The sequence below is a fragment of the Ixodes scapularis genome, unplaced genomic scaffold (genome assembly GCF_016920785.2).
Source record: "Ixodes scapularis isolate PalLabHiFi unplaced genomic scaffold, ASM1692078v2 ptg002494l_1__unscaffolded, whole genome shotgun sequence".
Taxonomy (NCBI): Eukaryota; Metazoa; Arthropoda; class Arachnida; order Ixodida; family Ixodidae; genus Ixodes; species Ixodes scapularis.
Window position 1 is genome coordinate 602 of NW_024610250.1, and position 71,804 is coordinate 72,405.

The window sequence follows — 71,804 nt, forward strand, 5'->3', positions numbered from 1 at the left end:
ACTGCGTTTTTAATTTGTCCAGCGTTGGCCTTCGCTGGCGACGCCAAAATGTCAGCACTATGAACTTTTCTTCTGGGCAGTATTGGTTGGGGCAACGTAAAAAGTGGAGAGGATATAGGAAAGGTGGAGGTGGGCAAAAGTGGAAAGCGCAAAGTGTACGTCAGCCTTTGGGCCATTAAATATGTGGGAATCGGGCACCCGAAAATCGCACGTTTCTCCCAGCATCTTTCTCCTTTCTATTTCTTTATCACGTGTAATCGATATAATGACGAAATTTCAACTCGTCTTGATCACTCTGGTAAACCCGGACAGCACGGAATATGTCATGCATTATGATCCGTTAGGATGAGGTGGTTTCGGATGCATTGCAGGCACAGCACACTACGAGTAGAGGCAGCTGTGCGCACCGACACTCGCACGCTACCGCAGGCTCTGGATATTTTGCTTAGTCCAGCTTTTTGCACTTCTCTTCGAGTCGGGCTGCGGATCGCATAGTCCGGGGTTAGATTCCCGCTGTGCCGCTTAGTAAACCCCGCTCATTATGACATACTAAGCTTAATTACGACTAAAAACTATGGTGTCTGGAACGCTTCTCCAAATCGTATGTTAGCATGCCCTTCCGCACACGTATCGGAAGTGGTCCCAAAGTGGCAGCAAACGACGTCACAGAAGCTGGAATGTGATGTTGTCGGATGTTGCGACCCTGGCGGTTGGTCACAGAAATGCTGGCGAAAAGCACGAGCGAATGTGAGTGTCGCCGTCGTCACAACTGCAGGCTGCCAGAGGTACCGTGCAGCGACAAGCTGAAATAGTGACCTGCAGCAGAACAGGCATCCGTCACATCCACCACAGCTGCCGAGACGCCACGAGGATCACAGACATCAACAGGTGGAAATCGAGGGACCACTTTTTTGGGCACGGTAACTACTGGCCAAAACTGCAAGCATTCATTGGCTGAAAGAGCCACTCCTTTCCTCTAGCAACTTCCAAATATTTTTTTTTTAAAGAAACAGGAACACATCTTGACATCACCGTACGGCAACCAAGTCAACCGTAGGCCAGCAGAAAATATCCCAAAACCAGATGAGTGGATATCCCACCAGCAACTTCTAAAGGAACTACCATATAAGCACACAGCACAAATCTGTCGACTCCACATACTCCAGCTTTATTTGTGAAAACTCACGAAGACAGTCCGAAACAGTCGCAAATCAACTGCTCTTTTGTTTTTTTTATTACAAACAAAATGCAAAAAGGAAAGGGCAGAATGAGAGACGAAGAGAAAAGAAAATTTGGTTCTCAATATACAAGAAACTAGACCCGGAAGAAAACTTGCATCCGCGCCAACAGACATCGTAAGAGAAAAAAAAAAAAAAATCCTATTTCACGTGCGCTGCAGATTGCCGAGCGCTGATCACAACTTGGAGGAGAGCCTTCACCGAACGAATTTGGAGACGGTAGAGACAAATCTGCGCAATACCCGCCTACTGTAAAACCAGTTTACGTGCTTCTTAGTCGGTTAAAAACAAACTAAGAACTTGCGGCACGAGAAACCGCGGGGTCAGGAAAGCTTGCCCTAAAAGCATGCCAAAAGTGACGCATTCGAAAAAAGCTGGGGGGCCGCAACGACGGACACACTTGATTGACCCTCGATCCGTCATCGCGGCCGAAATTGATGTTTGTGCTGTTTTGCACGAAGAAACCGGTTCTATTAATACAAAAAGAGAGAGAGAGAGAGAAAAAAAAAAGTAACTGGCAGTTGAAATTACCCGGGCAAAAAAAAAAAAAAGACGTACGCCCGGGAAGTGGAAAAGAGGGGACACCATATTTACAGACGGTGGTACTTCGTAAAAAAATAACCGACAACGATAGGAGTACCACAATACAGAGAAGGAGGGGAAGAAGGCGGTACAAAGTCCTGATGCACGCCGCGTCGTCGCTCCCGGACCGGTCCGGCCTCACTTCACGAGACCCACTTTCTTGGCTTCTATTTCGTAGATGAGCAGGCGCCACATTTTCACCACAAAGACTTCCGCTTCCTCGTCGAGAACCTGAAAGAAGGCGAGGTACGCGGATTGGGAACCATAGTTCGTTGGCTCGGCGGCGAAAACTCGAAACAACGGCGTAACACCGTCGCCGACGGGACGGCATGCAGTTGACTGCGTGAACACTGATATGGCTGCCAGTGAAGGCTACCCGCTTGCTTGAACCGACTCGTATGTTGCAACGGATTCGCTGTTGGAAATATTGCAAATCGAGACATTGATAAAAAATTATCGTGCAAGCGTACGTTTCCCGTAGGCCAATTCGCATTTGCCGTGACTGGGTTGGCGGTTCAAATTATGTCAGTGTTTTTTAATCAATGGGGTCAATTTAACGAGGCCCGACTGCGCAATGTTAGGAGAACAATGCAAAAAAGATCATACTGCTGGTCAAAGCTTAATGACCATACTTAACACCAATACTTTGCGCACATGTTTTGAAGTTTTTGTAAAGGACTTGCAGTACAAAGCAAAGATTGGCCCGACGATATACTTTGAAGAGCACCCACCATAGAGACATCGTTGAGTATGCTCTGCGCTGCACTGCCCGCCAGCACTTTGGAACAGATAAAGTCCACCAGGGTGGGTTCCTCCTCTCCAATGTACTCCACAATCTTCTTGTTGATCCACGGTCGGATCCTCTTGTCCATCAGGGCCTGAAACACGGTGCGCAAAGTTGATCCGTAAACTGTGTCGACTTCGGCTTGGCGGCGGCCTCCGGGGAAACGGGGTCCTTGAGCAGTGTGCCTGGCCGCGCACCCCAGGTCTCGGGAGAACTGATGGACCTCAGTGAGGACGACCCATGGGACCAGCGGTGTGTGTGTGCGTGTGGGGGGTCTCCAGGCCAAACAAAGCGACGGTGTTCCCAGCAGCCTAGCCGTACGTCTGAATTCCGGCGTACTTCGATTTTTAGGAGAGGGGAGTATGGCGCACCGTGAATTCACGAGGGCGCCCATCAAACCATTTGGCCAATCTTGGCCGCGACACGATCACATGGTCGTGTTGCCGCGGGGTCGATTGGGATCTCGAATTCGGCTCCCGACGCGCCGCTTTCTCTCCTAGCCACTGGAGGGCGCTGCAGGCGCCCCCGTGGCAGGCGAGGAGAAACCTCCTCGCCCATCGAGATATATACTCGGTGGGGGGAGGGTGCCTCGGAACCCTCAGTGTTTGTTTTTCTTGTTTTTGCTTTGAATGTTTTTTTTTTTGTTTTGTTTTTTGTGTGCGGCGTTGGTGTTGGGGTACTGCTCCCTCGCTGGGCGCACGCCTTGGACTTTTCCCATCTTGTGCGTCATCGCCCCTGCGGCTGCTGCTTCGAGACGCAACTTGGTGTGCACCGAATGGTCCTCTCTGGGAGAGGATGAAAGGAGGAGTCGCCGTTTGGACAAACACCAGCTTGAGCTGAACCCCTCGTCTTCTGGCAGCGTATTCCCCGGCAGGAACCACAGCTCGGGGAGCCTTGTGGGACGTCCGCGACGCCACGCAGGACGCCGGGGAGCAGTTCTCAGTGACACTGGACTTCCAGCCCCACGTTGGGCGCCATTTGTAGGAAATCGCGTACCGCCGCCGATTCGCCATTTCCCACGTGGTCCGTCAACGAACCGAGTCCAGCCTGGTTCTTTCACGGGAGCGGGATTCCACTCCCCGTTTATTCGTACAATAAAACACAACACTACAAAACACTCAATCTAAACTACAAATACAAGCTACATTACACAGTTATTTACAAATGCACGTTCAGGCTAAACACAAAAGAGGCCTCTAAGAACTCCGGACGCGACCGAGACGCAGGCACTGGCAGGCAAGTGGGTGGCGCTGGCGACCGGATCTAGGATATCGCGGGACGCGAGGCCTAAGGGCCTCCTTTGTGTTTAGCTTTAGCCTGAACGTGCATTTGTAAATAATTGTGTAATGTAGCTTGTATTTGTAGTTTAGATTGAGTGTTTTGTAGTGTTGTGTTTTATTGTACGAATAAACGGGGAGTGGAATCCCGCTCCCGTGAAAGAACCAGGCTGGACTCGGTTCGTTGACGGACCACGTGGGAAATGGCGAATCGGCGGCGGTACGCGATTTCCTACAATGCCAACCTCTCTCTCACTTCCGCCACGGGCGTTTGAAACTTCTACGACTGCGGCGAAAGCTGAAAGCACAAGAATCTTGTCTACGGAGACGTGTCGTGCAATGACGTGTACTGTAAATGCTAGCTTAGCATCGAGTGTGTGTTTGAAAAGAACTTAAAAAGTGGCCAGAAGGTTAACGCAAGCTTTGTGCAGAAAATTCGATACTATAGGCAGTGAGGGGATAAGAACGCTCTGCCAGGCCTTGGCTGAACGTGTGTGAGGTGCTATAAATGTAGAAAGCTCGTGCTAGAGGCGGAGCTTCCAAAGCGTTTTTCACCTGTCACCGATTGTAGTTAATTATAACGAAAACGGAAACCAATAAACAGCATTATAACTAAATTTTTCTTTTATGTATGATATCAAAGTTTGAGCAGTTAATTTGGTATCAACAAGAAGCTGACAGAGAGACCGTTTTACTACGGTCGATCAACCGGCCCAGTAGTCGACACGTTCGTAAAAAAATGAACCTTAAAGTCCGAAACATTTCTAGAATATCTACGACAGATGCCTTTGTAAACAAGTGCCCTCCTCCTTTAATGTTTATACTGCTTCACAGAACTTTCCCAAATTCAGTCAAGCAATCAAGGTTGGCAAACTTCTCCGTCCACAACTGCACTTTGTCTACAACTGCCAGTCTGCTACATGTTTCTAGTGCAGTCAACACTCTCTTCAAAGCACTGCCTTCTATTTTCAGACCAGTGTTGCTGTTCCTAGCTCTTTTATACCCACCAGCGTCAAACTCAACACACATCCAGACGAAACCATCCAGGGAGAGAAAGAAACCCAGGTACACTGCCATTCATTTGCATTAGATAGCATGCCTACAGCATCAAATCCTCCCCTAACAGTGTGGGCATCTCACGTCCCAGAAGACACATGAGGATTACGTTCTTCACGCTGTCGCACAGCGTCGGGGGAGGGGTCTGTCACCGGCACAATGAGAGAGATACCAATTCGCCGAGACGGCCGTCTCGACTGGCGCTCGAACGCCCATGATGACAGGTCACTCCTCCCAATTCAAAGGGGCAAGCCCAGAGGCTGCGGCGTGTCCAGCCATTCCAAGCATGCAGGACCTGTCCATGTCAAGACGGTCGGATTTTTACGGAGCGAGATGTATTTCCCCAAATAAAGTATTTGCTCACATTGTCTACGAGGCTGCGGTCGAAGTTGAAGTTGAACAGCTCCTCCTTGGAGGTGGGGATGCGGTCGATGAGGCTCTTGATGTGCTTGCGCTTCTCCTCCGTGTTCATGTGCTTCTCGTCCTCCTCCAGGGGCACCAGCTTGCGCTTCTTGCGCGTCTCCACCACCTCCTCCTCTTCCTCGGCCCCAAACGCCTCCGAGGCCGCCGCCGACAGCTGCTTCTTGCGCTTGCCGCCCCCCGCGGAAGGGCTCTTGCGCCCCGAGGGCGGGTTTGGGCTGGCACCTGCATGAAACACGCCCTTCGTGTGAGCACGGTAATCTCGCGCTTCTGCCAGGCCGTCGACCAAACTGCCAGACGATAAGGCCTCTGTTCGCAACTCTAGCCCGCCGCTCGTCCTCTCGCAGGTGAACGAAGGACCGGAAGTGCAGAGACAGCGGCAGCAACTGACGGCCTTGGCGCTGCCGTTTCTGCACGATTATGGTCGGCGCGTTCGTGCATCATGCAGTTTCAATGGAAAAAGCAAGCGCGTCAAAATAGGAATGGTCGTGTCCCGCTTCAAACGCCTGTCGGCATCTTGGTTACCCACGATAAGCTCCCACCCCGGCCGCTTCGTATTTGTAACCAAATAAATTAATTTCGGCACATCGACCGGCGTCAGCGAGCAGATGAGCGGGAAATCCCAAAGAATCTATTCCAGTCTTTTGCCATCTCAGAACTACCGCCCCACCGTCTATGGGGCTTTGGAGTTGCGAATGGTCGCTGAAAAGATTAGAACCAGGGAGGGCCTATGGTTTTCCCGCCTCTAGTGCAAACTTTCCACCTTCGACGACGCTTGGGTGTCTCGCGAGCTGAAGCGGCACCCTGCCGTCGTCGTCTCGTTGGTGACCACGGCAGGCTGCAAACTTTTCGCATTAACAATTTCGCAAATACCGTGAAACGTCCGGTCTAGTCGTACGAAGATCGAACGTGTTCCAGGACTGCCCGATAGGTGGCGGCAGTGCGTTATTTCATCACGAGTGCTTACGAGCGGTTGCAATGCAGTCTATCACACTCAAACAGACATATGGGAACTGGCCTCTGGTCCGTACATCCAACAACCTATCTACCCAACACGATACTGTCGGTGCCATTTTTCTTCAGTTTTCTTCCGGGTGAAAAGGATGGTCATCGAAAGTACTAGTATGGTTAAAAATCTTCGTTTGGGCAAGCTTTGATGCTCGTTAATACCGTTTTAAAGTAGAATCCTAAACCGTGCCGATGTCGTGCTTATGTCAACGTCGTCGTGCGGTGTACAATTGTGAACAATACGAGCAGGAACGCCCAGAGCGCTCGGTATTCGATAAAGATTGTGCTTTCTCGGGGCCGATAAAACGGCGTAGTGGGGGGGGAGGGCTGCGAGAGTGTGCATGTTGGAGTAAGCGCACATTCTCGCAGTCACCTCTCCACTTTATGGTTTTATCGGCCTCCAGGTGGAGCGGCATGTATTGAAGGTCACGTGCTCCAGCGTCCCCGCTCGTGCTGTTCACGATAGTATCCCTCAAGGTACCTCATAAAAAGTATGGCCTTCGCGGCCCCTCCACAAACTCACCGCCACTGCCCAGCTTGAGCACGCCAAAGCCGATGGGCCTGGCCTCCTCCTTGGGGGTGACCAGGACGTCCGAGAAGCCGGACAGGCTGTTCTGGCCGCTGTTGTCCTCCTCCAGCGAGATCAAGGGGGCAAAGGAGGGGGCCCTGGGGGACACCGACGACAGTCGCTGGGGAGACCCCATGGCGGCGTAGCCGGCTGCCCTCGCCGCGGAGGGAACCTCCGGCTGTTCCGGTGCCGCCATGGTGGGTGCCGGGGATCGCGGCTCGGCCGCAAGCGGCGCCTGGGATGCAATCAGGCCATTCGGAAATCCACTCAGTCTTAATGCTAGGACCGCTCACACATACAGCGCAGCGTTATTCCAGTGCTAACTCTGTCTGAACTTAGTGTTAATGCAGCGTTTGCTAAAATAGTGTCGATATAACGGAGGCAAGGACTGATTCACATGCTTCCGCTTGACTGCGACCAACTGGGCTACAATTTTTAAGTTTCTGCGGTTGTAAGCAGCCGCGAGTGTGTGAAACAGCTTCAAATGACTTCAATGATAACGTCTCATGCCTCGTACCTAAGACGTTGCAGAGACGGCTCACGGTGCTTGCGATTCTGGTGACTTGTTCCCGTTTAAGATCAACACGTTCGACAGTGTGCGCAAAGAACACGGCCAAAGCTCTAAGCCTTGCCCCAACACCATAACTAGTCTTTCTCAGAACAAAGCCATCTCAGTGCAACTGCAGATGAAATTGGACCAGTGGCAAGGGCTCTTCCATTGCCAGCCAAGGAGCTCATGAAACTGATCTCGCTGCAGCAAGCTACCTTGCAGTATTATTGCAGGCAGTAGAACCTCATTGATATGTTTTACAGGGGACCGCCGAAAAAGATGTATCATCCGGGAAAACGTAACAACCGATAATGCACTTAGGGGGGCTCTACATGAGATAGAAAGCAGCTTTTATACAATGGTTTATTTTATGTGTACTTACAGAACTGCTAAGGACTCGGACACTCCAACTTTGCGTGTTTTGCCCCTTGAGCCTGTTTAAAGCCTGGTTGATAAAAAAAGAGCTTTCGCCTCAATGTCCTTTCATTTGGCGATGATTCTGTTCAAAGTTGGCGGCGCAAGTCCCAGGTTTCTTGCGATGTCAGATCTCTTCCGGCTGGAACTGTGATCCACCGTCTGAAGTACCTACATTAAACTTCTTTAAAAGAAAGTGCCTTCTTTTTTCGCGATGCCATGACCGTCGTCAATGGGAGCAAAGCGCACATACTCCAAGACACCACGGTTCACGCAATCGAGTGGAACAGAAACTAGAAGCGCAGCGTGCATGCAGATGTACCTCGTGCCAGAGAAAGGGAAGGACAAATGAAAGAGAGAGCAAGAGGGAACGAGCGTTTGCCGTCCAGCCAGCCTCGCTTCCCGTCCGAGCAGTGCTCCAAGGTCGCACCCGGGCAATATGGGAAGCTGTGGCAGAGATCAGCAAAGCCCAGCGAGGAGACAGAGAGATGGAAAAGAGGGGCAAAGGAGTAAAGGGAAGACTGGCGTCTGCGTGCCCACGCGTGCCGTGCAACCCACATTGCATTTTTGGCTTTGCTCCGCTTCGAAGCCAGCGTGGCAGCCTGGCGCCCGGCGCGCCGAGGTGCCACGATGCCGACTCTTTTGTACGTAAAAACCGGGAAAGCAAATATGACAGGCAGGAAACTAATACATGTATTTCTATAAAAGTAAAATGAGACCGGTGTTTTTGAACGTAACAGCCAAGAAAACATATCAACCGAGAATTTAACAATGAGGTTCTACTGCATTGAGGAGGAAACCTCAGTGGTGAGAGGAGAAAATACGGTGCAAAATGAGCGGTGAATACGTGGCTAAATACTCTGCTGATATAATGTCGAGTTGTATGTGTGAACCGGCCTTTAGACACGTTAAGGAGCAGAAGCTGTTGCCACCGTGAGCCAATGAGAGCAACCAGGTGGAGCACACGACAGCTCTCCGCAGGAAGAGTGTCAGCCGGCGGTGTACCGTCAGGTGCCTCACTATCGACGCTCCGATTGGCTCGCCGTGGCTGCCGTCTTTACTATTTGCAAAGTTATACTGAAACTGAATATAATATTGATCTTGGCATTGAAGAAATATGAACCCCGCTCGAGGAGTTATTGCCCGCGTGAGAGTCCAGTCTCCAGCAAGCCCAAGAACATATTTTACGTTAAAATCAATATTCTCAGATTCTAACAATATTTAGTTTCACCTTAGATTCGGACACAAGTGACACTACGAGGTGACGGCACTAATCAGGCGCCTCACTTTTGAAGACCGCCATAACTGAACACCTTTTAATCCCATGCTTTGTAAAGATTTGTTTGTGTGATTATAGTACTTTCCATTAACGCAGTTTTCGAAACAAGACAATGGTGTTTGTCATGTTTCAGTATATGCTCTATTATCGCTGAACCATTCATGTACAGGGAAGGCCCAGTGACTTGCACTTTTGTTGATGTTTCATTGGTTCAATCAGCTCGTAGCGTCGGCCGTGTTTGACGTAAGGTGAAGCGAAACAAGATGAATGCCGAGAGAAAATCCTTCGAGAGCTCTCAACAATTGAGCGAGGGATGGCCCTCTGCAGCGAGGGGAACCCCACCTGCTTGGGCGACGCCTTGGGGGACCGCTTGGGGGACAACCGGCCGTGGTGTGGCCGCCGGGGAGGGGTCAGGTCTCGGTGTGCTGGCTCCGGCGCGGGTTCGGGGTCCGGCTTCCCGATGGGCAGGAGCAGGGGCCTGAGCAGCCGCACCTCCTCTTCGTGGTGGATCTGGGAAAGGAGGGTCCATGGGGCGCACACTCAACTTCCGTTTCTCGGACCCAAATGTAGGTGTGTGAACATGCAAAACTTGTAATGTTTCGTGGATAGTCTATTCGCAGCACACCTCTACTCTCTAGAATATTCCGAGTTTTTCGAAAATTCGAGAGGTAGGAATGTCTTCAGAATTCTTTCATTTGTCACCATGGGCCGATCCCAGAGGCAGTGCAATACCGAGCCAATACGTGGCATAGGTGAAGCGAGCTTCAAGGACTTTGCCGCATGACAACCATATGATTCATATCTTGGGTTCAATAAGACTTGTATCAGATATGGTGATAAGATTTTGGCTATTTCAAATAAATAAGGTAGTCATCATTAGGTTTGTTATGTTACAGATCTCACTGAGGCAAAATTTAAGCGAAATACAGGGTGTCACAAAAGAAAATTTACACGGTCTTTTTTACCGCAAAAATAAACTAGGCATCGCTGAACGCTCATTCTCCGCCCGAAGGTAGCGCTAGAGGTCACAACCAGATCCCAAAGTTTCAGCCCGATTCGATAACTTAATCAAAAGTTATAAGTGATTTTCTGAAAATTTCAACGGGAAAATGGCGGCCGACGGAGTTTTCCAACACATGGGGCTCTATGGCACCAGAAACCGAAAACGAGCAAAATTGGGCTCCATTTTCCCATTGAAATTTTCAGGAAATAACTTATAACTTTTGATTAAGTTATCGGATCGGGCTGATGCTTTGGCATCTGGTTGTGACCTCTAGCTCTACCTTTGGGCGGAGAATGAGTGTTCGGCGATGCCTAGTTTATTTTTGCGGTAAAAAAGACCGTGTAAATTTTCTTTTGTGACACCCTATATTTCTTACAAATAAAACAATTCCTTTTCATAAAAGCCTTCCAGAAAAAGAAAAAAAATCATTGTGATTTAATGAAGTGTTTATGCTCAAATCAAATTCAATCCGTAACAAAATTTTAGAAAATAAAAAAAAAAAAGATCACCAACCAAATCTTATGCGGAGAGCAAGTCGTCTGCTTCTTTTGTAGGGGTTGTGGTGACGTCAGAATGCCGAGCTCGACCTGGTTCTAAATGAAAGATGGTGGGTGGACCTCAAGGCAGCTTGTTTTGAGGTCTACCCACTATCCCTTAATCAGAAACAGTCGGAGCTCGGCGTCTTTCTGTTGTCACCGCAACTCTTGAGGAAGAAGCAGACGACTTGCTCTCCGCATAGAATTTAAGCGGCGATTTTATTCGATTTTCAAATCTTCTCCCCAACTAGGGAGAGCTCTGCCAAAATGTTTACCTTCAAATAAAATTTTAATGTTCACGTTCAGTTCGCAATCAAAAACTTGGCATTCACACACCTCTACCAGGACGGAACGCATGCCGCAGCACGCTTCACTCGCGGTCAACTCACCCGCTTGGCCTCCGCCTCGGGGTCGGGGTGTCCTTCCTCGGTGAGCTTCCGCCGCAGTTCTTCGAGCTCCTCCCTCTCTCGCTGCCGGTCCCGGTTGTCCAGTTCCAGCTCCTTCTCGCGGTCTTTCAACCGGCGTTGCAAGGAGCTGCCCCTGAAGATCGAGCACGGGTCAGTATCGCCTTCAAACCTAGACGCCAGCAATCTGAGATTTTTTGCGAAGCCCAACAAAACACGGTGCTCGCGAGGTACTCTCGTGTAACTTGAGAAGGTGAAAGATAGTTCACATATTTGTGGTCAAATAGGACAGAGTGCATTGCAACTGCTTACGAGGCGAGACCACACTGGCGCCATCAATTTGGAGTAGCCCTGAAACACTACCAATTCATGTATTTCTCTCAATTTTTTACGCATCACTCTGTCACTATGGGCGTGAAATACTCGTGACATGTTATATGCCGAGTTCCATGTTTTCAAAAAAAAAAATCCGAAAACGGACGTCGGTAAATTTTTTTTTTTAGTTCGGATCTATCTGGAAAGTTCAGAATTTTGAGCTCATGACAAAATAAATAGAACAAGAAAAACATTGTTTTGCAAATAAACTTCCTAAGAGCACAGGATAAGTGGTCCTAGGGAAGTGTCACTTCAGTTTCCTTTGAAATCTAGAAGTACAGACAAAAGGGATTAGCCTTTTAGCTCGTCAAAGTTCCTTGAGGGGAACGGGTCATGGTACCCCGGACGTTATTTATTTTGTTTTTGAATTTTAAAAGTTGAGAACACGGTAACATAAACTCGGAAGTTCAGAGAATTAGGAGTCTAACAAAAATAAACTCAAATAAGAATTTTCAGCAAAAAATGAACTCCCCAAAAGACCTCTCAATTTTACAAGAAATAAACTCAGAAAACAGGGAATCCTACTTATAAGCAATCACTTCTCGTAGCTTGTGCATAAATTTGATCTGTAAGGTGAGATAGGCGAACCTGGCTTTTCAGCCTGCATAAATAAACTATGCAGTGCAGAAAGATCAAACTTTGTGAGAATATGACACTAGTGGTGGAGATAAGTTGCAAAAGTTTGAGTACATGACGTTACCTAGGTCAAAAGATACAAAAGAAAAACAAAATTCCTCAACGAGCAACTTTATTTTTCAAACCGTAATTTGGGATCATGGGCACCTGTTTCCTTTATTTCAGTGAAAAAACTGGCCAATTAGAAAGACAATACTGTTTTCTTTCATGTCAAGTTCTTTCACCAACATAATTGTTACAGGCACCCACAATCTCAAATATTGGTCCGATGAAAATCGGGCTTACATGGACGTCGGCTCATTGAGAAAGTTTGTTCCCCTTTAGTATCTTTTGATCCAGGTGACGTCATGTGCTCAAACTTTTGCATTTTATCATCACCGCTAGTGTCACATTCTCACAAAGTTTCAGCTTTCTGCGAAGCATAGTTTATTTATGCGGGCTAAAATGCCGAATTTACCTTTCGCGATCGGACCCTGTAGAAAATACTGCAAAATCTTCGGTCTAGTTATTAGCAGTTTTAGGAACACCCAACAGATGGCGGCAGGGCGCCAGTGTCCTCCGCTGATATGTGGTGCGTTGCCTTGTCACAAGCAGTCGTAAAATATCCCAGTGCACTTGGTCACTCTTATGCCAACATGTGAAATGGTCTTCGGGAGGCAAAAACGAATAGATGCATGTGAGGAGTCTCCAGACACGGATGGTCCGGTTTGCAGATCCCACACGAATCCTACGAAGCATCGGCTTTTAAATCTACGTAAAAAAGGTTGCAATTGGAATTCAACGAAAGGCAGTCTCTCTGTTACGAGCGACTCCCTCTCCTTAAACATCAAAACGGCTGTGAAGCAGCTCAGAAAGGATTGCCTGGGGTCACTCACTTGTAATACTTGACGTCGTCCCGTTCGTCTTCGTAGTCTTCGAGGAACTCCTTCAACCGTCGTGCCTCCTTCCCCTGGGGGATGAGAAATGTGTGTGCAAATTTGCAATGGGACCCCAAAGTGATTCTCGTCTCATTTTCCGATAGTAGAATTTTAGTATCCCAGAAAATGCTGACAGGGTTCTAGCCAACTCGGGAAGATTGCTTGCCCCAATAAATCAATTAAGAATTTAATTTCAGGAGTGGTGATAATGCGTGCGTGGGGGGGTGGTGCTGAAAGACCTGTTGGCCTTCTGAAGTGGACCCCAGCCATAAAGTCTCTTTCTAAGGGGGAAGTTTTAACTTTGAAAGATTTTATAAGTAACTTTCTGTAAGCCCTATTTTTATAAAAACATAATTATCTGAAAATTTAATTAGAACAACTGGGGAGAACACCGACGATGAAAAACACAATTTCTAAAAACTTCTGGCAAACTGCTAGGTGGTTTGTTGCACACGTATAACGTTTTAGAATCGTAAACATTTAGCGATACTCGGAGCTGCCAGACGCCTTTGTCCACGGCGCTCTTCGTTAGATAATTTAACGCGCACCATGTGTACACTTTGTAGCTGTTCCTAGAATGAAGCGATACTGCCGCTAATTGGGCTGATCCACCGGATGATCTTCCAGAGCTTTCCACACTCTCGAGCTCTTCTCCCTCAGTGCGCACAGGTGGTCGAGCTCCTCCTCGCCTATCCCTCTGGTCACACAATCTTCCCGTATACTGATCAGCTTCGGGAGCCTCATTCCTCCCCTCCCATCCATCAACCAATCAGCGTCGAACTTCGTGGCCACGCTTTTATCCAGGCTTCACAAAATGTCGAACACCTAGCCAAACAACGTTTCACAATGAAAAATGTTGGAACCGACTTTTGGAACTAACTTGAATTGGCTGACAGGTTCCTGACATAGCACCACAAAAGTGTGAGTAATGAGAAGAAAAACATAGGAGGGAGAGATGTGCACTGTTACCTCTTCAGACCTCTTCTCTTCTTCCTTGAGGCGTTCCTTCTCGTACTCCTTGGCCTTGCGACGCTCCCTCGTTTCCCAGTTGCGCAACCGCTGCAAGCCCCGAGCAGACACGTTTGCTCATTCAGAATGGACACGCATGGCAGAAAGTCAAATGCAATGATAACGCGAACCCCCCTGCCCCTTTTTAGAAAACTCGTGTCGCATGGGTGTCTGAGCTGGGGCCTTAGGTTGGACGCTCGGCGAGATTGCCGATTATTGCGATTGGCACGATTGACCTTGGCGCTGGCCAATCGTGGCAGTTGGTGACCTTCTCGCGAAGTGCCCAACTTGGAGCCCCTGATGAGGTTTAGCACTTGGGATCTGCGGCATTCATCGAATACCAACGAAGGTCGAGTTCCTCACCTCCTGATAAGCGGCTTCCTTCTCGCGCAGCTTCCTCTCCATCTTCTTGCGTTCGTGGGCATCCTCCTCTTCCTCGCGCTCCCTCTCCCAGTCTCGCTCGGAGTCACGTGGCCTACGAAAAGGGTCACGCCACGCAGTGTCCCCGTGTAAGCTTGCAGTCGAGTCACCATCCACTTTCGAAACGTGCTGGCCGCAAAGCAACTGAATCACTCCTAGAGAACAGCGATACTTTTTGTTGCGGTGAAAGGTACCTTCTGCGATTGCACCAGTCTAACACTGTTCCTAAGGTTTTGAAATAAAGGGCCAGTACGAGTTCATATTCTTGGCAGCTTTCACCACTGACTGACCCTTTCGTTAGAAAGGCACCTTAGGGCGCCTTCCTAACAAAGGGCACCCAAAGTGCCTTTCGTTAGAAAACATGCGGAAAAGCGTACACTAACAAAAGAGAAAGGTGACAACACTTGGACATAGCTGACAAGCGGATAGTTTATTCGTACCTAAAGCGTGACAATGTTTCACTAGATTTCTTTTATTTAAATGGTAGAAGTGCTTTCCTTCATTCACATTAAGACTGTCAAGACTGAGGAAGTCGGGGTAAAATTGCAACGCCCAATTGAATTGCCTCGTCTTTCCGAGCGCATCTTAAGGGACTTCTACAAACACGCCCGCAAGTAATAACAGACAGACCAAAATATCAGCATTGAATATGTTATAGGAAGAGGCTATGTAGAAAGAGATAGACAGAGAAAAGTGACATGGAAGTGACCTCATCAGCATTATGCAACCATGTCGCATCACTTGATGAGGTGGTCGCAAAGCGTGGTGTATCGCGCGACGTACACCAAAGCCACCGACCTCGTAGCACATCTTACAAGCAAGAATTTTGTCAGGGATGACTTAAATGGACTGCAAGCTTTTCCAAGAAAAAGTCTGTGCTCGGCTCTAGACAGAGCTACAGAGGGAAAAGTAGCGCTTCGACAGGTCCCCGGGGGCAGAGGCCCGAGACTCCACACATCTTCGAATAAGTCCGCGAGGCGCCATTAGTCGGCACACTGCCGCGCGCAACCACACACAAGAGTGAGAAGGTCTTTCGAGACCCAGTGCCCCCTTACTTTTCCTCGGTTACATTAGTGGTGGGTCGCTGAACCTGACCCTTGTCGCCTCGTCTGTTGAGAGATGTGGGAAGAAATGTGTTAATGAGGCCTTAGCCAACTAAGCGACTCATCCTCATCTACACTGCCCCAATCTGCAGTCCCGCAATATTGCGAGAGTTCCGCCGAACTCTTGCGAGTGCTGTTTAACACTTGACCGATGAGCACTTGCGAGTTCTCTCGAGCACTTGTTGCACTTGCGAGTTCTGTCAAACTCTCTAGAAATTGCATAAATAAGAGAGCAGACACATTACACTCCTGTTTCACTGAACGTAAGCGGTTGACTCACAAAAATAAATGAAGGTGGACCAGTTTCTGGACCGTCCTCAAGCCTTGTCGTGGAGACGCGACGATTCCCAAAGAACAAGCTCCCCCAGGAATTTCCAATGTAAAGACACAGGTTCATTTGATTGCAGCACGGTCCCAATACACGAAGCAATGGTAACTCGAATCTTATTATTATCTCACAAGTCAAAAGCTTGCCCTCGCCGCTTTTTCCGGCCCCTAAAGTCGCGACATTGCACGCCTAGCCGCGCAAAAGGCAGCACAGACTACCGGGGCGAGACACCGAATCTCGGACTCACCGAAGCATCTCTCGCATCTCCTTCTCCCGTTCTCGTTCCTTTTTCTGGACCCAGTCCGGTGACTCCGACCGGGCCTTGGAAGGTGCACGTTCTGAACGCGGCGGCGCCGGCGGCTGGGGCGGCTGTTGCGACGACGACGACGATGGCTCTCTCGCCTCCCGGTCCCGTTCGCGCTCGGACCTCTCTCTCTCCCGTGACCTCTCCTCCGCCTTGTCTGGGTCTCGAGAGATCCTCTGGTCCTTCTCCTTGTCACCGCGGTCTCCACGATCGCCGCGGTCCCCACGATCGCCGCGATCGCCACGGTCACCCCGATCGCCGCGGTCGCCCCGGTCACCGCTGCGTTCCTTGTCTCTCTCGCTTCCCCGGTCCCGGATGCGAGACCGGTCGGGCGACGGGCGGCGCTCCTTGCGGTCTCGCCGTCGCTCCCGCTCTCGGTCGCGGTCCTCTTCCTGCTGCCTCTGCACAGAGCGCAAAAGGATGGGCGGGTCATCAGCGCACTCGCCTCGCCCACGGGGTAGCGTCGCGCCGTGAGCAAACAAAGTCCAAACGTAGGCATTCGCACGGATGATGCTATGCCATCTAGCGGCAAAAACCTAGATCCTAAAAACAAGCACCTCACTTTCACTGAAGCCTGCAGCAATAAAACAGCACTATCCGAAAGCAGAACTATGAAACAAGCAAAACCCGAAATCCGAGAGAAGCTGGGCAATTTCGTGTCACTAGACAGCATGTGAAACCTGCATATATCAGTTTACAGATAACTTTGAGACAGTTTCTTGCACTAGCTCGTTTTCAAATTAAAGCAAGATTTGAGGCAGTAGCAAATCTTCCATCAAGGTAAACAGTACTATGTCACTAAATAGATTCCTCTTAGCATATATTAGAATTGGTCCCATGACACTTGGTGCCTCATACACCACAAAGAACATAAGCGGCAAGGTGCAAGTCACTTCTAGATGAACCGAAAGCAACAAATCATCTGCATGCTCCTACTTTACACAAAGGATGACGCCAAGTTATATCAAGCTGCAACCTTTTACTTTCTAACACCTACCATTATGCAACGCATGGCTACACTTGCTTGCATAAAGCATTTGCACCGTCACTAGATTTAAAAAAGCTGCCAATTAAACGCACACATTTTTTTTTCTCTCCAAGTCCCTCCTTGCTTGCTTTACCTTCACCGCAACAGTGGAGGCACAAGTAAAAGAAAGTTCCGTGTTTTTACCTTTCGTGGCAAGAAGTGCATCGAACTCAGTAACCAGAAACAGCGAAAGAAACCGGAAACTCAGCTTGCGCCTCCTAAAAACGCGCATTCCAAAAAGCGGAAGCGTCAACAGCGACCTTCTCGCTAACAGTGTGAAAGCAAGCACATCAGCACCAATAGCCAAAAGATGGTACCCCTCCCTCCCAACACCAAACTACAAGAACACACACACACACACAAAAAAAAAAGTTTGTCCAGTTAATTCATGCAAGCCCAAGCAAGCTGCCAGCCCACTCTAAAGAACTCCGCAGCTGCGTCTTTAGAGCCAAAGAAAGTGACGAACTTTGCTTGAAACACTTTTTGGGACACGAGACGAATGACGCCCGCTTGTAAAATTCTTAGAAATCTCGAGACACAAGCGCGGGCCGCTCGTACAAGCGTTTCCAGAAGGCGACGGACAAGTTCGGGGAACACGGAGATGCTAGAGAGAGTGGGACAAAGCCTTACTTGCTTCGCCAACACGATCGGAAGTCACTTTAGAGGTGCAGCAGCCCCTCCCCCAAAAAACAACTAATCCCTGCAGAGAGGAATCACGGGAATCTTGCTGTCTACTTCTCAGGCAGAGCTAAGGCACTCGCAAACAAAACAACAATTGGAAAAAAAAAAAAAAAAACTCCCCAAATGATTGAATTACTTTAGAAGCGCACTTCACCCCAAAAGCGAGTGAAAAGCAGCACAATGGAAAAGCCGCCTAGGCGTTCCCATTAAAATATGCTATGTCAAAGAAGGTACTCTTAACGGAAAGTACATAAAACATTTTCAAAGTCCCCCCACACCAAATAATGAGAAAAAAACAAAACAAAACACAATCAGCTGGGGTAAAAAAGAAAAGAAGCAGTCATAGCCACTGAGAAGGCGAGAATGGCAGGGAGCAGCTTCAGTTGTCCCACCCCTAGTGCCAGCTTCCTACGTTCGACAACTCTTCAGGAATTTGTGCACCACAAGCACGCGTGAGTGTGCAGCCAAGCACGGTTAAAGGCATGGTACGCGGGCCGAAGGCCGGGTTTTTGAAAGGCGTGCCCTGCCATCCTCACCCTGCTGGTGGCCAGAGTCCCCTTCTACGATGCGCCGAGACAAGGCCTTCCAGTTCCCCCAAAACTCTGCGCAGTTTCACTCGCCAACAGCAATCGGCGCGCGGCCAACGACGGCGGCCGAGACAGTCCCCGGAAAAACAGAAAGCTTCCCAGAAAACAGCTACTGATGGAATCAACGGACGTGTCACACTCACCACATTGCAAAATATTTGTGGAGAGAGCCCTCGGTGGCTGCCAAAGCAGATTTTGTTTTTCTCCCCTTGTGTTCTTCGCGAGGGAAACGACTTACCGGGGTCTGCAACCGCGGGTTCCGGAGAGACTGCCCCACGTACGGTTCGCGCGCTTCACGGAAGGATCACGACAGAAAGGTTTTCCTCTCACCTGAGGTTTCCGTTCTCCGCGGTGGCGCACCTACGTCGCCGAGAACGTGGGGGAGGGGGGGCACGCGAGAGAAGTGGGTCGGAGGTGCACTTACCTGTTGCTAGAGGCCGTCTTCGGGAAATTAGAGCGAGGTTCAAGCGTGGGAGACGCAAGCACGAGACAGAAAGGGGGTGGAAAGCTTCGAACAGAGAGTGGCCTCAAGAAAAATGTAGGAAGTATGTGTTGCCGGAAGCTTCACCAAATAGACTTACCTCGGTTTGGTGTTCGCCCAATCTCTGATTTCTCTCTACACCGAAAATGCACCTGCCTCGGTTTAGCATTTGACCAATCTCCAGTTCCTTTCTGCCCCGAAAATGCATCTGACCATCTTTCCGTGTGGCACGATCGTTTAGATAGACCCTTTCTAAAACCTCGTCCAGCAACGTTGGCTGTCGCCATTTCTCGGGCATGAAGAGCGCGACTGTATCCGAACCTTCGTCAAATGCCAATGCAGCGCTCGTTTTTGGTGCGAGCTAAGCACACTCCACACCAAACGCCGACGCAACCTTCACGTCCAGTACATGCTCCAAACAATGGAGGACTCGAATAAATGACACATCAGCTGCTGGAGGGAGCACACTTTTGAAAATGGTCTATTGTTGTCTATAGCAAGGCCCCATTTAAAATACCAAAAGGAAAGATCTGATATAGACCAACCATAAAAGCTTAAACATCCAGAGATCCCCCACAGCAGGCATTATTATTTTTGTTTATATAAACAGCATCAGGGGCTGCAGGGAAACATTTCTATGCGTTCTGAATCCAGTTCCGATGACCTTGGCATTTTTTAACGTTTGCCTCGGCGTCGGCCATCCCGAGATTTCGGATAACTGTTTCATGTAAGGAATTGCTCGACACATAAAATATTTCTGCCAATTCATTCATGTCCACCGAGTTTCTACGCCGATTTGCCGCTTCCTGGTTCAAGTCGCTCGCGCATCTGGTATATGGCGTCCAAGAGAAAGCTCGTTGAAAGAGACAGGAACAAGTTGGGACGTAGAGTGATGCATGCACCACGGCCGCCACCTCAAGTGAAATCATACAGGCTTAGACATGCATTGACCAATCAGCCAGCCAACGAATACTACTTACATGGCACCGATGCCCAAAACACGAAACTGATAACCACTGTTTGGACATAGGTACTAAAGCCTGCAGACATGAGCCAAATGACAAAGTTCCGCTCATCAAAGGCTGCGATTTCCATAGCTGCAAGTTAGGTGTGACATACATGAGGTGGGTAGGGTGACCCCCAAGTGGTTAATGAAGCATAAGTGTGCGATTCCAAGCATGCAAGCCACTGACAAGATTTTTAACACAGAAGAAAAAAACATTGTTCACATGAAAACAAATGAAAAGGACCAAACTTAGGTTGCCCAATTCAGCATGCAAACTTGTTAAAAACTGCAATAAGCACTGCTATCAGCACCTTAAGACGTGACATGAGATGGACCACACTTTGAACGCACAGGGTTAATATAGCCAGTCCGCTGTGACAAATTTGAATGGTTAGTGAAACAAGCGTTCCATAAAAAAGTAACATCAGCAAGAACGCCAAGTATTGCATGCAATGAAAGCACACTTAAGTACATGCAACGTTTTAAGATGATCAGCTTTGCAACATGAAACGGCTGAATGCCAAAAGCCATGCAAACAATGCAGAATTTGCATGCAACAGCCAGAATACATGCGGGTCCGATTGCAAAGGTGTGAAGTGTAAGCTAATAAAAGCAGAAAATCTCAAGCTGCCTTTTATGGAAAAAAAAAAAGCTAAAGAGATGAATGAAAGAGAAAAAACATGACACAGCAGCTAGCAAGGGAAAACGGTGAAATGCCAGCCATATAAAAATACTGTTACACATTCTGAAATTTTTCCCATACATAAAAAAAATAGAGAATCAAAGGTAAGCTAAGGTTGTTAGGCCTTAAAAGCCAGTGTCCAATTTTTTTATATACTGTAGTATAAACTTCCAACTAAATAATAATAATAAAAAAAAAACGTATTGCACTTTATTTAAAAAAATAGCCCAAAGGCCACACCAGGAGAAAAAATAACCAAGCAGAAATGGAGACGAAGTTCTCAACAGCCCATCAAATAGAGAGGTCTAGAATCGAACACGTAGACAAGAGACCAGCCCATCTCGAAGACAGTAAGATGAAGAACCACCACCTCAACTTCGTTCCAGAGATAATCGACCGTCCCTGCTAGTCAGGACAGTAAAGGAAAACAACGCCACCACCGAGAGAATTGGAGGGTAGCACTCAAAACGCCATCCACCACCGACCGAGAGAAACCAACTAGCGGTGTCCACCCCTCTGTTCACCTCTTTTGATCTTGGCGGCACCGACTCCGGTTCTGCGAGTGGATCTCCGAGGGCGAGGGTGGAAATGACGGGAAAGTGGGTCACGTGAGAACCAGCAGCGCTCTGGTACGAGGCAATTTTCACCGTGAGCCCGTCTGCTGTCACCGTGGCCGCTGAACTAGCCTGCTTGGCGGCCATCTTACGTCGCAGCCGTTGCACGAAGCTCCCTGTTGGGGCATTGCAACCCGGCGCTCCCTTGCATAAGGAGGCTTTAAAAAAGAATCCATTCCCAAGCCCCACCCTATCTTCCACGGATCTTCGGTATGAAAGAGTGTTTGTTAATTAATACCCCCGGAAAAGAAAAAGAATTGCCCTTTCTAGCGCAAATTGTGGACGAGGGGTGGAGTTCTAGCTAGTCGTGACCCAACGTTCTGCCGGCAAATTGTCAGACGAACCTTACCCTTTTCAATAATTACCAGAGAATCTCAGAAGCTAGCAGCAAGCTAGCAACAAATTTCCTACATTGCCAGCAAATCCCCAGACTGGCCTTGCGAACCCTCGTGTAAACAAGGTTCTGCTCCCCAGCAAGTTCCCGACTTCGTGCCGGCGATTAGCCAGAACTACTGACAAGGCCCAAAGTCGTGACAGCGGAACTAAAATTTGAACTAACCAATTTCTTCGTCGTGCCCGACGTTTTGAAGCCGGCTCAGCTCCTTGTTCATGGGTGACTGTAAGTGGGGCAAAAGGTCGCTGACTGTTGTCAGCTTCTTTCTGTCAGTATTATCATCTTCCATTTTTGTGCGACACATCGCGGGTATACAGGAAAGCAACGCACACTGGTTGCGACCTAAACTTACCACCCTACAACTCGGAAGTCCTGAGTAATGTCAGCGCTCCTTTAATGCGCCCTCATGGTCTGCTCGACAGGGAAGTCACTTAAACCTGATTTCATCAAACAAGACCTCCGAAAAAACAACTACCTAACAAGATTAGTTTGGAAACTACCTATGTTTCCAAACTAACTATCTACGAGAAACTACCTATGTCACCCTCCTGCAGCCAAGAACACAAACGCCTCCAACCGCACATGCGCTCGGTACCTCAATTGCACAAGCGAGGTCCTTGCCCGTGCCCCAAAACCGTACGGCATCGCAGTTACAAATAAGCCCGCCTCAACCATAGGCCATCATCTTCTTTCAAAGGATCGTCCCCCAAAAGAAAAAGCTCGAGGGCTGGTTTACTGAATTCACTGTACTGAATGCGACGCCTCGTATGCGGGGGAAACAAAGAACTTTCCCAAATGTCTGCACAGACAGATGTAAGTATGAGGCGAAGGACATTCAAGGCAATGCGCTGGAGGAACATGCAAACAAGACCGGCCACATCGTTGCCTTCGACAGTGAAAGAAACTAGAGGAGACGGCTCTTGTTAGAATCTTTGCATACACAGAATATGCACAACAACCTGAACCAATCCACCGGACCGCTACCAAGCAGCCATATACACGTTCTGCAAAGATAACGACAAATTGCGACCTTTGGGACTCCGTACAGCCACCCTTGAACAAGGAGCCGGCTTCGAAACATAGGGCACGATGAAGGGAATGGACAGAGTACCCCTTTCACATTGCGTACCTAACCAGGCAGATCTTTGCCGAAATGTTTACATTAAATTGTGAATTTGCCAGTCGGTTTTTGGGTTTCAACCCTCGAAATTGATGGCCATAAATGGCAAATCTTTGAACTTACATAAAACATGCACACTCTTTCACTGCGCTTTGCTTCAAGCCTGCATAGATGTGTACCGTACCTTCATGCCATTTCCCCATGCGGCTAAGGACGAATACGAGTGCATGTGGACTCCGTAATATGAGTCAGGTGCAACAAGGAAAGGCCTCCCAGCGGAGACAGAATTTGGTAAGCGAAGGTGCATCAACCGGTCACCAGGACACTTGGGCAAGAAAAAAAAAAAGAAGGAAAGGGCAGAGACGGGGGAAAAGAAAAAGGAAAGCACACTACAAAAGAGCAGGTTGCTACATTTTCGTTACCAGCAGGCGTACTTACCCCACGAAGTCACGTTCAGACCAAGGTCAGTGGGCTGCACATGCCGACGATCGAAGAAAAAGGACGACACACAAAAGACGAAAGGTACTTTTAAGGATGCGAAAGGCCCGCCAAAAGTTACAAGGTGGGAATAAAAAAAAAAAGAAAGGAAAGCGGTCCAAATAACGAAGGTGATTCGCTCGCCTCTTTTGGTTTCGTGTCCCCAGTCGGGGGGGAGAGGGGAACGACCGAATGCTGTCGCACGGATTGCGTGTGCAAGCTACGAAAACCGAGGAAACCGAAAGGCGTGAAATCACTCACGGCCAGCGGGAGGGTACTGGGACGATGAGGAACCGGTGGCGCACTCGCACACGCACACACATAAACAAAAAGAAAAAAAAAAAAAATCCAAAAGCCACGTTTTTGAAAGAACGAGACAGGAGTAGAAAGGAGCAGGTAATGTACACAGGTATATATATATATATGCGTTGGTGGAATAAAGTTGTGGGTGCATACTCACCGGGTCCTAGCTACATATATAGGCTCTCTGATTGCGTTCATAGAGTAGCACGGCGGTGCGGTAGGAGTAGTAGAGCAACGCCTGGTGTTTGGGGGAATGGCAACAAGGCGCCACTTAGGCCGGAACGGACACTTTCTCCCTCCACCACCGTCTCTCATCGCAACCCCATCCTCCTGGCTCCGTACCCCGCCCCGTCCGAGACCGGCTGCGATCTGACGACACAGTGAAGGGCATGCAACCCCGCCTTCCCCCCCGCCTTGCGCATTTACGCGGTCCCGTTCTGCCCCCGTCCTTGACGATCTCGACGGTTAAGACGAGCGCACGGGCTGCGTCCACCAAACTGCGACGCCCGTGACCGCAAAAGCTGGTTCAGACATTTCCATTTGAGTATGATCGACTTCGTCGCGACGGCTTCTAACCGCTTGCGAGAGAACGCACCAGGGCCATTAACACTTACGGCATTGCCAGAGGAGACACTCTCCAGAAAAACAGAAATTTCTGCGAAGAAAGTCGATTTTGAAAAATAACATATTTACATCCACCAACATCTAGAGAGTATTCCCAAAAAGTTTAATTTTCACTGCATAGTTAATTTTTTATAAATTATTTTCTGTCCAAAAAAGCTAAAGAAAAGGTAGAGTTTGGAGCACTTTGAACACATTTTTCTCCATTCCACTTTTTGGTATAAATTCCATTTTAGTCAATCTATCGTTCGATAATGGCAAAACAGGGAAGGCTCATTCTTCCCTTTTCCTAAATGAAGTTTAATAAGGAATGCGGCTATGGAACTTTTTTGTCACTTTACAGAGGTCTTTTATAAAAAATGTTGACATTTTGTCGAAGACACAGAAGACCAAAAAGTTGACCAATTTTGCAGAAGAGAAAATTTATAGAAATAAACAACTTTTTAGAAAAAAACGTTCCATAGCCACACCCTCTAGGCATTCTGCTACATTTCTAGCAAATAAAGAACTTCAATATTGTGAGTTTTCTGACAATAGATTAACTAAACAATGTAAACAAACGAAACGAGGCAAGACTAGATCTGGTGTGCAAGGTCAGTGCTGGTAATTAAAGACTGAGTTGACAAATGCGTTCTCTTGTTGTAAACAATAGTGCTCACACTCAACTTCAAATATGTGAACCAGCCTAGAGTCACCAGGACAGTCCGCAATTGGTGCTGTCGCAGTGGTGATGCATGCAGTCGGTGCAGATGAGTAACCCCTAACGATTTGCACTGGAAGTAACATTAACCCCGGAGCCGCTCTACAAAAAAGGGTTTCGGCCCCCAACAAACGTGGGAGAACAGACGACTTTCGTCGACCGGAACTTTAAGCGGGCAAGAAAAAAAATTCTCTAAACTTCCCCCACAATGCGCCTTGTGACGCAAGCCAACGGACGTTCCGAGGAGAAACGGACACGAAGATAAAGTGATGTATAACAATATAAAAAAATCAATCTGCCAAGAGATTAAAAAAAAAAAAAAAAAGATACTCATTTGGTGGGTCGACCGAGACCAACGAATAAAAATAAAAAATTAGTGACGAGAAAAAAAAAAAGGAATTAAAAATGGCGGAAAGTTTAGGAAGAGCGAACAAAGAAAGGCGGCACCAGGTGGTGTCGTAGCGTACCTTGTAAGTGTCCCTGAATTTGTCGATCTCTCTCGTGATCAAGTTCCTCTTGTCTTCTTCAATGTCCATTTCGTCCAGTTCTTGCATCAGACGGTGCTGTAAAAACAATTGTTTGGTGCAGCACGGTCAAAACTCGGAGGAAAAAAATGTCTTGTAGCGCAGACTGAGCTACAAATGGGCAGGGCACACACTGTATTCGCGACGCCACGCGCTTGCGACGCCACGCAGCTGCGACACCGCGAGACGTTTGACGTCAAGCTCAGAAAAGGAATGCAGCCCCATAGTGCTACATTGCTTATATCACCTTGCCCCGCATTAATAAATGGGACAAGCCCTTTGTGCTCCAACGGTAGCGGCGTAGTGCATGATGAAATTTCAACACCCCGCTCGTGGGCTGGCCGAGAATCTCTACTAGGGCGACAACGTAGGAGCGCTAAAACCGATATCTCGTAAAACGACTAGCACGAAAACCCCCAATTTCTTTGAACTCTTACTAGGCCAACAATGGCGGTGTTGGCCAGCACCGAGCCACAAACGGGCTTCCTCGTTGCAGCAAATTGCCACCTGCCCTTAAAAAAGGCAACGAGCCATAACAAGGTGCTTAGAGCCACTTCAGGGTGACGGACGAGGCATTTTTAAACCATCCACACGAGCAAGCAGAGAAGGAGGAAACAATTGCTCGAGGCTTGTTGCAGCACATTGTAGACCTCGTGGTAAGCGTCAGAAAACGGCACCAAGCGGCACGAAGGCGAGTCACAATGGGCTGTGCGACCCACCCTTCCATGAACACGAGTACGTAATTCCAGATTCTCTCCTGTGACTCCACAACCCGACGGCAGCATGTGGCCAGAACACTCCACTTACATTTCTGCTCGACCTGTATTCCCTTTCATTGTCGGGGCTGTCGCGTCGAGACTGTCTTGGAGACCTGGCTGCTGTAAAAGAAAAAAAAAATTAGGCACCAGATTCTCACAGGTTACTAGCAATGCTCATCACTGCACGACCGTAGCGAAACTGCCATCAGATTTTATGTCTAAGATTTCTCCACTATACATTGTTGCACCTTTAAGCGGAATAGTTTACTAGGTGGTATTCCAGAATACGGCCGGCATCGTGCGAAATTGTCGGCGGGAAATGGGAGTAAAGGAACTCAAAGGTGACAGCAGCCCCGTGTGTCAATAGCTGTAACCCGAATTTTCGTTGTGGTGAACTCGGCACCGAATGGGAGAGCTGCTTGCGCCACCAGTGCGATCGACTGCGTTGCAACCGCTTGTGGCCGCTTACGACCAGAAAACACTTCCAACCTGCGCGTTTTCTAATTATTTTAAGCATCGTCGTTTTGCCATGGGTTTAAAGTAATTCCCACGCTATAGGCGGCCATTTCCCATAGACCTTGTCTCGCAAACACTGCAGAACCTTCGGTCTTGTTATAAGAACCTTCGGTCTAGTTATAAGCAGATCGGAAGTGCTTCCAGGACTCCCCGACAGATGGCGGCAGCGTGCTTTCTCGACATATTACGAGTCACTGCCACGCAGTCGATCCAGGCCGCTCCATGCACTTGCATTTGACGTCGACCGACCATGACATTACCAGGATTGATCCACTCCGTTCGTAAGCAATCTCGAGTGTGTGAAACGGCTGACTACGCACACGCGCTCCACCCAAATCCAAACTCACAGGAACCATCACCTCCTCCTCCGCCGCCGCCACTTCCTCCTCCTCCTCCACCTCCGCCCCCTCCTCCTCCTCCGCTGCCACCTCCGCCGCCGCCGCCACCGCCTCCTCCTCCGCCTCGGTTGAGCTCTCCGGCGTGGGAGCGCAACAGGTGCAGGATCGACTCGCGGGTGTCCCTGTCCTGGCGCCAGGTGGCCTCATCAATGTCGTCTGCGGCGGGCTTTGCCTCTGCTGCGCCGCCTTCTCCCGCCGCCGGGGTGGCACCAGCTGGGGTGGCACCGGCTGGGGTGGCGCCGGCCGGGGTGGCGGCGGCAGCCGGGTCGGCGCCATTTTGTGGGGTCCGTTTGCTTGCCTTGTACTCGTCGAGCTTCTCCTTTGTCTTGGCGTCCACTTTCACCTGCGAGGGAAAGAGCCGTTCTGCGACAAGCTGAAAAAAGCGGGACAAGACCCTCCCGCAAAGCATTCTGCGTGCTGCGATTGGTGCATTCCTCCTCTCCAGCAATAACTCTGCTAAAATGAAAAGAGTGCAGTGCTTTGCGAGAGGAGCCTGTTTTCTTCTCAACGGAGGAGATAATACGAGGTCATGGTCTCCTTTAGCGTGACTATGGGGGCAGTCATGCTGCATTTCTGTCATCGTGAGTTTGCAGCAGATTCCTGCGTTTTTGTCCGCAATCTAGGTTCCTGTGACAGGCAAGTTTGTAGTGGGTTCCCGCGCGTTTATTGCACCGTAAAACTTAAATCTGCCGTGTCTGTGATTTGCATTTTCGTTCCCGTGAGATGCGAGTTCTTGGCGGGTTTCCGTGGGTCCTTTGTACCATGAAACGCGAATCTGCTGCGTCTACAACCTGCAGCCTCTTTTCTCGCGACACAGGAGTTCGTAGCGAATTCCCGCGTGTTTATGACATTGTGAAACACAACCTTGAGGTGTTCGCAATCTGCGTTCCCGTGTCGAGTGGTTTGTGGCCGGTGCATAGGTGTTTATCATTAATTTTTGATGAAGTTTTGCTGTGGCATCCCCAAAGGTAGCCCACCCCATGTTTTTTACCATTTATCTCTTCATTTTGGGTGGGCGTTCTTTCTGAACTTTACGGTATAGTCTAAGCTCATTATAACAGACCCGGTTACAACAGACATTTTGATATAACATACTGATTTGCGAAGTTCGATTGGTTTTCCTCTATGCACCATTAACTCAACTTCATATCTGCATAAACATACTCCTTTAACAGACCAAAATCTTGGTCAAAATCAAGGTCTGTTATAACGAGCTTAGACTGTACTGGATTCAGAGATACAATAACCAACCAATTTTTCGGACGCCGGTAGTTCTGACTTTTTCAGTATTTCGGACCTGAAGGAGTACCGTGACCTACCCGATAGAAATAATGCATATTCACAACCAATGTTTCCGACAGCTTGAAGTCTGGAAGTTATATTTGTCGGACAAAATCGGCGCGAGCGATTGGCTGGAAAGACCACCAAGGAGCGGCCGTTCTGGATTCTATGTTGCCTGTACATGAATTGGCTTGGTTTGGCAGCACTACTTGAGTCTGCTAAGTCCTACCGCTAAGTGACTCTTCTTTGGCTTCTTTTCTCTAGCTACACGTCATTATCATCATCATTATTGCTACTATTTTGCTTTGTTCATTTGCCATTGCAGTCGTGGACTTGCGCCGATCCTAACACTAGAAAAGAAGGCAGCGATTCCCAAGCTAGTAGAAAGTTGCCAACGCAAACTGAGGTGTAATTTGAAACAGGGCGCACAGGCGTAACCTGAAGCAAAGCACTATTTACGGCTTTCTTAAGCCCGCTTCGACATAGTAAAGGCAAGTTTTTTATTCTGACAATTTTTCGGACTGTTCTATTATTCCAATACTTTTCGGTCCCAGCAAAATATGAAAAATTGATGAAAAAACGGTTAAAGTGCAGGCGAGCTGGTGGATATTTACCATGATGGAACTTAACCCGAGACTGGGGTGGAAACAGAAACTTAAAAGTAGAAGGGACAGAGACAAGTGAAGAAGAGAACGTCTCTTCTTCACTTGTCTCTGTCCCTTCTACTTTTAAGTTTCTGTTTCCACCCCAGTCTCGGGTTAAGTTCCATCATGGTAAATGAAAAATCGGTCGGCGACTGAAGCCAAATAAATTTGTGGGAACCGACTTCTTGTCACTCATTCTACCAAATTACAAATTCTTTTGCTAGATGGGATGAATTTTTGGCAATCTTGTTTTCTGAAATGTACACATATCTAGGTACCCACAAAAATTAAGTTGTAGGAGGAACATTGGAAACCAACTTTGCAATGACCTCATGAAAATTTGTGGAGGTGCCACAAATCCTACAATAACACACACACACACAAAAAAAAAAAAAAAAAGTTGAGCTTACAACAAGCTTCTTGTCTCCAATTTCCCAGTCGTGCAGGATTCTGATGGCACGCATGGCGGATTCAGGATCCCCATAGTCGCAGAAGCCAAAGCCTGCACAGACCAGCAACTCAGTGGCACCGAAGCAACAAGAAAACGTGACACAAGAGCCACAGGCGAGAGATTGGACACTCACCTTGAAGCCAACCGTTTGCCCCCTGAACTCTTTTCCAATTGACCACCGATCCACACCTCTAAAATGAAAAACGACATAGACCCATCAAGAAGGCTCATTTCAGCCTAAGTTATCAATGAGGAAAACAATAAACTGGGGAAAAAGGACAGACACAAAATGGGAGCTTTTGAATGTAACCATGGCATAGCACACATGGCGCAAACTAATACGGAAGCTTGGGCGAGTTGGTGATTCATCTTGAGGTGCACAAGACAAGGACAGAACGAGAGACGCACAAAGAGGCAAACACAGGCGTTGACTCACAACTCCTTTGAATTCTTTTACTTCCTCTTCAAAAAAACTTATTTAAACTAGCTTCATAAAGAGGAAGTAGAAGAAGAATACAAGGAAGTCGCAAGTCATTACTTGTCTTTGTCTCTGCGCGTCTCTCGTCTTGTCCTTGTCTTGTGCGCTGTAACCTCAAGGTTCAAACAAAATAGCATCCACTAACAAAAGAAAACGAAAAAACTTATGATGAATGATAGTGCGGATGTCCCAAAACTCGAGGTTAGCGGCGGCTTTTCTGACCAAAAGAGCGAGACTCAGCACAAGTACAGTGTAATGTTGTTAATTTAAATTCTCCTAATCCAAACTCGCGGATAATTCAAACTAACATGCAGGTCCCGTCCTATGAGTTTTTAAGAAGGAAACTCCCGGTAATTCAAACTTTGCATTATTCAAACAAAGTTCTGGTCCCCCTCGGGCTCAAAATATTGAGATTCCACTGTAGTACAAATTTCAAAAAGTTATGTTAGAAGCAGAATAGTAAAAAAAGAGGCAGTAAGGTGCCCATACAATGCACATTAGGTCTCCTAATTGAAGGTTCACAATCATTATGGGACTATACCCCCATAGCACACAGATTAAAACATGTTATTTGAGTGGCTGCCGGAAACAAGCTGGCAGGTATTTTACCTCAAAATGAAACCCTGGCACACCAGCTTTATACTTCCATTAGAGCACTGCACACCGATCTTGTTTGAAAACGTTCTGTGGTGCTCATAACTCCGGACCTCCTTCCAACGTGTCTTTGAAGAATGTTGGTACGCACAAGTCAAGCCAATGATTTTTCATCACCTCTGTTTCGACTGGGTTTCGGACAAAGTGACCCCCTACCTGCAGTATGAGCCGAATGAGGTTGTCCGACGCCCGTTCCGTGATATTGCCCACAAAGACTGTCACCGGGGGCCCCTTCGATGAGTTCTCGTGCTGCACAGGACGCAACAGAAAACAACAATCACGTCGGGAAGCGATCTTCCGGGGCGCAACGCTCTGTGAATATGCCACATTTAAACAACTATAAAACTAAAAAAAGAAAAGAAAAAAAAAAAACATGACAGCATCTCCACGTGGTGAATGATGTTGATTGGGGCGAAGCTCTGGTGGTGCCGATACGCTGAGGCGCAGCATGCCGAGCTTTTCGTTCGTTTTCATCCATGTCAGAAAGAGAATATGTGGTATGGAACGTGGTTATATACGCATCTGAGCATTTGACCGCAGCGCCCTCTCCTATATAGACGTTGAGCGGCTACATGCAACGTTTCATCCATGACAGAAACCCCAGCTCTTAAGTTACTACCACATCTTAGAGCCCCCTACTCATCCCCCAGTCGTGGCCGAGTGGTTAAAGCGATGGACTAGAAATCCATTGGCGTCTCCCCGCACAGGTTCGAATCCTGTCGACTGCGCAAACATTTTTTCTTTTTTTAAGAAGACAGATGAGATGGCAATCGATGTGAGCACAGACGCTCGACAATGCTAGACCCTAAGGAGCTTCGCCCCTAAAAGAAAAAAGTTTATGGAAGCATGTTATAAAAAAAAATAATAAGTGGGATCCTACACACTTCACGGTTATTCTCAAAACCAGCAGATGGCGGCTTCATAAACCGATTACGACGAGAAAGAGCACACCTGTGCCATCTTATCAGGCAACCCTGGAACACTTCCGCTCCGCCCACAGTATACATTTTTTATGCATCTTACTTTCACTGCGTGCTCGAAACAATTCTCACAATGTCACAAGCGACCGTTTCTCGTCGAAAGTGCATAGATTTCATCTCAAAGAAAACTGCAAAAACCTTCGGTCTAGTTATACGTAGGTCGAAAGTGTTCCAGCACATACTCTCGTCGTAAGCAGCCACAGGCAGTTTCGACGCAGTCGATCGCACCCAAACGAAAATAAGCGAACAAGCCCTAAACGTTGATTTACTGCGAGGGTGTCGACATCAAGGAGAAGGGTGACAACAATCGGGTGGAAGTGACAGGGAAAGAGGGGGGTAGAGGAGGAGGGCCCACCCACCGAGGGCTGGTTCCGGCGCACCAGGGGCTTCTTCTCGATGACGGCACCGGACGAGGCCGAACCGCCCCCGGCGCCTGAGCCGTGGCCGCGCTTGCCCTGCGAGCGCGACTGCGGAACAGGCTGCTGCGGCGGCTGCGCCAGCATTGGGATTGACTGGGGCACCGTCATGGCCACGTGCGTCATCATCTGTCCGTCAAATGAGAGGCCCATCTGAACGTTACCGTCTATCGTTGCCCTTTCCCCCGGAGGAGCCCTCTGCATACTCACCGGAGGCATCACACCCATGGCCATCGGTATCATGCCTCCCGCCACTGCGAGGAAAGGGAAAGGTGTCAGTCGGAAACCGCTTGCAAACACTGGGAGGGAGTCCTATCGTGCTCCATAGTCCCTCCGGGCCAGCAGTCGCATTCGGTTCAAACATCCGAGAACCGTGAACAACAGGACGAGACCGGTGGGGAAGTCCTTCGGCTGTCCCGCCTCCAGCACAACCCTCCTACTTTTAATAATGCTCCAGTGTCTTGCGAGTATGGTGCCTGGAACGTGTCTCAAACTGGTCTGTTTACTGTGTCCCAAAAAAGTGGCCCCTCGACTTCCGCCCGGCGACGTCACAGGAGTGACTTTCTGTTGCCAGTCTCAATCCTGGCGGTGTCTAAGCGGCGGTGGTTTATGTGGCAAACACCCGTTCTGTTGCGGGTCGCTCTCCAGTCTGACAGCCCGCGGAAGCTTCGGCGGTTGGCAGTTGGCACGCTGCGACGACGGCGATGGTTGCATTTGTTCATGGTTTTCGTCGTCATTTCTATTATCGACCACCAGGACTGCGACATCTGACGGCGGGATGCTCCGGCGTTTGTGACGTTGTTTGTTGCCGCTTCGGGACCACTTTTGATGCACGGACGGGATGGGATGACGAACACACCAGTAGGAGAAACACCCCAGGCACCGTACTGGAGCATGCACGCGCGGCCAAAGCTCGATCGAAGGCCAAGAGTGCATCCCGGAGAGCTGGCGTTCAAAAAAGATGCCCTGCCGTTCTCGCTCTGTTGGTGACTGCGACATTTTCATTCCGACTCGTCCCGCGGCCACGTCGACAGACTACTCGCCCGCTGCAACTGGGCTCGATGCACAAATAGCTAAGTAACGCATGCATTAACAAGCGCGTGAGGAACTAAACAAAGCCAGGCGTTGTTGCATCCACTCCTTCTGTGCGTGAGCAGTCGACGCCCCGAGAGAGAAATACGTCATCTGCAGCAGCAGTGGCCGTCGACTCGTCCTGTGGTCAATCCAAATGCGTGCGCTCTCAAAACCGAATGCCCGTTCTAGCGAGACCGACGAAAGTCGTTTTCCACCAAGCAACATTGGCAAAGACTCTGGACAGCGTAACGAAATTGATGCGCAGCTTTTCGTGCTAGCATGCAAGGGATGTAGCGAAAGCGTGTCCGAGTGGATTGAGTGTCTCGCGTCGATTCCTGCCGGTGGATAGTGTAGGCTTGCCACGTTTCGTCTGGTACCAAACAACTCACTCACTTCCAGCAACTTTCCAGGCGCTCTACACGAGAACGAATGGCACCCTGATCGATAGCCCATATAGATCGGGTCAAATGGGAAACTTGATTATAGAGAGCACAAAGCTCGCAAAGGAATGCAACAAACGTATAAAATGTGAGACACGAAAAATGCAGTTGAGTCAATCATGCCGACTGGTCCGAAATCGCCAGGCACGTCGACAATGAGACCGGAGCATAAAATGTCAACATTTAAAGGAAAAACTATACTTCGTTTCAGCTTCGGTCCGAGCGCGGCCGATGTTATGAGCCGAAGGGCCAATGAGCGAAAAAGGCACAACGTCATGGCCTGCTCTCTGCAGTTGATAGGACCAGCCGGCATTCGCCGTCTCTCTGTGCACTGCTCCTCCGCCGGCTAGACCTATCAAGCGCAGAGAGCACGCCATGACGTTGTGCTTTTCGCGCTGTTTGATTGGCCCTTCGGCTCACAACATCGGCCGCGCTCGGACGGAAGGTGAAACGAAGTATAGAAGACAGCTGCAGGGTTTGAGCACTCCGGCATCGCAAACTGTGAGGAACGTCATGAAAGCAAGAGGGATGTACTCTCAGCACCATGCACATGCTTCTAAAGTTGGGAGTGTGCGGAGCCAAATAAAAAAACGGGAAGACCCCACAAGTCGGCAAACACATGCTGGTCTTAAAAGAGGCTGAAGAAATACTAGAATGAAAATAAATTAATACGCAAGCTGCTAAAATGTTACAAAACCATAGTTTAAGTATAGGGTTCTGGTTCCAAATTGGAGCGCACCAACACTGTTCAATCTTTCAAGAAACAAGATCTAAGAAGCTTTTCATTTTTCAAAAAGGACTAAACATTGCTTTGCTTGCAAGAGTTGAACTAAGCCAAAAAAAGATGAATTGAAGCAAAAATGTTTCAACGAGACATTTTGGATCGTGCTTGTAGCTAAATGCTTAAAGCAACATTTAGACGTTGCAAGAGGGTTCGACGCCTTGGCTTACGAGTAAACAGTCCGTGAAGCACAGTGTGCACTTGCATGTATTGAGCGGTAACATTTTACGGGACAGCACAAGAGGCAGGGGAGAGGACAGCAAATGGAGTTACCAAACCAGGCGACAAAAACATGCAAATGGATGTCTTGGTGGCTACTGACCTAAATTATTATTCAACACCTCCTCTGCACGGAAGGCAGTGCAAAAGCACACATTAGTCAGGACAAAGAGCAGTATTGGCAGAGGAAAGTGAGCAGAAAGCACAAAAGCACACCCCTTGCAATAGAATTCACAAAAAGAAAAGTGAGATGGAAAAATTAGCATTCCTAAAAAAAGCCATACTTTTATCCTGACTATTCCCTCACATGCTAGAATTTCATCAATAAAATGTAGCGCGATTCGACGGCAATGATGGCACACGGAACACACCACCCTTTCTACTGATACAACATGAAGGTAGCTTTTCGAACATACCGAATGCGTCGATTAAAAGACAAATTACTCAAGGCAGACAAACATCTTGGTAAAGGGTCGCCCGAGAAGAAACTCCTCTTTATTGCTTTCTCCCCCTCTTGACGAGAATGTACCCGCTATACCTAACAGCTAAAACAGCAACAGGCTTTCTATGGACAGTCACTTGTACACCAATTTTCTTTCTTGTTCAAACTTGGCGGCCGCAGAGGGCACTAGGAAAGTGGAGGGAATCTTCGCAGAACTACTTTAAAAGGTCAGGACCTTGTGTCTTGCATATTTTCTATAATGTATGATGTAGTGTAAGGGGACTATGAGCAGGTTCCTTTAAAACTTGAGTTCACCAGTGCTAAAAACACACTAATTTTCGTAAATCACTAGACAGGGATAGCGCCTGTCTACATGCAATGGTAAAAAAAAAAAAAAAAAAAATATATATATATATATATATATATATATATATATATATATATATATATAAGAGACTGGTATTAGTTTTTGATTCCAGCTGCAAGTGCATAAGAAAGTGCAGTGAACTCGAAGATACGCACATACATGTTTTCATAAACCCAAGCTCCTAACGTCTCCCATAAGCACCAAAATCTTGGGCAAAAGACTATACACAACTTCTTCCCAACTTTACAGTGCCCGGATACTGTAAAATTGGGGCACTGTAAGGAGTACTCTGTCTGCAGCAGCTTATTTCTTGACGGTACAGCCTCCGTCAATATGAAAGACCCACACGGAGCGTACAGCCAAGATGGTGGCTGGTGGAAGAAGCATGGCAGGCATTATAGATGGTTCCATGCAACTCCGAGCAGAGAACTCGATAACGCTGCCAAACTAAATCGGCGGACACAGAGAAAGCACCTTGTCTTCCTTCAGAGTGATAGGGAATAACCCAAAGCGCGAGCTGACTCGGCCACCGACTTGGACGTGCGCTCCGAATGGGTCCTTCATAGTGGTGGAGACTGTACAAATCGGGGCAATATAGAAAACTAGAAAAATCACAGTTTCGGGCCTTCCGATTTCTGCAAGAGGCCTCCGGCGTTGGGAACGACGCAATTCCAATGCCTTAAGACAAAGGGAGGGGGACCTTACCCATGTGATGAGGCATGGAGTATGGCGGTGGTAACATGGGAGGCATGCCCGGCATGCCCAAGGGCGGCCGATGGGGCGGGAAAGACATGTCTTCCCGGAGCACAAGTCGGTATTCCTGCACAGAAAGAACAGAAAAAGTATACGTCATTCTTTCTGTAAAACTATCATCTCAGGCCTTGCCGCGACCAAAGTTTGAAGTTTGTGGATTCTCTCGGGTCAAGCTTGGAAGGGAGGTAGAAACAAAAGGCACTTCTGCCCGACTTCTGCCCCTCATTTTACAGCTATACACATAACGTAAACACAATAAAAAAATGAAAACACACAAAAGCCTTGGCAATTTCATGTGTGCTACACATAATCATAATCATAGAGAAAACAAATTTAAACCATAAAACAAGTGCAACAAAAAGTAATTACAGCTGTTTTTTTATCTTTAGTCAACATAGGACACAAAGATGTTCCACAACTTTTGGCAAAGTAGGACACAAAGCTGTTTTGCATGTGAAGAGCTGTACCATATTTTACCAAACCTTCGCGATCACAAAGTCAGTCCTCATAATCTGAGAGTTCTCGTAGATTGTTCATTTTACGTGTACTCCTCAGATTTGTATCTTATACAAACCGAAAAAAAGGGTGTTGCATGTTGAGGTTCTTTCAGTAACTTGCCCCATATGCTTCGTTCATGCAGGCTTCGACCAAAAACTCTGTCACTGCAGCTTGTCGAATTTCGATGTTCTAAGGTCGGTGCGAATACATAGCAGCGTTTGGTGCGATACGAAAGCCAAAAATTAAACCGATAAGCAAGACTGCAGTTGGCCATGACTGCACCTGAAACAAATGTGCGGATTGCCTACCAATATGCAGATCCCTAGACAAAAAAAGATACAAAAAAAAAAAAAGAAGCTAAACTCTCCCGGTATAACATAATTTATCGCACTTGCTACGTAAGATTTATAACGACCACACAACATACTTCCCCTCAGAAACGTTTGCCGTGCAAACAAGTCAAGGGACCGAGCGCGTGGATTTGGAAAGCAAGAGCCCTCGTACAAACATTTTACTGGGCTAGACTGTACTGTAGTAGACATTTATGTAAGGGAGTATATAGTTAGCGGCACTCTAGACACTACGAAATAAATGCCAATATCAATAACCGAAATCTTTAAAGCGACCTAGACCGTCGCAGTACTATCGTACTGAGCACGAAGACCCAAGCGTGAAGGGCCCACAATGTTCCCATGCCAAAAACAAAACTGAAGATAAAGTACGGCAAAACACACACACACATAGATAGAAGGTGAGCATTGACTAGCGAAGTACGCGAATATTCTCGAGGAGCAGACGAGTACTACCTAACGAAGCAATGTTCGGGGGAGGCGAGAAACACAGGTAAGTACTGTGTGGGTTTAGTGCCGTGTTGTTACAACACAATATACAATATACCCAAGGTCAATTCATAACTATAGCTGAAAAAGATCGCCGTTCTTCGGAAACATACCTCCCTAAGCGTCAAATAAACGAATCCGTGAACTAATTTATCGCGCTGCTCGTATTCCCTAAGCCTATTCTTATAAACTGACACAAGCTAGGCGAAATAATACTTAAGATGATTGCTGTATGGCTGCGCGTGCAGTGTGCTTTGAAACTTACCGTGGTTACGTTTTGGTGGGGTACTGCCTAAGAAGAATTATTTGCCGCGTACCAAAAGACTGACGATTAGCGATGGCGTTTAACACAAATGGCGTTTGCAGCACGGCATCATACAAGCTGTGTGTGCTCCTGTGCTCGTTCATACGGTTTTTGCGTAAGCATGACGTCACAAAGGTCACGCTGGTCGCCACTAGAGTCACTGTATGGTTGATTCTAGCCGTCAATGCTGAACTGCTGGTCACGCTTATGATTACTCGTGTAAACGTTTTTCTCTGCATTCAGTGTACTATAAATACTGGCCATTGCTTAAAAGGGTTAATTAGAAATTAAAAGGCTGTGTGAGCAGAGTAGCGCAATCCTTTGATCCGCGTGTTTCGCCGACAACATGGCCGACAGAGCAGCGCCATAGATCATACACAGGCTCTGATCATACATACTAACTCTAGAGGAAAAGGTCCGCCATTTTTGGTCATTTTCTCATACATTCAAGCTACCGCAAGCGGCGGATCATGCAGGCAGGCTGGGCAGACCCTTGGGGTCCCAAACACGGTTACATCATCAGAGCTGTTTCGTGAACTTCAACAATCCACGAACTTACCGGTGGAAAGATATTCGCGTTCCTTTCGAAGCTTTCTTTTCGCATAGCGCGCAGATGTACGGCCTCGCGTTAACGCTAAACTAAACCATATACCCGGCTTCGCCGGTGGGGCGAAGCCGGGTATACGGAGGGAAAGCCGTCTGCTCTTTCGCGCAGGCCGGTGGCGTGACGTCACCTCGCCGCGCTCTGATTGGAGGATGACTCCGGGCGGGAGCTGGCGGGAGCTCGGGGGTAAACAAAGCGGTGTCGTCTCTTCTCCGCAGCCATTGCGAAAGGCCTTTTCTGTGGCTCTCAGAAATCCACTGCTACTGCTTGAACGAGGACGCGGCATACGAAAAAAAGAGACCGGAAATACCTCGAAATGTACGTTACTTCGTTTGACGCGAAAGAATTTACCCTGGGAGCATACGAAGCACCAATATGCGTCCCGGTCTCCGGCGGTCGGATGTTGATGCGAGTCCCCCCAACGTCAGCACGGTGATGTGCGACGCGAGTGAGCCTTTCTACTTTTTGACGGAGACCCTTTTTCGCCAGCAAGTGACTCGGTGTCTCCGTGAAGCATCGAAGTGTAGCTACAGCCCTTTTCGGCGAGCTGAACGGGCTGCCGAGCTTTCGAAGGCCAATCTCCCGCAGCGCTGGCACCCGGAGAACCGCGCGGGAGGCACTCACTTGATCGAATGACGTTTTAGCGAACGCCCACGTTTCACCGAATGACACTTTAGCGAATAGTCGGACGCCGCGAAGCGGCGTTTTCGGGTGGGCCAAATGAGTTCATATTTTTGTAATGAGTTGCCGCAGACTGTCGCCGCGAAGCGGCGTAAAGCGCAGCGCGACGGATGGGTTAACGCGCGCCCCCGTTATTCGCTAAAACGACCATTCGCTCAAATGTCGCCGTTCGCTAAAATGTCATTCGCTCTTGTGATATGGACCCCAGATGGGAGGCACTCTCTTGATCGAATGACGTTTTAGCGAACGCCCACGTTTCATCGAATGACACTTTAGCGAATAGTCGAACGCCGCAAAGCGGCGTTTTCGGGTGGGCCAAATGAGTTCACATTTTTGTTATGATCCGCCGCGAAGCGGCGAAAGCGCAGCGCGGATGGGTTAACGCCCGCCCCCGTTATTCGCTAAAACGTCCATTCGCTCAAATGTCGCCGTTCGCTAAAATGTCATTCGCTCATGTGACATGAACCATGCGTGTTCCATCAGTCGCTCGCCGCTGATTTGTTTCACCATGAAGCGCCAGTGAGGCAAACGCTGCGGGGGCGAGTAGCATGTTTTCGTACCTGCCTACTGGTTTTCTTAGGTCCGTTAATCTGCAAGTGCTTGTGTTCCCCCTACCCCATCATTCCAACAGAATCCACCGGCTGCCGGGCGAATCCACCGGCTGCCGGGATCGGAGGACATGTTGCAGGCCCCGTGTAATGCCCTCGGCGCCTGTGCGACTTCCAGGGGGTCTGCGTTTCACGGCCCCGTTACCAGCTGGGAAGTTCTCCATAGAGGTAAGATTATGAAGAAACCACTCTATGCACTCAGAGGTAGCTTTCAGAAGTTGTGGAAGCCAAGTACAAATGCTGATATCTTTAGTAAAAAAAAAAAAATTCATATTACTTGCTTTATGACTTATACATCTCTATTTTGCAAGCCACATATGGCAGGAAAGTGTCACATTATCTCAACCTGGTTGCTCAAGGCACTGAAAAGCTACCTGTTGCAGACGACTGTACCGTTGTCATTTATTATATGTTATTCCTTGGCACCGGGGGATTGGTGGCCGAGGGGGCTTCCACGCACCAGCTCGGAGAATGTAGAGTGAAAGCTCGCACTGCAGAACCCAGGATTGTGTGTTGAAGCCCCACATTTGCCCGTTTCAATCTGGATGAGCATTGTACCGGCGTGCGGTCGTGTATCACTACTACGTGATGCACGTTAAGATCCCCAGGCTAGCGGTCATCTACAGCTGGGAGAGTCATCACCTGTCGAGGCAGATCGAGTTTGAGACTGTATAAATATACACACAACCCGATTCCTTGGCACGCTGCTGGTATTGCTGTGCTGATGTTTGGACGTTTTTTTTTTTTTTGGTCGTTGAAATGACTGCTGTGGTGCTTGGGTGAAATAACCTGGTCAATTACCTCCTCGGCCGTAGTGCGTCGTTCACTTGTTACTCTCTCTTCTCTTCTGGCTAATGTGGCTCAGATAACAGTCATAAAGTCAGAACGGTTGAAGTTCTCTCGACGCCACATTCTCACATCTCTGGCCGATCATCCTGCTTTCGCGCAAAACTCACACACCTTGTCTTCTTTGATACTCCCGAATGCGCCTCGGTCGCCCGCTCCGTTGCTAATTTCAGTCCCGTGCCCACTGTTTTATGACAACCTCCTTGACATGACAAATCTAGCTTCTGTATCTGGCCATCAATATGGGTTAGTGCTCAATTTGTAAACTTGATGTTTCAAAGTAACAGTACGAGCTTCCTCCAGCATCTACCAGCAACCAAGCAATGACAAAAACCAAAGCTTTAACTTCCAAGACTAAAAACCCAGGAGTATGAGAACACGCTGGCCAACCCTGCTGAGGACAAGCCAGGATGAGGACAAGCCAGGAGTGGGACAACCATGTAATCTCAGTATATGGAGAGGTGTCCTCGAAGTTCCCAGCTTTAAAATTGTGGTAGTGTTTGAGTTGGTTTAAGTTCGAGTCTCAAAAGAGCAAATAATGCAATGTTATTTTGATTTGCATCCCTTGGATTCTGGCAGGTGTTCGGTACGAAGGGAATGGAATGGACATGTTCATTTATGCATTCTGTTGCTTCAAAATAGGCTTTCACTGATTTTAAGTTGGTAATGGCATGGGAGGCCAAATACGCTGCTCAGGGTGTAACCGGATCGTTTGACTACTGGGACGACTCTTTTACAGGGGACGACATCCTGTCCAGCACCAGCTTCACCGTCTGGGACCAAGTGCACAAGGGGGTCGCACTGCAAGCACATGAAAGGAGGGCACTGCGACTTTGAGGTCAAGCTTGTACATCTACCATTACAGAGTCATAAATGGATGCCAATTGCTACTGATGACCTTATGAAGGTGAAACGTCCCTGGATCTAAAGGGAAAATCTGATTGAAGGCGAGCTGAAGTTGTTTCTGACTTTATTCTCTTATGACTTGAAAGTAATCTGCCTACTTCATGAACTTTGAAGATGCAAAATTTGTTTCCGTAACTGTCCCACTTCAACGTAATGTGCACATTGAAACCTATTCCTTTTCTTTTTCTGTTTTTTGGCGAGAAAAAAAAGCCAACGAATCTCCCTCTTCCTTTTCGCAATGGGGAGGTGTGGAAGATTGATTGGATATTTTATATACGCAACCAGTTTCATAAGTGAATGAAGATAAAAGCAGAATACATGTTCAGAGATTATTTGTGAATCCTTAGACTTGGTGAAGTGAGTAGTTTATGTTCGAGTCATGTAATTATAAAGTCAAAACCAGCTTTAGTGCAGTTTTAAAAGCCTTTTAGACCTGAGAGTTCTGCTTTGACTCGGCAATACACAACTCACCTTTGTTATTCCTATAGCACAGCCGAAACTATAAACACAAGCATGTTGCCTGACCAATGCTTGAACTGCCGTGAAATCGACGAAGTCCCTATCCTTCGAGAACAAGTGTCAACGGGGATAGTCGAAAGACCAGGGTATTTATTGCACACGCATACTTGATTTCAAGCTTGCAGATTGAAGTAATTGTTTATTGAATCCATTCTTAAACCTGTTTGAGATTGTATTGGTTCATATTCACAGTATATTTATTTTTCATTTCAGCAAGGAATAATTTAGAGACAGATGTTGGTGTTCACGCGTGATGCTTTTATTTTCGTAACATGCAAGAGTGCAAAAATTTAGACTTGGCTTTGTAAGCTGATCTTTTTATGTATTCTTCCAAACAGCATAGCAAGCAATAATATAAGGGCTACAGCTGCAAAATTGGCTACACCTGGCATCTCATTTGTTTTATAGCGTGTACAGGTGAGACACTATACTCCGTTTCACGGTCACTTGGCAAACATTGCAACCCAATAAGAGCATCGGAGCCAGGCACATGACAACACTCCACGGTCGAGTCCTCGTTATCGCCACAGCAAGAGCGCCATCTGCGACAAAACATAGTTCTAGGCTTGTTTTTTTTTTTTTCTCTTCCTCTTTTAGTAGTGTTGCCGTCGGATCCTTCGGACCGCAACACTACACGACACTGAAGAAAGACTAAGACATATGTCACTTATTAACGACACTTAATATAGATCAACACTTTTGAGAAAAACATGGCTTGTGATCGACGTTCAAACAATCGTAGCCGTGAATTGACCATTTCCGCTCAAAACATCGCCCTAGCATTAGCACCCGCCACAGATTCATGGGCAAATTGAGCATGTGGTTGCCTCATAAAAGTGTTACTGAAGACCTCGCTACTCTAGCGGACGGTAATGTTACTGCAGTGGACGTCCATCCAAATTCGTTTGGTTTCTGAGCATACGACAGCCGGTTCTGGTGGGTGGTCCTTGCATTTGGCGCGGTGACACGGACGCTCCTGTGACATGCTGCCATGTGCCTCGCTCCGACATTCTTACTGGGTCGCAGGAGCCGTAGCCTCCACAGTTCACCAAGCTATAGTGAAACAGAGTGTAGACTAAGTTGTCTGCTAATGAAAGTAGCGTTGCCAGCATCATGTATTATGTATGAAACAGTGTATACTTCGAGAAAACAAATAAAGCCATTCATCCTTTCCACTGATTGTTTTAGTTCATTAGTAAAACTTGGTTCAGTGAACTTTACGTTTCAGCATTAGCATGGACACAACAGGTAAGGTCAATTACAAGTGCTTTAGAGCAGTCCAAACAGTTTCCAAGTGGTTCATGCAAAGCAGCTGACATGGTATTGCCCCCAGGAAAGAGACGAGACCTCCTTGATGAATCTACTTCAGCCGCAAGGCACACCAAACTGAATATTGGCGCTTCTAGGAAATTGGGATCAACCAAACAATTCCATGGAAACGTACACCACCAACAGCTTTGGTGTGGGGGTGAGCCCTATCTGCAGCGACAATACTGAAGCCTCGCAAGCCACCATCAGTAACACATGCGAGTAGTCGCTCAGTGCCTGGCATACTTGGGCATTGATGCAACAAGGAAAGATTATCAATGAGTGGACTAAGAATGTGGATCCAAATGGGACTGTCTTCACATTCTTCACAATCGCTGTATGACCACCATCTGTTGGAGTGTTTCTGGATGTCAACAGCCCATCTGGGACCTAGAAATGACAAATGATATTAGAAAGTTTGTCACTTACACACTCAGTCCCAGTCTGCTGAGCGAACAAAACAAAAATATGTACATGTTAGCCATTGTTTACTCCCGTGTCAATTCCATGGGGCGCTCATTAGCTAGGCTTGGATAGTGCACGATATCCGAATTTTCATCTTGGTATGGGAACGAAAAAGGAGACAAGCGACACACAAAAACACGTCAGACACTGACAGCGTCGATGTGGTTCGAAGATACACTGCGCAACACATTTTGCAGAAAGGCGGCATCGGTACTTCGTTGGCAATTCACTCATACTGGGTAATGTGACAATCATTCCAACTTCATTCCTGAAAAAAAAAAAAAACAAAAAACGATCACGTTTTTGTGGCAAGTTTAGAGCTCTGTGCTTTTCTACAGTGCCATGATTACAACCGTAGATTGAAACTACTATACCAAATACGATGTATGACTATACTGCGTCTCATCTAAGTGCGAACGAAGAGAAAATTACAAACGCGAGAACGCACTGCAAGATCGCACATGGCAGTTATGATCAAAGCTCGGGACTCGCCCATGTAGATTTAACTTCGATCGCATTTAAAATGAAACGGAACATAGTTTATACGGCCTCCGTGCAGTTTCGAGTCGAAATTCCTAAATATCACCTGCGAAAATGGGCTTCGGAGGATCGCGAAAACACCACATTCTCGGCTGTTTTTCGATTAATAGCGCCTACGGACTCCGCCACACAAGATTTCTAAAGACCTGCTAGAAGGCAAAATCTGTTGTGTTCGTAAAGGAAGAACAAGATAAAAGGCAACTTACCGGTACAATCGGGCGGCGGTCTCGTAGTGACCGGCGCAACCGGCGTTTCAATCGCGAGGCTAGGCAAGCGCCTTCTTTTGATGCTCTTCGTCGTCTTCATCTTGGAATCTTCGAAATGCTTCTAGCAGACGACGGAGGAATCGTGAGGGGCACAAAGCTGCTCGATCTTGTGGACTCGGCAAATTTTAACCGGGCTACAATAAACAAAAGACTCGCGGTCGCCGCTACCGCACGGCCGCCATGGCCGACGCCGATGTTTGTTTACCCCCCGGCCTCCCCGACATGTGCGAGGGCGGAGCTTAGCCGGAACCGTCATCAACCTCCTCTCCCGCCTTTGCGCCTCCTTTCTCATGCGCAGAAGACGAAAATGAGCCCACTTGCGAGGCGTATATGGTTATATGGTATAAAGCTTATTTATAGCATCCTCGATCATCCGCACCGGTGCGCACCGGGGCACTGAGGTGCGCCCCTTCATCTTCGATCAAGTGCACCGGTGCGCACCGGACGTCCTCGATCAACGAAGCGCACCCTCCCGGTGCGGCTTTTCGTTGCCCCAACGCGCACCAAGAAAATCGGCGGTGCGCCGGGGGGCAGTCCCATCAGGCATTGCGGCCAGGAGCGGGAATCGAGAAGATGGCGGGAGTAGCAGACGCGCAGACTATCGAGATGGCGATCTTGCGAAAACGAACACGCCTCGCAGGATTTCCTCGGGTCTTCTGACGGCGAGACGACGAGCTTCTCACCATCGCCGCGATTACCGGCGATTGCTGCGGTGGCAATGAGCGCCCGAAAAGCACGAACTTCGTGGAAAGCGGCGCGAGGCGTTTCGATGACAGCGAGGTACGGCTATTATGTGGTGTTTCGTTTTCTTGAACCAATAATGATGGCCAACATATACATTTGGAATTGTCACCCGCTTCGTGACCCCATCGACAATCACGTGCACGATGTTTATTTTTGTGGGACCGTCAAATCCGCGAGTAAAAAAAAATAGGAGAAATTGACAGCAGACGGGCACCGTGCGCTGACCTACGCAGGAAAAAACGAACAAAACGCGAAGTGACGCAAGGTGGAGCTCGCCGCGGTGCACCGGCGCGGCGCAGTTTCTCCTCGATGTTGCACCGACATCGCGCTGCACGACCGAGGAGCGCTGTGCACTCTGCTGGTTTCAGGGCGATTCCGGTGCGAGTTGATCGAAGATGCTATTAGTGGCTCTAGGGCGCGGGTGGGCGCGGTTGAGGAATACGAAACTGCGCAACCACCAGATTTCCGAGATTTCGACAGAAGGGAAGTTAATGCAGCGTAATGACTTTATTGCTTTTTATAAGCGTTAGAATAGCTCAGAATTTAGTTTACAACGTTAAATTATCACTGTTTATATTGCTGACAGTTTTCACTCTTCGCGTTTACCATGGCAACGTTGCGTTCTTTCTCTCGTGTTCTGTCGCTCTCTTTTGCGATCGTTCACTCGGGACCCCGGGTGTCGGCGCACGGGATTTGTCACTCCTCCTCACCCACCTTTACCCCCCTGAGCAGCGCGGCGCGAGTCACGTGGTACGCAGGGTTCCAGGGGTTCCAGGAGTCGGCCCGCTAAACACCGTTCTTGTTTTCAGGTTAAAGAGGTGACCTACGCTCATAAAACATTAGCATCCTCGTATTACCAGAAATACTTTATGTCGGTCAGTGAAGCCATCGCGACTCCAGCGACCTATAGTGGGCGCCACCACCAAACAAACATGGCGGCTGAGTCCAGGTCGCGGCGGCTCGGCCGGGCCGCCTGAACAGGTGGCGCGTTCAATTTAACTGATTTTCTTTTGTTTAATGCCCAATTTTGTAGGTATTTGAACTGAGGCGGTTAAGTGTAGCCGGTGCAGATAAACTTGCAAAGCATAGTTTTGTTTTGCCGGTGTTTTTTTGTTCTTTTCGTGTCAAACTTTCGTTTCGGAGATTTCCTTCAAAACCGAAACTATGGGCTCCGGAGAGACGGTAATATCCTAATCAGTTTTGATCATCTAAGGAAAGCGGAGATGACAATAGAATTGTTCCACAGAGAGTAACTTTTCAGCTAACTCGCAAGCCTCGACCATGCGACTTATCTGTCCGCGAAATCGAGCTTTTGTGGGTATCCGCGTTTACAAAACAGCTCCAGTCGTCTGCTCGGCCAACAACACAGGCTGCAGGAAAATTACGAAAATTAAGCAACCGCTTCTTGAGCCAAGGGCCGTGTTAACCCGCCGGCGCCCCACTAAGCAGCTGATACTCGTATTTCGATTCAGGTTTCAGTAGCAATCGAGACGTCATTTTGACGAGCGGGTTATGTATTATATTACGTACTATGGGGGTCCCACTAAAGCGATATTAGTATATTCTTCGGGTTGAAATATGAGCTTAGTTGACTAGCTATTAGGTGAGCAGCTGAATAAAAGTATATTTGACAGACGGAGACATATTACTTAGACTTGGCCAAATGGTTCTATAGCCGGCAGCACGGATACAAACTGAAGAGAGCCTTCATTGAAGATCTGCGCAGAACCTCTCCGCATTGAACTTTGCTTCAAATCCTGAACGGAGAAAATTAGTATTTTTTTTTGTGGCCGGTCAACCTGACCAATGTAGACATATATTGCTGCTGGCTTCGACGTCCTTGTAATATAAATATTGGAGGCGCGATAGGTCAAAATGCCGTGACAGCATCTAACGTTGCGAGACTTGTCTCCCACCTTTGAAAACAGATAATTTCCCTCATTCATCATTTGCAGCGAGCAAATTTTCCTGAATCAAGTAATAGCGAAATCAGCCCAACCCCTTCAGTGTGGTCCAGAGGCTTTTTCGGTGAAAAGCAGCCAAGATGAATAGCCAACGCACCGACCGGCGTGGGTGGCTCAAACTTGAAGCTAACCGAACACAACCAAACTCAAGAAAAGCAGCTATCGAACCTTCCCATTCACTTGACTGCAACATTGATGTTCCCTCCAGTATCAGTTACCAAGCAGTCGTCACTTTGAATGTGATTCGAGACAGACAAGAAATCAAAAAGTTTTTCCGTGATTCCTCCCCATCCAAGAAATCGAAAGCACGCGACCGTGTGCTGTGGAGTAAACGGGCTTTCAAACACGTAATAGAAGAAAACAATCTACTGAGGCTTCACTGCACTAATGATCACTCAAACAAACTTAAGAAATATTCGGACCTTCGTCAAATTACATTGTTCGCCACCGCGCCGACAACACGTCTCCGCAAAAGCCACCAGAAACGCGGAGGGGCGCGGAGCGACCTGGACCGGCTGGTTCCCGGTTTTCCCGCTTGGCGGCGTCCGTTTTGCTGGAGTCGCGAATACTCCGCGACAACTTTTCTTGGCAATGCAGTGGAAGGTAGAGGCCCGCGTCCCCCCTCCCATTTTGAGTGTGCGCGGGCTCTCCTCCTCTCCCCGGAAATGGGGGAGGAGGAGAGCCTGCGTACACTCAAAATGGGAGAGGGGACGCGGGCCTCTACCTTCCACTGCATTGCCAAGAAAAGTTGTCAACAGCGGCACGCATCTCTGACCCTCACTAACCAGTGTTGTCAGATTTCCGAACCCGAAAGTCCCCACGTGCAGGCCAAAAAGTCCCTCTGTGTCCCTACCCGAGTATGCAAATGTCCCTATGGCTGTCCCTACAGGTGAAAAAAAAGCCGTATTTTATTTATTTTGCTTATTTGAGCGAGCCTGCCTTCTGCACCTCTCCGTGAGCGCGTTGCAACTGATTAGTTAGCTTTTCCCTTTTTTTTTTTTTTTTTTTTAACATACACGCGATTGAATTTTGTATTTAGGTCAAAGCTGGAGTTTTGGAATAATTCGCGGGTTCTAATTTTTGCGACGCGGTGGGATCTCAATATAGATTTCATTTTGTTTACATTTTACCGGAATCGTTCGCCCGATTTATTTTTTGCGAATTGTAAGCGGTTCGCGAAAATTAGGTCTTCGCGAAAATTAAGTCGTTTAGAGTATGTAAAAGGACAAAAAAAAAATAGAAGTCAATCCAGGTATTCAGTATAACAACGAATTTTGTGTTTATTGCATAACATACCACGGAGCCCCCTGGCAGCCTGGGGCCCTCGGCTGCAGACCCCTTAGCCCGTACATTAATCCGGGCCCTGCCTTTGCAGGGCCCAACTTGCTCCCAAACCATTCTACAAGTGTGGATGACGGAGAATTTATTTTTGCCAGCTTCTTTAGTTTTTGCGGTAGTGACATATGTAACATACAAAAGACAACATTGATATAAAATGTCGAGAAAAATGACTTATCCGCTTTTATTCAGGGACGGTTCGCTCCACAATTCGTTGGTTGGCGCAATCTGATGCCAGAGGTATTCGCCCAGCTGAGCTCAACAACACATCGCACGAGGCAGATAAAATAAAGACGATAGGCTCAAACCAAGACAATAATCAAGACGACAGGCGACTTCGCCAGCCGGGCCCCTCAAAGAACGCTTCAGCCGAGGCCAACATTTGGACTACCGTAACTCGAGCGAGCACAAGCGCCACTCGCCATCCCACCTCCCTCCCCCGCCCCACAAAAAAAAAAAAAAAAAATCGAAGGTTGTCACACAAAGTCCCTACAAACTCCTCGAAAACTCAAAAACCGTCCCTACGTCCCTACAGCGTAAAAAAAACCGCGAATGTGCCTACGAGTAGGGACATGTCCCTACATCTGACAACACTGTCACTAACCCGCCATCTTGGAAAATGAGTAGCGCCACCTATAGTTAGTTGGAGTCGCGAATATCGCGAATATCGCGACTCCAACTAACTATAGGTGGCGCTACTCATTTTCCAAGATGGCGGGTTTAGTGAGGGTCAGAGATGCGTGCCGCTGTTGAGCCTGTCTAGTGTACTGGCTTCACTGAGCGACATAAATTATTTCTGGTAATACGAGGAATATAATGTTTCATGAGCGTAGGTCACCTCTTTAACCTGAAAACAAGAACGCTGTTTAGCGTATTAATTACGGAAGGATGCGCGTTTTAATTCTGGAGCGAAACCGAAACTTACCTCTATTTTGGATTTAATTTCTCGGCAGAGAAATTAAATCATGACTCAAGATGTGTCTCACATCGTAATTATTTACTTAGAAAAGTTGTTCGCGGAAACTTTATTTTGTGACATACTGTTCGATCCAGGCTGATTGATATTCGTAGTTGTTGAAAAATCAGTGCTGATATCTGTGCGTTCTCGCTGCCTTTTTCTCGCTCAGATAATTGTCGTGGGAAATAATGACAATTATCCCAGCACAAGAATAAGAGAATAATTCAAATTTTTACAATATGTCCATGAAACGCATAAACTAATAAACGCTGCTCTCACTGCAACAACCCAAAACGGAATCCGAGTCAGACAGCTGAAGTGTGTATGTGTGTTTTCATAGCACCGCGTAACGCGTAGGGCTTCATATTACAACCAGCGTTTAACTGTTTGTCTATCTTGATAACTATGTCAGAGTTCTTCATATGCTAAAAAAAAACAAAACAGAATTATACGTTTCTGGAAAGACTATTATGGTGAAATAGAGTATTCTCGTGATCTTGGCGTTAATTAGAGGCATACATCGCCGCGATTTGTATTAATAATAATAATATTAAAATTCACATATTTGAATAAGTAATTCTTCAAGCTCTAATATAATTTGTTGCTTACGATCTAATTTTAAACGCGCGAAGAAATATGACAATGAAAAATGTGCTAATCATCATCACTGGTTCCAATTGCTGTATTTTAATTACAAATAAAATGAAAATAGTCTAAATCAATGAAAATATTCTAGCTAATGTGAGAAATCCACGTAAAATTATATTAATTGTGGTTAAAGTATATCGTGCTATCAAAGTCGCGACTTTTGACAATCGCCGAAACGTCCAAAGTCGCCGCCAATACACTTCCAGACCAAATGCCCAAAAGTTAAAAAAAAACATTTTTTAATTACTAGTTTTTTCATAACATTTATTTACTTTTTGTATTTGCTCGTCGTCGTTTTGCCAATCTTAGCCTTTCCAGTTCGAAGGAACGCCTACCTGCTTGCACGTCCTATCACTGCAGCACGTTTCGTTGGCGTTGGAAGCCGGTGAAACAGTAGTGAGTTTTAATATTGCGTATACGAACGAACTCAAGCCCTGTATGTTTGCGTTAGCTTTGCGCGTTGCCAATCTTAGCCTTTCCAGTTCGAAGGAACGCCTACCTGCTTGCACGTCCTATCACTGCAGCACGTTTCGTTGGCATGGGAAGCCGGTGAAACAGTAGTGAGTTTTAATATTGCGTATACGAACGAACTCAAGCCCTGTATGTTTGCGTTAGCTTGGCGCGTTCGACACTGCGCGTGCGCGGAGCCCGAAATTGCGGTCTTGGATGGCGCATGGCGATGAGGCGCACGCATACCGTGGGGCACGCAACTCTAACGCAAACGCACACCGCTTGCGTTTGCTTCTATGCGCAATACTAAAACTCTCCAGTAAGGTACAATCCCATACCGGCTGCAGCACTACGTTGGGACAGTGAAGAGTGTTGTTTGCATTCGGAAACGACATTTCGCGAGCCATGATCGCGAGCAGTTCCGCCATGCCCGCTGAGCAGGAGAATCGGGGGACCCTCACTAGAGCGCTTCCCGTTTCCGCCGCGGGAGGGCGAGCGTCGAGCTGGAGACGCGAATAGACCATTCCATTTAGCGCTCTCTGGGCAGCACCATTTTGTTCGACCGCAGCGCCCTCTCCACACATCCGAGAAGTTCAGCGGGTTCGGCCCGACGGCCAATTGGCCCGACTCCGCTAGCAGACGGCAAACCGGGAGGTTGCCGTTCTCCATCTTTGGGCTGTATCGGCGGGCTCTACCAAACATCGAACTCTCGCTCGTGGCTGCCGTTGTGAAGTGGTTTGCGTTCTTAGAAGAGTTATGGCTACTCCAAAATCAGGCTATAGCTCTCTGTTGTTCTATTTTGCTAAATGGTCAACTAGCACATCTTTTTTCCGTTATTTAAAAGCAGTTGAGTCAGCCGGCAGTACTACCCTCAACTACTGCGTGTATTGCGGCAGGAGAGCACGTTTTATTTATTATTTCAGACATCCACTCATGGTCACTAAAGGCTTACACCAGTACAAACTTTGTATAGTGAAAAAAGGAAAGCAACCTGGTTTACTTTTCGCCAAAGAGACCGGCCAATCTGACAGTTTTCCCTATTTTTTTATTTGCACGCAGGTGACAGCGCAATTGGACCATGTGAGTCTTTTTATCTAGCATAATATTACACGACAACTGGCATACCAAAATCTGCGCATCTGCGCTTGAAAGTTCCAAAATGACGCGATTTTAAACAAAATTTGCACGCCAGCCGGGCGCTAGCTACAGCCCACTCGGCGGAGCGGACGATATGCGGGGTGAGAGGGGGAGTGCATTTTTTTCTCTTTTACCCTCTCTGTTATGACCCTAATGGAACGGTCTATAGGCCTCCTGCGCTGAAGCTTTGAACGTTTAGTGGCGCCTTCCGGTGGCGGGCAACAAAAAGTCTGAGTAGTACAAGCCTGCCAAGGCCCCGCGGCCTCGTACAATAACAAACCTGTTCGGGCGGCTTTTTGCCTCTGTGCGCTGCTGTTATTTGTGCGTTCTCGTGGTCGCGAGCTTAGACCTAACATCCCAAAAGCGCGCTTCTCCCTGCAACACTGTGCTTTGCAGGAAAGCAGGAAACCCGCGAGTGCGCTTCACCTTACGAACTTGTGCACTGCGGAAAAGAGGCCTAGAAAGACTTCATTATTTGCATCTACTGCAAAAAATCCGTACGCGAATCTCGGCCTCCAAAGAGCACTTATGGCAATAGGCCTCACTGATTGACTGGACAGGACTTTATAATTAACCAAATTACAGTTTTCTCACTGGCAAAGTTAAAAAAAGAAAAAGCAACAACAACAACAACATTGATTTGATTTAACTTGCTTTCTGAGAGAAATATTATTTCTCTCAAGATATTAAATACACTAGAATATGCAATATCAACCACCGACATATACTTTAGTCTGTCTATACCTTTATCTGCTGCTATCTGAGTTTGTATGCTTGTTCATGCACACATAGTTTTCTTGTTCTTGACTCTACCCTTTCCCTTGTCTTGCTATACCTGAAGAACGAGCTGAAAAGTAGAGACAGCGTTCAATTCTCTGATTTAGTTTTGCCTCTAAGAAAGTTTTATATTTGCTCATTATCCTCATATTAATATTACTTAATTATTTGACATGGAATGAGACGATAAATGCACCTGAAAATAATTAAATGATTGAGGTTCCAGTAGTACAGTTAATGTTTTTCAAATACGTATCTTATATCAAAATGTTTGATTTCAATCAACATGATTAAATCGGTGATTAAAATTATACTTGGGTAGTAATTCAATTACAGTAATTGAATTACTGTAATTTCATTACTTTTCTGGTAATTTGTAATTGTACTTAAGTATACTTTCTGCTAAAAGGAATTGCAATTGTAATTTATTTACTTTCTAGCATCAGTAATTACAAACCCTGAGGCACAATTACAGTTACTTTTGCAAGGCTTTCCGGTGCTGACGGAATCTCTTTGAAAGCTTCAGTGCTCGCACAAGCGGCCTAGCACTCGGTGACAGTCACACACATATTAGATATGCACATACACGCGCAATAAAAATAGCGTCACATTGCTGTTTTGTTGCTTACACTGCGGGCTGAGAGACAATCCTCTTTGGACCCTACCTCAATGGCGCCGTGTGCCGCCGTTTGTGACGCGAGCAGAAAGCAATAGAGGAAACATACCAATATATTAAGAAAACAATTGAGCTTCAGCTTTCGGTCGAGGTTGGATATTTTAATTGTATAAAAGTTATTTTTATTTTTTGCCAGTTTTTTTACATCACCCTTCCAGGACTATCGCATGTTTGTTCTTAGTATTATTTTAAAGTTTATTTCCTGTATATTATTTGTATAAGCATTCTTGAGACTTACCTCGCACCTGTGAATATTGTCACCATTGATTCAGGAGCCCCGATTCGGTTCTTATATATTTCTGAGCCATTATAATTTCAACTAAATGTAAATAATTTATAAGATGAAATGTTTGTATGTGAATGTGCTCGTGTTAGCGCGTGTGGATTGTAGTTTTATATTAACTCTATTAAAATATTTAGATATCACTTATTGTCACATTTTTATTTGCCTGGCTAACAATTGCATGTCAACCCAATTTTAATTTAGCGATCTGGCGTCTTCGAGTATATGAACTGATTTATATTATTTAAAATATAAGAACGTAGGATTTTATTGCCCAAACTGTCAGGTTCTATCATTACTTTAACAAAATTTAATAAAGGAATGTACAATACGTGACATTTATACAGCTATGCTTAAGCCTCTTCAAACATTGGGGCAAGGAATGAACAAATGCGTTGCATTATAAACAACTGGTTTAAAGTTATCTGGCCCAAGTAGGGTCGCTTTCAGAAATAAGTAATTATAAAGTAATTGCATTAGTATCTAGAAGTAATTTGTAATTGCAATGAATTATTTTTAGATAGTAGTAATCCTGACTGTAGTTAAACTACTTCAGGAGTAAAGTAATTGTAATTAAATTACATTGTGGAAGTAATTTACCCATGTATGATTAAAATCACAATCTAAATTATTTCGATTGTGATTTAAATCAACTTGATTTTTATTCTCCACCCTGCCGATACGTGTCAGTGCACGGCCACTCCCAATTGTTTCATTTGCAGCATGCGACATTGAGCCCCCAATTCTTTATACGAGGGCAATGGTGGATGGCCAAGGGATGGAGATGGACTGAATTACTTTTTTTTCCAACATTTCGTTGATATGCTATCAGATAACTTTGCGCTGTGCAGATGAAATTTGGTATGGTCTGGTTTTCTGAAATTGATCCGATGGACACCGAATCTACAAGTCGAATAAATCAGACTATGTCCCATGCAGAGTTACCGAACTGTGTTTAATTTTTGATAGCTAACCTGCTAATATTGTAATATTGCTGCTTTTATGCTTGCAGAAGTGTGTAGATAAGTGGGTAGAACAAATGTTCAGAAAGAGTGGCAATGTCATGTTTTTTATATATTGGATTATACTGGAGACAAGAACTTTCTAGGGAAGTATTTCCGTTTCTGCATACGCGTCGATCAGGCAAAGACAAACGCTGCCTTGTATCGCAGAGACACGAGGAAATATGTAACACTACTTTTCTTTACAAATAATGATTCGACAGGCTGGACTAGTCCAGAGATGTCTGCAAACGAGTGGTCAGCGTTACGGTGACAATAGATTGTGCAGGCAAAAAAGGGCTGTCATTTGTGGCCGTCGAATATGGAGGGTCAGCAACAGGGTTATAATAATCATCTTTATTTTGGCCACCCAAAAACAACAAAATCTGTCTTCCCCGTGGTGCACGAACACAAACATAACAACCAGAAAACAAGAAAAATCCTAAACACACATACAGTCAACAGACAAATCTAAGATTATCCAAATGGAGACGGTACATTGTAACAGATGCAGATATATAAAGATGAGGTATAGCGATGGCATTATATAATGACTTCGAGAGAGGTGAGATATTGCACAGTAAGCAAACATAGAAGCGTACAAAATGTCTGGTTGCACATGGAAGAACATGAAGCAGTTCAGCTCTAGTTCGCCTGTAGCTCAGTTTACAATGGCATCGGTGGACATCTTCAAAGACTCTAACTCTAAAATTACATTGTCAACACTTTGATATCACAATATGGCGGACGTGCCTGCAAGAAGCAGGAACATTATTGCATATCGCATAGACGGTAGCAATTTGCTATTACCCATGTGCAAGGGGTGTTTGTTACCTGCAGTAATTACCTTACATCTGCGATGTGCAGAAAGTTGCGGATCCCGTGTCGACCAAGGCAATAAATTTGTGACCCAAATATGAATGTCTATTATTGTCACTCCAATAAAATAAATTTTCCTGCGTCTTGTGACAGTGCTACCTGGGCTCTGGTTCACTCGTTTTCCGCAATACGGCACCCAGGCCCGATCTGATTCCATTCAAGAAAGAAAATTGAGGGGGCACGTGCAGTTGCTTGGTAGAAAAGCAGCTTTTCTACCAGGCAAGTAGAACTCAGTCATCTGGTTGCTCTGATGCTTGTCTGAATAACTCGAACAAAGAAATAGTTAGTTATCTGGGCCAGCAGCCCTTGAAAAGCATTTAACTTTTAATACATTTAAGGATTATCAAGAAAATAAGAATAGTGTTAGTTTCAAACTTATTGACGCAGAAGGAATTGAATACTACTAACTTCGGACAACTAACACTTATTTCTACTAGCAACGAAATTTATTACTGTCGCTGCTGGTTGAAGGAAACAGTCCACCGTAGTTTACTGATATGGCCATACATTTTAGAGTGCAGCTCTTAGTCGCCCGTCTCCGGCTTGAGCGGTGTCGCCGTCGGCATAACCGCACAATGAATTATGGGAAACGTCCCATGATGCAACGTGCGGGGAGGAGAAAGGGATGTTGAGGGGGGAGAGGGGATAAGGAGGAGGAGAAGGGGAGATGCCAGCTACCCGTTGTGCAGGCAAGTGATTTCACCATTCATAAATCACAGGGAGGCACGTCTGAAAACGTGGTGTACTCGTTAGCCAAGTGGCCATCTACATGGGTACGGGTCTGTGCTGTACCCATCGGTCTGTGCGGCACGTCAGACGGAGTTGGTAAGTTATGTGCAGCCGAGGACGACAACGGCTCACGGTAGCACTGTATCTCTCGCCTACTGTACTATTATAATTATAATATTATAATATTTTGTGCAAGGCAAAAAAGAACTTCATGCCAGTCATGCAGGAAAACATCCCACTGGCCCCGAGGGACGTGCACTCGCTGTTCTGCAGTGCCATCTCGGGGGAGAACGCTAAAGAGTAAAGCTGAGGAAATCAAAAACGCAGAGCAGTCTTCGACAAAAAAAGGGTTATGGGGATATTTGTACAGCGTGTAGTTGGTCAGCCATTAAAGTTGCGACGAGTCACACGCTGTAGATGAGCAATTTAGCCAGTGCAGTAGAACCGCTATCCTGGGGTCTTTAACGTGCACCACGCAGTAGTGATACACGACCGCACGCCGGTACGATGCTCATTCAGATCGAAGTGGGCAAGGGTGGGGCTCGAACCCAGGATCCCTGGGTTCTGCAGCGCGAGCTTTTCTCTCCACGCGCGTCGAGCTGGGTGTGCGCTTTAGCCCACTCGGCCACCGATCCCCCCCCGTCTTCGACAGAGCCGACAGCAAGTAGGATGACATAGAGTATCACGTGCTTTGTCAAATTTCTGATTAAACGCAGTCTTGTTCTCCCGCCTTGATCCTGCTTGACCTCGGGAGCACATGCAGGGGAGCGCCTGTACTCCCGTGGTTAGCTTTCTTGCATTGCTCCGGTGCACGCGGAGAAGCGGATGCGCTCCAGTGGTTACCTTTCTTGCATCGCTCCGGTACATGCGGAGAAGCGCCTGTGCTCCCGTGGTTAGCTTTCCTGCATTGCTAGGGTGCACGCGGAGAAGCGCCTGTGCTCTCGTGGTTAACTTTCTTGCATTGCTCCGGTGCATGCGGAGAAGCACCGGACATTCTTTGTGCAGCATCAGAAAGGTAAAAAGGGGCCCATGTGCGCTAGCTATTGTTGGGGCAGGATTGACATCAGATGCAGTGTGTTAATGTCATTACTAAGGTATACAACAAATTGGCACCCACCAAATGAAACTAAATGACATCAAAATCGATTTGTAATACAAAACAATTTATTCACATTATAACACAAAATTCTGATTTTCCCGTCTTACTTCAGACTCCGAAAGAATCCTCGGATTGTACAGTATTGCTTAGTTATTGGTTTATTTGGAAGCGATTTCCACGAGTAGCAATTTTCTCAGTCTTCGAGGCATCAAGCTTGCCTTGTTTTTGGAGCTTTTTTGTTACCAGATGTTAGGCCCGCAAACTTCTTGCTATAATTTCCCCAGTCGTTTCCATGACACAAATTAAGACAATCTCTACAGAGACTAACTATGTGGTCAGGCTAACAAAACTCTGCTGGAAAAGTTGGAAAATTCTGAAGAGACAACTTGGTAGACACCCTGAGATAATGTAGCATAACCTGTTCAGCACAAGTTATGTTGCTACATCAACCAGATAAGCTTTCTTTTTTTATTTCACCAAACGGATGCTGAATCTATCAGCAAAAATGACTGGTTAACAATACGCAAACGAAGTGGAGAAGTAGCCCATAGGCCAACACTGCAGCAAATCAGCCTGCATGATGGCTCATGTGCAGCAGAGTGAGACAATATATCATAGCCATTATTGTAAGCTTAAAAGGCAGTCTCCTGCTGGAGACCTCAAACTTGACAAAATCATAAGCCCCTGTGTAGGCATGGTTCGCTGCTTCACACAACACTCTTTAATAAGTTCATTCTTACACGAAAAAGCCTGTTGGTCTATGGGCATAAATGCTTATCCTGTGTTAGGAAGTTGCTTACATAATTTCATTGGTACAATATGACCCAAGCTTTTGTTGCACCATTAAACCCCAATTATCATCCTACAAAACTTCATAGCACGGAACATTATTTTATCCGCCACCCGAGAACGCGCTCCTTAGCGGTCAGGCTCCGCCAAGAGACCTAAAATTTAAAAAAAGAAGGAAGAGTAAAAGCACCATACATCAACAGTGAATAGTTAAAACCGATAGAACAAAGGGCCATGCCATGTTGAAGAATTGAGAAGTAGTTGTAGTACTAGTAATTAAAAAGTTAATTGCCAACTTTTAACTATTAGCCAACTGATTGCGATGGATATTTTACCATCTAATGTCTGCCAAGCTCAATAAATGGTTCTATTAAAACGGTATCAATACAATGGTCATCTTAATGTAAAAAAGTTAAAACATGTTAGCAGATAGCTAAGGAGCAGATATTCTCATAGATATCTAGAGTCATCATTACAAGGCCATAGTGGCCACTAGAAAAAAGGCGAAATTAAGTAATTAGTTAGCTAAGAAACTAGAATTATTGAATTAACTTTTTAATTTACACTTGGACACATATTGCTTTGGGGGAATTGAAGCTAAACCTCAATATGTTCTAACAGTGCAGTCAAATTTTGACAAAAAAACTCTTAGTAGGTGCTACGGGGTCGATAAATGGCACCCTGATACGGGGCATCAAACTGAACCTGAAACATTGTACAAGAGTGCCGGTGAAGTCATTGTTCCGCCCTCTCCTTTGCGTGCCTGCGGCCCGGCACATGGATTGGCGTTATCTCAGCCGGCTCCGCTCGAGCAAGCAGAGCCAGCTGTGGTAGCTCCGACCCACGTGCCTGTGCCGTGACACAAAGATGATGTCACTGGCACTTTTGCCCAGGCATTGTCTATTGTGGTCCTGCTAGATCCTGGCCCTGGCCATCTTCTTCAGGATGTTCCGCATCTGCTGGCCCATGAACTCAGTGACGACCTGCACACAGTCAGGGTCGGATCCAGAACTCTGTTTGGGGGGGGGGGGGGGGCGGAAAATTTGTAAGGATACTATTCTCCCATTCTTTCTTGTGCACCGGCGGGTACACCCATGTCAAATTGCCCTCCGAGAAGAGGGAGGGGGTGGGAGGGCAACCGCCCCCGTCGCCCCTCCACCCTTTGGATCCGCCCCTGCACACAGTACTTGACATTAGCACCAAAGCTGACTGTCAGCCCAACCTTGTCAGCTGGAGACACCTCAGTCGTTCAAATTGTTAAGCATGTTGCCTTGAAGATTTCAGAGAAAGGGTGCTGTGCCTTTAAACTTTACAAGACACCCATGCGAAAATGCATAACTAGGACTGGTTTGGATCTCGACTGGTTTCAACTGGGACTGGCTGGTCCCAAGTGGGAATCAGCTGGGACCAATAGGAGGTCAACTGGGACTAGCTAAGGGGTCAAATGGCTTGAACCAATCGGGAGTCAACTGGTTTGACCATGCCCAGTTGGGGAACCGGTAGGGCTGAACTGGGATCAGTTAAGGAATTAACTGGTTGGAGGAATTCCCAGTTGGAGTTTAAATGGCTTTCCCATTCCCAGTTGGGGTTCGCATGCCGCGTTCATTTTGACAAGTTGCGGGCGGATTGATCTTTGCTAATGAACGAAAAAAACATACATTTATAGGTTTATACAAATAAAAAAAACACCTTTAGTTACTACCCAGGCAGCACCGAGTTCTGGGCCAAAACTTGGCTTGCGTCTGGCAGTTTAGGGCATTAAAAAGCCCGAAGAAGCCAAAGTAGTGCCAAACCTGACCTCCCTTGGCAACAGTCTGGGTATCTTGGCCCTAATTCGCCAAACAAGTGCCAAACTTAGGCTTCGCTGCCGGGTAGTTCGGTTATTATCTGGCATCTTCGGGCCTAAATCGCCAAACAAATGCCAGATTTAGGCTTACTGCCCGTTAGTTCGGCAGATCTTGGGCATTTTTGGGCCAAAATCGCCAAACTAATGCCAAAGTTAGGCTTCACTTTTTGATAGTTCGGCTATCACCTGGCACATTCGGGCCAAAATCGCCACAGATGTGCCAGAGTTAGGCTTACTACCTTGTAGTTCGGCAGAGCTTTGGCATTTTCGGGCCAAAATCGCCAAACTAATGCCAAAGTTAGGCTTCACTTTTTGACAGTTCGGCTATCACCTGGCACATTCGGGCAAAAATCGCCACAGATGTGCCAGAGTTAGGCTTACTACCTTGTAGTTCGGCAGAGCTTTGGCATTTTCGGGCCAAAATCGCCAAACTAATGCCAAAGTTAGGCTTCACTTTTTGACAGTTCGGCTGTCACCAGGCACATTCGGGCCAAAATTGCCACAGATGTGCCAGAGTTAGGCTTACTACCTTGTAGTTCGGCAGAGCTTTGGCATTTTCGGGCCAAAATCGCCAAACTAATGCCAAAGTTAGGCTTCACTTTTTGACAGTTCGGCTGTCACCTAGCACATTCGGGCCAAAATCGCCACAAATGTGCCAGAGTTAGGCTTACTACCTCGTAGTTCGGTTGAGATCTGGCATTTTTGGGCCCAAGTCGCCAAGCGAGTGCCCAAGTTAGGCTTCGCTTCCCGATAGTTTGGCTGTGATCTGGCAGCGACGGGCCAAAGGTGCCAAACAAGTGCCAGAACTAGGCTTACTGCCTTGGAGTTCGGCTGATGAGGTATTTGATGTACGCGGGTGGTCTTCATCTTAATTAAAGAGAAATCAAGTTTTATTCGGCTGGCAACTTTATCTTATTTTGGTTATCTCTTGATTTCTGCAGTCCAAAGGTTGGCTGAATGTTTTGACGCGGCTGGAGCAGGCTTTGCAAACGCAAATTGTGCAAGATGTTTTACTCGCGCGTAGGTACACAAGCCAATATCGGGACGCGCCGTGAGACTGGTTCGACATTATGGCGCGTTCACACCGGCGACGCGATCTAGTCGCGCCATAACTTTCATCGCAAAAGCGACCATCGCGGGCAAAAAGTGACGGGTTTTGAGCAGTCGCTTGCTGACCCGACGTTTTGCGATGCACTCTAGTCGCGGAGAGGCCGAGCCAACCAACGGCGTTCGGAGCGAGAGTTTTTGAGACGCGACTCGCCAACGAAGGCATTGGACTCGCTCATCGCGCACGTCAAATTGACCAACTAATTACTTTTTTTTTTTTCTTTTTTTTTTTTTTTTTTTTGCGATGCGATTTAGTTGGATCGCGCGACTGCTATCCCCGGTGTGAATCCGCCTTTACAGAAAGTGCTGCCGTTGAGCTAACACTGCGCAAGACGGATGTGCGCACGTCTCAACAAGATATATTATTATTAAGGGGTGTCCAAACAGGACACTACAAAACGCACGACTCCTACAAATCGTGAAAATTGAAGCGGACGCGCCCGCTTCGCGCCCGCTTCAATTTTCACGATTTGTCGGAGTCGTGTCCTGTTTGGACACCCCTTTAGGCGGCGCATTGCAAAAGCGAGCGCGGCTCTGTGCGTGTCTTGCATCGTGATTGAGCACTGTTAAATCCTAGCGATAACAAAGTGCGGAAACGACCGTGGCTCTATGGCGCGGTTCCCGCATCACACTTGGGGGATGAAAATGAAATCCCGGAAAATGTACTATTTTAGCGTGTTGATACTTTTTAAACATTAAAAAGTGGAGACACAAAAGGGACGATAAAGACAGGACAATCTTTGAACTTTAAAGGCAGCTGTACAAACGGGACGTTCTGCAGAGAAGAACCTTCTCTCCCGAAGCCGGGGGACGGGGAGGGAAAGGTCAAGCGTTGGATGAAAAGAGGTTTAGAGAATGGGATTAGCCTCGGGGCGAGCCATCCTCTCGAGAGGGAGTGGGGACGGAACAAAGCTGCCGTGGGGTTCCGGCTAAAAGGTGGAAGAAAGTTAAGCTTGTCAAACGGCGACCTCGGATCCGAGGACGGGCACGCCAGAGAATTTGAAAATAGCTGCTTGATTAGCCGGACGACCCAGTGCGGTCTACTGGTTCTAGAAAGTGACTCGGAAGAAGAAAACTCGTTTTGGTCGAAAACTCTAAAAGCATTCTGGACGTGAACTCTTGCCACAAATAAAAATAACACAGGCATGAAAAACTGCGAAGGCACCTAAGCTTTCGCCTATGATGTGGGAATGCGTGAGCATTACAGGCAGAGTTATGTTGGCGCAACTTGCAATAAAGAAAGAAAAAAAAAAGTTATGTTGGCGCAACGGATAGCGCGCTAGTTTCACGATCAAGAGGGCCTAGCTTCGAAACCGGGCAGGAAATGGTTTTTTTTCTCGTGTTATTTTTTTTTTTTTCGTTTTTTTTGTTTGGTCACGTGACAAGAAAAATCACATGAACAGAATTTTTTTTTGGCCAAGTCACCAAAGATTTTTTTTCTAATTTCTCCTTTTCTTCAGTCTTTCTTTCTTTCTTTCTTTTTTTTTCCCTTTTTTTTTTTGGTTTACGCTTCCTATCGCAAAACTCTTTGCACCTATTTCGCGTTACATTGGCGTTAGCCAAATCGTTTTATTTATGGCAGGGAATTCTGCCGTACGTATCTTATGTTACTATTACCAACCCTGGATTTTGTCCGGCAACCAGTTTGGGAATGAGGACGCCAAATTTGTGTTATAATTTCTTTGAGGTCTAAGGCCTCGTTATCCGTCGGTCTCTAAGATTGGCTCTTCAAGTATCTTTTGGGAAAGAGTTGACGACAGGCATTTTTAAGGAGCACGTGTGTCGACCAGAGTGAACATTGCTGAAGCGCCTCTAGTGTGATTTTGTCCGTAAATAACTGGAGGCCCCGGGCAAACCAACCCAATGGAGAAAACTATCTACCTTTCTGGTTTCATAGAGAGCTATGAAAGTCAGAAGGGACGAATTCCAGCCGAGTCAAACTACCGGCTTGCAAACGCAATCGTGTTGATAATAGCGCAAAGGAGTTTGTATGACTCTCTCTGGCGGTGCGCAGAGGGTAAAGGCACGGAGGTAATATATGCTTTTGCCCAGTCACCTCGCGAACGGTTGGGTATTGGCTGCAGAGATCCATTTTGCGTTGTTTTATTACGGTATTATATCTTGATTTCTTTGTTCCTAGTTTCACAGACAGAACGAAATCGCTTTTCTCGTGTGGTGTCACGGCGGGAAGACAGAAATCAATCAGTGTACCGGAATTCGACGCTTGTACTCGTTCTATAGCGCTTCTAAAAACCGTGCGATCACGGCTGTGTATCGTCAACATTGCATAAACTGCCGTTACTTGTACTCGTATTGCATCGTGAGGGAACGACTATGACTGGGTAAACAGAAATAGGGAGAATGGGTGGTGTGATTCGTTGAAGTTCGAATCAACAAATCGAGCTTCAACGAATGCGATAGTATTGCATTCACTCAACCAGCTATATGAGTTTTCAGATCCTTCCAAGTATGCGGTTCGTGTTCTGCCAGTAATACCTCAGTTAGATTAAAAAACAAAATCCGCGTTAAAAAAAAAAAAAATTACGGTGACTCGAGTTGCTCTTGCGCCGAATCATGTTTCACGTAAGCGTAATTTTGGGTTCGATGCACGACGAGGGGTCTTCAATCATAAAAATATTTTGATTACGATTATTTGCGGCGCTAAAAATTTGAAAGCCAAGCAGTGAAGACGATGGTGTTCTTATAAATATTATATACATTTTATTTTACACTGTTTGAATACGCTGCCGTCGTTATGTCCTTGAATTATTAGCTAGCTTATGGCGGACAGGGAAGTCTTGCAGGACCATTATGATAGGACCTACACTAAACCTGCCGCGCTTCGAAAAATGTTAGTCCAATGCATACCAGCTTGTTCAAGGCGGGCGAAGCGTTACGCATCCGGCAAAGCGCATTAAATCGCTGCCCGCGACGTTTTTCCTCTTTTATTTTTTTTATTAATTTATTTATTTATTTATTTTTTTTTTTTGTGCAGCGAGATAATCTTTAGTCAAGCAGCACGCCCCCCCTACGGCGGGTGATGCCGGATTAACGGAGGCGTCTCCTAATCCATTCTCCGCGTTGGCGCCTCGGGGGAGGGCGGTGAAGGGAGGAAAGGAGGGCAGAAGAGGAGGAAACGCAAAAAAAAGTGGAAAGAGCGAACTTTATTTTCGGCTTCAACCTCGAAACCCGCCCGCTCCGTGGGAGTACCGGAAAGAGAAATCTCGGCGGAAGGAGAGGAAGCAAAGGAAGTGTACGCGATCCCCCTGTCCTGCGGGACCAGGTACATCGGGCAAACGGGGCGATGCCTCAACGACCGACTCCGAGAACATCAAATGGACGCCGAAAGAGCTGCTTCGGAGTCCAAGCACCCGATCGTCATTCACGGGAGAAAATGTCCCGGTTGCACTCCTAATTTATGTAATAACAAAAACGGCTTGACATAACAAAAATAACAATTTAATTAAGCGTTACGCCTCCCGTGCGGGAGGCATCTTCAGTAGAGCACAGAGCGAGTGAGAGTCGCACAAAAAAGTTCGGCTATTTAGGCATAAAGTTTGTGTACACGTCCGGCAGGGGGCCACGGTTCTTGTTTACCAGCGATGAATCACTTCCGCGTTTGTCGTTCTGGATGAACCAAGATTCCAGCAGCTTCCTCGGTTCCCACTTTTTATCCCCCTCCAAGGTCGATGCCTTGTCAATGTCAAATTGGTGTCCTGACGTCCATGCGGGTCGACGAGTTCGGACTTGAAGCCGAACGCTGACAGGCTAGGCAAGGCGACAAGGTCACCGGCAGAAGCGGCCTTTCCTTTTATGCGTTGTTGATGGCCCTTCGACCTCGCCTTTTGCAAATCCTCCCCACCTGGTTTTGCGTCTTCGTGTGGCTGTCAGCGAGCTCGACAGCCGCTTTAAGCAAATCAAAAGGATGAAGCGAAACGCGTGACTCAGCGTGACCTCTCTACATAGGACGCGTAGGACAAAAACGTTTGGACGAAAATTTGTCACGTGACTTTCTCTGTCACGCTGATGGGATCTCTGGGGCTGTCGTTTTCGCCGTTTGCCTAGTTATAGAAATAAGCAGGCCGCGTAGGTCCGGTTTTTGAACTGGGCTCTTCAGTGTTCTGTTGCTTTCGTGCGTTGCAGACGCGGCCGTGTTTTTTCGTCGTAAACGGTCGGAATACGTCCATGCCAATTTTTCGGTAACAGTCATTTTTTGCACCGGAGTTCGGGGAATACTTGTGATGTGTTTGTTGGACACGCTTCGACAAAAACTGCTCTTCGCCGACGACGAGACGTCAGTTGAATGTGCGCAACTTTCTTCCTCGAATGTGTTTGTGGGGTGCCTGAGTTGGATTATGCATCTATCAAGGATTACATGATATCGCTCTTTTATTAGTAAGTGCACTGCAAGCATGATTCTGATAGTCGTGCTGCTTTCTTTTCATTCTCCGCGGTTTTACGTGTGATGAGTTTTGCTTGGCATGAGGACAGTGTTAATTGTATTTTATAATTTGCTTTTCGTTTTACAGAGAAGTGTGACCTTGTAAATATGTTGAGAATACACTGTGTGTAATGATAGTTGTTTAATAAACTTCTGGGAGCGATCGAAAAAATTTGTTTGTCCGTATAAGTGATTGGATATGCAACAAATGACATGCAACGTACACATACTTGCACGACGTTCGGCCAATACGAAGCAGACGCATCGTAGAGTTTTCGCACAATATTACGTGAACGCTAGGCCGGGGCGAAACAGCTGTACGGCAATACCTGCCGGGTATCAAACGGTGGTGCAAAACTAGACAGTTGAGCGATATTGGAACCGACTTTCGCCCGGCACTGGCACGATACTGCAAAGTATTGCCGTGCTGCTTGGGAACGGAGGTGATGACATCTTACTATCGTGCTTCCAACGCTTATTTATTTTATTTCTCTTCTGGGACGCGTAAAAGAGCACTTCTGTGACACACCAGAGATATTCGAAACTTGGGCTGGCCTCTCGGCTTTCTTTGCCACTTTTGGCACTTACTTAGCACTTCAGTGGGTAGCCAGGAAAGAGCCAAACTCCGGCATGCCCCGAATCGACAAATTAATATTTACTGCGGCAGTTATGGCTCAAGTCTGGCACTTACTTTGGCACAACTGTGGCGGACCAGAGAAAAGCCAAACTCGGCGAGGCTGAAATACCGAAATTAGGCGTTGCTTTGGTAGTTATGGCTCAAGTATGGCACACTTCGGCACTCCTGTGGCGTATCAGAGAAACGTCAAATTTTGGCGTGTCCGAAATACCCAAATTAGGCGTTGCTCTGGCAGTTATGGCTGAATTATTGCATCAACTTTGGCGCTCCTCTGGCGCACCAGAGAAACGCCAAGCCTTAGCACGTCCCAAACACCGAAATGAGGCGTTGCTCTGGCAGCTATGGCTGAAGTATGGCACCAACTTTGGCGCTCCTCTGGCGGACCAGAGAAACGCCAAACCTTGGCACGTCCCAAATACCGAAATTAGGCGTTGCTCTGGCAGCTATGGCTGAAGTATGGCACCAGCTTTGGCGCTCCTCTGGCAGACCAGAGAAACGCCAAACCTTGGCATGCCCCGAATTCCCAGTTTAGGTTTTACTATGGCAGTTATGGCTCAAATCTGGCACCAACTTTAGCGCTCCTCTGGCGGACCAGAGCAACGGCACACTTTGGCATGTCCAAAATACCTAAATTGGGCATCGCTCTGGCAGTTATAGCTCTAGTATTGCACTACTTCGGCAATCCTGTGGCGGACCCGAGAAAAGCCAAACTTTGGCACGTCCCAAATACCGAAATTAGGCGTTGCTCTGGCAGTTATGGCTGAAGTATGGCACCAACTTTGGCGCTCCTCTGGCTGACCAGAGAAACGCCAAACCTTGGCACGTCCCAAATACCGAAATTAGGCGTTGCTCTGGCAGCTATGGCTGAAGTATGGCACCACTTTTGGCGCTCCTCTGGCAGACCAGAGAAATGCCAAACCTTGGCACGCCTCGAATTCCCAGATTAGGATTTACTATGGCAGTTATGGCTCAAGTATGGCTCCAACTTTGGCACTCCTCTGGCGTACCGGAGAAGAGCCAAACTTTGGCATGCCATAGGATCGCCCAACTAAGGCTATAGTTAGGCACCGTACTTTGGCACTGATGAATGCCATGGTGCAAAAACCTAACTGCGCCAAAGTTGGGCCCTTATGTGTTTGCCAGACCTTTGCCCAAGTTGGGCATTCCTCTGGCGTGCTACATGGGTAGGTATACATCTATGTATCTATAAAAAAAATGAAAGCCGCTTACAACTCCCTGTAACGCCGAATTAGAGCGCAGCTCTTGAGGAGGAGGAGGGAAGGGCACGGGGGGGGGGGGTAAACTAACCAGGGGGGGGGTCACGTGACGACATCAGTGACGTCACTGATGACGTCATCAGTGATGATGACGATGACGATGCGGATGCCGGTGACGTCGTCAGTGATGATGACGATGACGATGTGGATGCCGGTGACGTCATCAGTGATGATGACGATGACAATGTGGATGCCGGTGACGTCATCAGTGACGATGACGATGTGGATGCCGGTGACATCAGTGATGATGACGATGACGATGGGGATGCCGGTGACGTCATCAGTGATGATGACGATGACGATGCGGATGCCGGTGACGTCATCAGTGATGATGACGATGTGGATGCCGGTGACGTCATCAGTGATGATGACGATGACGATGTGGATGCCGGTGACGTCATCAGTGATGATGACGATGACGATGTGGATGCTGGTGACGTGACGTCATCAGTGATGATGACGATGACGATGTGGATGCCGGTGACGTCATCAGTGATGATGACGATGACGATGTGGATGCTGGTGACGTCATCAGTGATGATGACGATGTGGATGCTGGTGACGTCATCAGTGATGATGACGATGACGATGTGGATGCATGGAGGGGTCACGTGACCTCGGGGGTCACGTGACCTCAGAGGGGTCACATGACCTCAGAGGGGTCACGTGACCTGGGGGTCACGTGGGGTCACGTGACCTTGAGATGACCTTGGAAGGGGTCACGTGACCTTGGGGAGGCGACCACGTGACCTCGGGGGTCTCGTGACCTCAGAGGGGTCACGTGACTTGGGGGTCACGTGACCTTCAAAGGGTCACGTGGGGTCATGTTGGGGTCACGTGACCTTGAGATGACCTTGGAAGGGGTCACATGACCTCGAGGGGTCACGTGACCTTCAGGGGGTCACGTGGGGTCACGTGACCTTGAGATGACCTTGGGAGGGGTCACGTGACCTTGGGGGGTCACGTGACCTTGGGATGACCTTGGTTACGCCGACGCCGACGGCGACGGCGACGGCGACGCCGACGCCGACGCCGACGCCGACGGCGACGCCGCTCAAGCCGGGAACGGGCCCCTAAGAGCTGCGCTCTAAAAAGTAAAGCTTTACGCACTACGTCGTGCACCTCGACCGGAAATTGCTGTACGCACAACGCGAAACTTGTATAAAACGAATGGTTAGGATGAGTTTCCGAAGAGGCAGCATAGCTCAGTGGTAAGGTGTGCGTTTCATACGCAGCGGACGCCGGTTTGATCCGCAGTGGGGGCTTTTTTTTTACTTTCTTTTTTTCTCAAACATTTTGTTTTGTTGAACATTTGGCGATATTTATGACATTTCTTTTTGACGAATAACACACACAAAAAAAACTAATGTTGTTGATGAAACTTTGGGGAACCAAATGGTATGGGACTCCCTTTCCAGAGGTGCAATCGGGGACAGCAGAGCTTGGGTTGCTGGCTTTTGCCTTGCACGTGCGCAGTGACGCGCAGTGGGGATAGGGAGGACATAGCTGGGTTCTTTCTCAAAGCCTCCAGTGCGCGCGGCTTCTGCTTGCGATTCACATGGTGACCTTGAAGTTTGGTCTGAGTGATGTGGACAGGGTGATAGAAAGAAAGAGAGGAAGCGTGGCGGGGGGAGAGCGGAGAACCAAGAGCTTGCCTTTCCGTGAGGAAGTTCGACTGACGTAGAGGCACAATGGGGTGAGGCTCAAGGGAGTAGTTTCTTTCACCCCAGGCAAATGGCGCCACTAAAACTGTATTTAGTGCAACTTTGTTGATGATATAATGGTTTTGATGCATTTATTTATGTTAAAACGACAAAAAAATAAAGAAAAGAAAAAAAAGATATAACTTTAGATTTAGCACGCAACGCACATCTTGCCAACTTGTTCCATTGTACCCACTGTGCGTCACGCCTTGGTTCCCACGGCCGCCACCCCGCGGCTGCAAATCGCGCAACGTTCCCGTTCTTTTCTATGCTATTACGCAGCGGAATCGCGATATTTCAAAAGAATGAGGCGGTTTCTTCGTCTCTTTTGGTAGGATAAACAATGTAGAAATTAAAAAGAAGTCAATTTTTTTTTTTAAATTAAAATTGTCGCATCGTTTTGTGCTTACGAGCTTAAAGAGAAAGGTGCCAGCATCTCGCGTGGCAGAGGGAAAAAAATTTCAAGGTAGGACGTTACCTCTGGTTCTATACACACGGCGTGAACAGGCATGTTCCAAACCAGAACGCTTGATAGCAGTCGAGATGGGCTGGAACTTTCAAGAATAGTTCAGAATTACAGAAAGAAATATCTGTGCCGAGTGGGGTTCGAACCAAACTTGGCCCAGACAAAAGTGAAACGAGCAAGACTGTCTTTTCACTTGGTATTTCTGCGTAGATTTGTAGCTTGTCTTTACACGCGCCTGTTCTGGAACATAGGTATGTGGCTGAATTACTGCGACGCTGGGCATCGTTCAAAGAATCAGCTGACTGAAGCATTTACACTTTTATGATGTTAATGAAGCCACCTACTATTCTCCCCAACTCAATTGACGATGTTGATTCCTGCTATTCTCCAGTGAAGAGATAAAATGCGCGTGTGTTTTCCCATAGAAGCACCGCTGAAGTATAACTGGTTGTTTTCTGATTCATTGCACCCCAGAAGTCGCATAGACACTATCACCAGCTGGCCAGCGTACGTTTTAGTACCTCTACAACTCGTGCTTCTTAGGGCATTTAGTGCTACGTTACTTGGTGTATTCAGTCAATGTTTTCTTTCATGCTTTCATGCATTTCTAAGTAGGTGTTAATATTTCCCTTTAGCATTGAATCCCGAGAATGAGTCGCTTGAAAGTTGGACATTCAATCTTGATCAACTAGAATCTTGAAATTTTTGCACATCAAACCGCTTCTCAGATGACTTCTCGGTAGTGCATGTTGTTATCTCCCCCCCCCCCCCCCCCTCTTCAAAAAAAAACAAAAAAACAACAACTGGAAAATTATTTAGTTTTGCACACTATGTGACCCAACAGTAAGATGACGCGTACCAGCAGTTACAGGGGTCACAAGTGCTGTTAAGGGTGCCCGTGTTAGAATGGTATAAGTCTTTTGCGAACCTTATATTATCATACAGGGGGGTCAGGATGTTGATGCCGCGGAAATTTTCTCGATGCGATGATAGTCGAATGCATTTCATGAATGGGACTCGGGCACTGCGTGATTGTCTCAGCTGAATTATTGCGTTGGCGAAGATTCGGTTAGGGCTCGTATCGTATTGCTGCTGTGGCGGTAATAGCTTAACTATAATATTCTTCAGAACGCAGCACGTGCAATGCTCATTAGCAATCACAAGAGCGTGTTTATAACTAATATTGGCCGCGTGTAAACGCTCTCATATTACGTTGTCGCTTGTCCTGGCTTCGAGTTGAGAGGATACACACTGCCATCTCGCTACAGAATAAGGTGGCAGCTGGAAAGCTGGTAGAAGCCTTTCTCATGCTAAACCCCAAAACGAAGAATAGCGTAAACGCAGGACCAGCACACCACGCACACAGACAACTGTCTGTATGCGCAATGTTTTCAATTCATACTCTCCCAATCTGTGCATTATGCAAACGGTCGCCCCTCTGGATTTTTTGCCCAGCTCTACAGAGCTGGGCGCCTGTATGTCTGATTTCTCTCTTGTGTCCGTCGTTTTTTTTGCACCTTACACCATGATTTCCAACGTTCACCAACTAGCCCAATTACAAGTTCTTCTACAGAGACAAATGAGTCGTATAGGCTCCTTGCACTGACGTCACATCGCATACTTTTGCACACCAAGTAAAAGGAGGAGAAGGAAGCTGCTTTTGTAAGAATTTTGAGTGACAGGTTAATCTTCTATAATCTTCTGGGAGGAGAATAGCGACGCCTGTGCTAATCCGGAAGGCACAAAGGAAGGTCCTGATAAGAGGGAAGCTCCTTCTTCCCCTCTTCTCTGGAGGGTATCGGAAATGACGTCATGTGCAAGGAGCAAGATGGTTCCTTCCGGCCGTGCTAATAATTCCTAACGAACTCTACACAGTTCACACAGTGTTTATGTAACGGAAGTGTTTATTGGTCTGGTGAACGAGATTTCAAATTATAAAGGCAAGCGAAATCATCATGTCATCAACCAGAGGCCCCTGAACACTCCATATTCTCTCACCAGCATTGCTGCCTACAAATTAACTAAATACTTGTATTGACACTCTTAATAGAACAAAACGAATAATACACCAATTTCTATCCATATTGTATACGACTAATATTTTATTTCCGCATTGCCCATGAACAGGAAGGCTAATATTGCGGAGATGTCCAATTTTCTTTGAACCCGTATCGAGAGTGCCGAGGAATCACTTAGCACACAACAGAAATGAACAATGTTTGTAGCCGAAGGTTGGATCTTACCAACGGGACGTGGCGTTGAGTGCAGTTCTTCGTTGCTCTTATTGTTGGCTGATGACGTCAGCGTAACAGACACTTAGGGCGATACAGCTTGAAGCGCGACCCCGACTGGTATGTTTACATTGCCCCCAAGTGTGGTCCCTCGATTTTCG

General features: G+C 47.3%; 1 protein-coding gene and 1 long non-coding RNA gene across 9 annotated transcripts; both read right to left on the reverse strand.

The window, feature by feature from the left end:
- Positions 1 to 1,145: 1,145 nt before the first annotated feature.
- On the reverse strand, positions 1,146 to 37,826 carry LOC8033296 (RNA-binding protein 25). 8 transcript variants are annotated; one of them, XM_040500357.1, is made up of 21 exons: positions 37,682 to 37,824; positions 36,032 to 36,146; positions 32,214 to 32,257; positions 31,947 to 32,132; positions 30,764 to 30,856; positions 29,609 to 29,666; positions 29,435 to 29,526; positions 27,049 to 27,442; positions 26,235 to 26,305; positions 25,371 to 25,466; positions 16,154 to 16,611; positions 15,531 to 15,584; positions 14,419 to 14,530; positions 14,017 to 14,106; positions 13,006 to 13,079; positions 11,105 to 11,255; positions 9,519 to 9,686; positions 6,889 to 7,168; positions 5,302 to 5,582; positions 2,552 to 2,698; positions 1,146 to 2,051 (listed from the first exon to the last, which is right to left on the reverse strand). In XM_040500357.1, exons 2-21 carry the CDS (start codon positions 36,117 to 36,119, stop codon positions 1,959 to 1,961), a joined length of 3,030 nt encoding a protein of 1,009 aa, XP_040356291.1. In that variant the 5' UTR covers positions 36,120 to 36,146; positions 37,682 to 37,824; the 3' UTR covers positions 1,146 to 1,958. The 8 variants fall into 8 exon arrangements, with proteins under 8 accessions (XP_040356291.1, XP_040356295.1, XP_040064563.1 ...); XM_040500361.2 differs by lacking the exon at positions 15,531 to 15,584 and having other exon boundaries at positions 37,682 to 37,826; XM_040208629.3 differs by lacking the exon at positions 15,531 to 15,584 and having other exon boundaries at positions 31,947 to 32,156; positions 37,682 to 37,814.
- Positions 37,827 to 42,447: 4,621 nt separating this feature from the next.
- Positions 42,448 to 44,793, reverse strand: LOC121046289. The gene is made up of 2 exons (XR_005798087.1): positions 44,404 to 44,793; positions 42,448 to 43,582 (listed from the first exon to the last, which is right to left on the reverse strand). It is a non-coding gene; the product is annotated as an uncharacterized LOC121046289 (long non-coding RNA).
- Positions 44,794 to 71,804: the final 27,011 nt, after the last annotated feature.

Coding starts and splice junctions, on each gene's coding strand:
- LOC8033296 (XM_040500357.1), bottom strand. CDS start 36,119: ATGTCTTTCCCGCCCCATCGGCCGCCCTTGGGCATGCCGGGCATGCCT. Junction 32,258..36,031: donor CTCCATGCCTCATCACATGG/GTAAGGTCCCCC, acceptor CTTTCCTCGCAG/TGGCGGGAGGCATGATACCG. Junction 32,133..32,213: donor CCATGGGTGTGATGCCTCCG/GTGAGTATGCAG, acceptor TTTGACGGACAG/ATGATGACGCACGTGGCCAT.